This window comes from Pygocentrus nattereri, chromosome 21, assembly GCF_015220715.1.
Source record: "Pygocentrus nattereri isolate fPygNat1 chromosome 21, fPygNat1.pri, whole genome shotgun sequence".
Lineage (NCBI taxonomy): Eukaryota > Metazoa > Chordata > Actinopteri > Characiformes > Serrasalmidae > Pygocentrus > Pygocentrus nattereri.
Window position 1 is genome coordinate 23,063,063 of NC_051231.1, and position 72,089 is coordinate 23,135,151.

The 72,089-nt window shown below is 39.6% G+C and overlaps 2 protein-coding genes across 2 annotated transcripts; both read right to left on the reverse strand.

The window, feature by feature from the left end:
- Positions 1-8,493: 8,493 nt before the first annotated feature.
- LOC108436478 (proline/arginine-rich end leucine-rich repeat protein) lies at positions 8,494-18,927 on the reverse strand. Its single transcript, XM_017713002.2, has 3 exons — positions 18,731-18,927; positions 12,246-13,213; positions 8,494-12,103 (listed from the first exon to the last, which is right to left on the reverse strand). The coding sequence occupies exons 2-3, from the start codon at positions 13,207-13,209 to the stop codon at positions 11,937-11,939; spliced, it is 1,131 nt and encodes a 376-aa protein (XP_017568491.1). The 5' UTR covers positions 13,210-13,213; positions 18,731-18,927; the 3' UTR covers positions 8,494-11,936.
- A 19,282-nt stretch (positions 18,928-38,209) lies between these two features.
- zgc:113307 (uncharacterized protein LOC553753 homolog) lies at positions 38,210-45,968 on the reverse strand. Its single transcript, XM_017710843.2, has 4 exons — positions 45,911-45,968; positions 44,817-45,447; positions 43,538-43,855; positions 38,210-38,728 (listed from the first exon to the last, which is right to left on the reverse strand). Exons 2-4 carry the CDS (start codon positions 45,433-45,435, stop codon positions 38,577-38,579), a joined length of 1,089 nt encoding a protein of 362 aa, XP_017566332.1. The 5' UTR covers positions 45,436-45,447; positions 45,911-45,968; the 3' UTR covers positions 38,210-38,576.
- Between the last annotated feature and the right edge of the window lie 26,121 nt (positions 45,969-72,089).

Genomic DNA, 72,089 nt, shown 5'->3' on the forward strand with positions numbered 1-72,089 from the left:
ATGTAGATTAAAAGTAAATGTTAGTGTCAGTTTTTTAATATTTTCATACATCAAGCAAACATTTAAATATACCATAAACTTGACCTGCATCATTTGAAAAAATATATGGAAATGTATCATTTCTACTGCATGTAAGCACCCATATGGCCTTTACTGTCCATATTGTCCATATGGTTGACCTTCTAGTGTCTTACACAAAAGAACAAAAGAAAAACAATTGAGTTGCACATAGAAACCTTTGTTAATTAGTGACGCGTCTTAGAAGAATGTCTAGCAATATACATGTGCATGATGTATTCTTACCTGGTGAGGTGTGATGAGTGCTTTTGCTCTGAGGATTCTGCCTGTCTCTCCATGCTAGCCCTGCTGCTCTTATATTAGGATGCAAGGGGATTTCGGCAGGTGTTCCTTGGCTTTCACTCACCTTTACTGTAAGAGGAAGTAGCAGCTCACAGCATCAGTATGATAATGCTGTTAATGGGTGAAGAGTATTTGATGCTAAACTGTGCCTTAAAAAGTTTTTAAGTATTTTAAGACTTAATTTCCCACTATTTGAGTCTTTGCTTTAACCTCATTCAACAAGTGCATAAATTACACATATATAAATTTGAATTGACTGTAATGTTTTAATCAGGATTTCACACATGCGCTTCACCAAACCTGTTGTTTCATAACTTAAAACAGTAAATAACCATGTTCCAATAAAATTGAGTAATGATAAGTTCAAACAAAAATGTCTTATTTCTATTAACTTATTATTATATTATTATAAGTTAAAAGGAAACAAAAGTTTAAGTCAAGTTTTTTGCATGTAAATTGAACCAAAAATCTAATGTGATATAATATATGTGAGACAATATAACTACTGTATAACCAGGAAAGCAACCATAAGACAAATAAAAAAAAATTATAACTCATTTTTAAAGCTGCCCTTTATATTGTTTAAACATTTCATGATGGACAATAGACAAACAACATTAAATTTACAGTGTTAAACCATTTATTCTTCTGTAAATTGGTCATTTTGGAAATATGAGGCTTTTGTATGACAGCAACAGTACGTAAATTAACATAGTACAACCCCAATTCCAATGAAGTTGGGACGTTGTGTAAAACATAAATAAAAACAGAACACGATGATTTGCAAATCCTTTTCAACCTATATTCAATTGATTACACTACAAAGACAAGATATTTCATATTCAAACGGATAAACTTTATTGTTTTTTTGCAAATATTCACTCATTTTGAACTTGATGCCTGCAACACGTTCCAAAGAAGTTGGGACAGGAGCAACAAAAGACTGGGAAAGTTGAGGAATGCTCAAAAAACACCAGTTTGGACCATTCCACAGGTGAGTGTCATTATTGAGTATAAAAGGAGCATCCCTGAAAGGCTCTGTCGTTCACAAGCAAGGACGGGGTGAGCTTCACCACTTTGTGAACAACTGCGTGAGCAAATAGTCCAACAGTTTAAGAACAAAGTTTCTCAACATGCAATTGCAAGGAATTTAGGGATTTCATCATCTACAGTCCATAATATCATCAAAAGATTCAGAGAATCTGGAGAAATCTCTGCAAGTAAGTGGCAAGGCAGAAAACCAACACTGAGTGGCTGTAACCTTCGATCCCTCAGACGGCACTGCATTAAAAACCGACATCATTCTGTAACGGATATTATCACATGAGCTCAGAAACACTTCAGAAAACCACTGTCAGTGAACACAGTTCGTCGCACCATCTACAAGTGCAAGTTAAAACTCTGCTGTGCAAAGCAAAAGCCACATATCAACAACAACCAGAAACGCCGCCGGCTTCTCTGGGCCTGAGCTCATCTGAGATGGACTGACACAAAGTGGAAAAGTGTCCTGTGGTCTGACGAGTCCACATTTCAAATTGTTTTTGGAAATCATGGACGTCGTGTCCTCCGGGCCAAAGAGGAAAAGGACTGTCCAGATTGTTATCAGTACAAAGTTCAAAAGCCAGCATCTCTGATGGTGTGGGGGTGTGTAAATAAAGTTTATCCGTTTGAACATTAAATATCTTGTCTTTGTAGTGTATTCAATTGAATATAGGTTGAAAAGGATTTGCAAATCATCATATTCTGTTTTTATTTATGTTTTACACAACGTCTCAACTTCATTGGAATTGGGGTTGTAGATACTTTGCAGATGTTCAGTCTGTCTTTAAGTAACATTGAACTAAATGTCTATTAAATGCAACAGAATTTGCAGTTGAGTATTATATATTCTATTAATTCTTACCCTAAACCTAACTTTAACCTTCAACTCTAAACTTACAACTACCCCTAAACCTCACCCCCCCCATAATGTTGTTAATTGTCAACCAAAGTATCACCAGATAATTTGTTAATAAATTGTCTGTAGATCATCTATAGGGGTCCATCAAAATAAATGTGACCTTTAATTTATTTTCCTCTGTATGATTATCCAGCTGATTTTTATTGCAGCTCTAATCCTATCCTTCTGACTCCTCTGTTCTGATGCTGAGGGCATGATTGATGTGCTCAGGTGGATCAAAATAAGAGCTTATAAATATTTAAGAAGAGTTAAAAGTAAACTATTATCAATCAAGCTTCTTTTTTTGAGTAATTTGGAAAATAATGCTGTTCAGTGGCAATTTTATTTAATTGTGTATTATTTGTGAAAAAAGAAGCTTGCTTTTATACTTTTGGCCTATAATGCACATTTATATAATATATAAATAACTTACTACTGTAAGTTTTTGGAATTGCAAGTGTTCTTCCTTCACTGCTGTACTTTTTCCATCCTTGTTAATTAACATGCCATAAAAGAGCCCTGAAAAGAGTGCCACGTAGTTTTTGATTTGGTTTTAGCATATTTCATACAACTTCTGCCCCCCACCCCATTTTAGTTTCACATATGGAAGTTACATCTTTTCTACTGCACAACTGGACCAATTGTTTTTAAGAAGCTTTATGTCATGCAGTGTACAGGTGGGAACAGTGTTGTTTTTCAAATAAAGAAACAGTTGTCTGTCTGACCACAGTGACATCCAGTGAGTTTCCACTTCATTTACCTGCAACTGATTCATTAAGTCGTTCATTCATTCATGCATGTCGGAGCTAAAGATGGAGTTTTTTCACTCCACACTGGCTTCCTTGCCAGTTTTTCAGTTCTTCTTCTAATGCTAGTCTATAGTACATGCCAGCCCTGCTTCCTTTATATGTAATTTCCTCTAAATCTTACCTTCTGCTCACAACTGCCATTGCATGTTCTCATACCAGGATTTTCACACTTCTCTTCCTTATGGGCAGTTTGCCAAATGCGGTGTTTCCGTGACATCACATGTACATTTTCTATACGGACCATGCATTATTGGCTGTAGTATTTCAGTCATAAGTATATTAAGTTAATTAATGTTATATTTTATCTCTGGCTAATTAGATTTTTCATCGTTAATAAAACTAGAAATTTATTTATTTCTCATTGCAGATCACTTGTTGTGGAAGTCTACAGAGATTTCCTATCAACTGTTGTTTGCTTTCCGATGTTTACGTGAGGAAGCAGGTAAAGCATTTCACGTCATCCCCCAACCTCTCATTTCCTTGCACCAAGCATCATGGCACAGCTGTCATGATTTTTCTCATCAAACCTGCCTGCTTTTTCACTATACCAGTACAGAGAACACTGTCTTCATGCCTAGTTCTTACCACACCTCATTACCATCATAAAGCACTACAGATATGAACAAGGTGAAAGAGTTTTGATTTATGATACCCAGGTTTACATGACATGTCAGTTATTTGCTATGAGAATGACTCGTCTGACCTGTGTTTATTTTTATGCCATACAAATTGCACACATTTAGTACTCTTACAGCTTCCTGGCTGTAGTTTGAGGGGGTAATTTCAATATTTGGTTGTGATTATTGATCATAGAACCATCTTAGTATACACTTGGCATAATTTGTGTCTGAGTAACAAACCCCTTTAATCTGTAGACCATGGCCACTTTTTACATTCACATTGAGCTCTACTGGCTGATTGCGTGACATTTTCTTAGATATATATTTGGGACTGTATGTTTTTTATGTTTGCTGTCATTCTGTAGGTGACCTATATGCATTTTTTTTCTTTGTAACTGCCAGAATGTATTACTGTGTCATGCTGACACCCAAGTTGTTTTCTTTTACTCCTTCTGGAAAGAATACCTGCTAGTAAGAATGCTACCTGTAAAGGAATGTACACCTTAAAACAACTTTCACTTTCCCGGACATGGTGACAGAATTGATTCATGCTTGATTATTTGAAAGGGAGCATTATGTTCAGCGTCATTATGTTCAGTTCTTTGCTGGCGGAGTAAACGAGTGCTTCAAAGATCTATAATGAACCGTTGGGTTTTCCATCTCACATCCCAGGTCAGTTCACCATAGCCTGGATGTGTGGAGCAGTCATCACCATAGAGCATTTAATACTGTCATTAATGCATCATTAATTTAATCCATTTGTGATATATTTAGGATAATTTTTTGGAAATGTTAATTAGCACTGATCTTATTGTGCATTTTATTTACGTTTCATTTGGATTCGATCTGCACAGTTGAGTTTCCTGAGACTGTGGCGGACCTTGTGTCAAGAGTATGAGTGTGTTAAGCCTCATTAGTAATGGAAACCTCAAATCATAATATAATATGTGTAAATTGACTATATAGTATAATGGATAACCTTGTGCACAGGAGAGTGGAGCTCATATCCCCATTCGGGGGAAATATAGGCAAGACTTATCAAAACTTATGGCCCAGATTATTAAATTATAGGCCCTTGGGCACAAATGTTTGGTGGGCCTAACATTTTTGCGGTCAGGAAATGCTTTATGACATCCCCTCTTCATTCTCCCCTCACAATTCTCAAAGATTCTGTATGTCTACAATGCATTATAGATCCATCCATCCATCCATTATCTTCCGCTTCTCCGGGGTTAGGGTCGCGGGGGCAGCATCCTAAGCAATGAGGCCCAGACCTCCCTTTCCCCAGCCACTTCCACAAGCTCTCCAAGGGGGATTCCGAGGCGCTCCCAGACCAGCTGGGCGATATAGTCACACCAGCATGTCCTGGGTCTTCCCCTGGGTCTCCTCCCAGGTGGACTTGCCTGTGACACCTCCTGAGGGAGGCGTCCAGGAGGCATCCTAACCAGATGCCCGAACCACCTCAGCTGGCTCCTCTTGACGTGAAGAAGCAGCGGCTCTACTCCAAGTCCCTCCCGGATGACCGAACTTCTCACCCTATCTCTAAGGGAGAGTCCAGACACCCTGCGGAGGAAACTCATTTTGGCTGCTTGTATTCGTGATCTTATTCTTTCGGTCATTACTCAAAGCTCATGACCATGGGTGAAGATGGGAACGTAGATCGACCAGTAAATCGAGAGCCTTGCCTTATGGCTCAGCTCTTTCTTTACCACAACAGACCGGTAAAGAACCCGCATCACTGCTGACCCAGCACCAATCCGCCTGTCAATCTCCCACTCCCTTGTACCATCACTTGTGACCCTGAGGTAATTGAACTCCTCCACTTAAGGCAACAGCCTATCCCTGACCCAATCCAAACCAATCCAGCGAAAGCTGAAGTTTGCAGCCTGTTGTCCCCAATAGGACCACAGCATCTGCAAACAGCAGCGATGTGACCCTGAGGTCACCAAACCGGACACCCTCCACCGCTTAACTGCGCCTAGAAATTCTATCCATAAAAATTATGAATAGAATCGGTGACAAAGGGCAGCCCTGACGGAGTCCAACTCTCACTGGGAACCAGTCTGACTTACTGCCGGCTATGCGAACCAAACTCCTGCTTTGTTTGTACAGGGCCTGAATGGCTTGTAGCAAAGAGCCATGTACCCCGTACTCCCAAAGCACCTCCCACAGAATGCCCCGGGGAACACAGTCGAATGCCTTCTCCAGATCCACAAAGCACATGTGGACTGGTTGGGCAAACTCCCATGAACCCTCCAGAATCCTGGAGAGGGTGAAGAGTTGGTCCAGTGTTCCACGACCAGGGCGGAACCTGCACTGCTCCTCCTGGATCCGAGGTTCGACTATAAGCCAGACTCTCTTCTCCAGTACCCCTGCATAGACCTGCATAAGCACAGACAGCAGTCAGGACCCGTTCCCCAACCTGAAGGCATAGGGAAGCTACGTAGGGAAGCTCACAATGGGCAACTCCAGAAAAGAATAAAGTCCAGCCCCTCTCAAGGAGATTGGACCCAGAGCCCAAGCTGTGTGTTGAGGTGAGCCAGACTATATCTAGCCGGTATCTCTCAACCACGCGCACCAACTCAGGCTCCTTCCCCGCCAGTGAGGTAACGTTCCAAGTACCAAAAGCCAGTTTCAGCAAGAGAGGATCAGAACGCCAAGGCCCACGCCTTCGGACACTGCCTGATCCACAAAGCACCGAACCCCTACTACTGCCCCTCCCATTGGTGGTGGGTCGATGGGAGGGGGGAACTCATGTAACTCCTTCGGCTGGGCCCGGCCGGGCACCATGAGTAAATGCCCGTCCACCAGACGCTTGCTGGCGAGCCCCTCCCCCAGGCCTGGCTCCAGGGTGGGGCCCCGGTAACCCTGTTCCGGGCAGGGTACACAAGTCCTGTTTTTGTCTTTTCATAAGGGTTATTATGGATCACACTCTGTCTGACCTGTCACCTAGGACCTGTTTGCCATGGGAGACCCTACCAGGAGCTTTTGCTCCAGACAACATAGCTCCTAGGATCATTCAAGCACGCAAACCCCTCCACCACGATAAGCTGGTGATCCATGGAGAGGATGCATTATAGATTTAAAATATATTATCTTCTAGTTCAGTTAACCTACTCATGTAAACAAGCCTCTTGAATGGAATATTTCTTATGTGGTCTAATGTAATGTTCAATTATTCATAATTTAGTTTTAATCTATTTAAAATTATATTTCAACTGTGTTAAACTGTACTAGCCAATACATATGTTCAGCTATATTAGGCTAGTACTGTTATTATCTTCTTCTCAACGTCATCCAGGAGGCCCTGGTTGCATAAAGACAGTTATCACACTGTGATTTCATATGATTGCATGTCAGACTGGCAGGGGAGCAGAGTGGTGAACATTTCTGCAAAAAACTTTGAACAAACAACAATTCTCCCCCATTACAGACAAAGCAGTAGTACAGAAGACACTCATAATGAAAATGTGTGAGTGTGAGGGCAGGGGCGAAGGCGGCGGGGGGAGGGGGTGCTGGGGAGGCAGTTGCTCTACTTCTCCGCTGAAATACGTAAACACCCACCCTACGACAATGTGGAAGCGAAGAACGTGGCAAAGATTTTAGGGTGGCATCTAGAGTGACCAGTCAGATTCCGGGAGGGGCCCTGGCCACCTTTTTTTAAAAACACACATTAATGCCTACAATACACTCAAAAAAAGAAAAACAAATGGAACAGATGTGTTACATCACATTTCCTTTTAACTAATTAATAATTCTTAATTGTCTGGGATCTGAGAATACTACTTGTTGCAGTTATGCAAGTGGACTTTTTTGCCCGTTCTTGTTTGTTACAAGCTGCTCAATAATCCATGGTCATTGTTGTCTGATTCTCCTCTTTATGATGCATCAAATATTTTCAGTAGGAAACTAACCTGGATTGCAGACAGACCCATCAAGCACACACACTCTGTGTTTATGAAGCCGTGCTGTTTGTAGCACATGCACAATGAAGTCTGGCATTGTCTTGCTTAAACAAGCAGGGATGTCCTGGGAAAAGACCTCGTCTTGATGGCAGCATATGTCTCTCCAAAATATTAATATATACCTTTGCATCAATGGTAACTTCACACATGTGCATGGGCACTGGTGTACCCCTACACCATCACAGATGTTGGCTTTTGCACCTTTCACGGATAAAGCTTTCCCTTTGTCTTCAGCATGTTCATCCTTCCCAAAAACAAAATGAAATCTGGACTCATCTTATCACAGCACATATTTCCATCTTTCAGACCATCTGAGTAGAGCCTGGGCCCAGAGAACTCGACATTGTTCCTGTACAGCTTTCTCTTTGCGCAACAAAGTATCAAGTTGCGTATCTTGATGTAGCGGCAGACTGTGTTAAGTGACAATGGTTTTCCCAAGTACTCCTGACCCCATGTGTCTATATTTTACACAATAGCATGACAGTTTCTCATGAAGTGCCATCTGGGGGCTCAAAGGTCACACACGTTCAACAGTAGTTTCCAGCCTTGCTCTACGCAGACTGAGATTTCTACAAATTCTCTGAATATTTTCACAATGAAATGTACAGGACATGGTGAAAGACCATAATTCTCTACAGTCTTGCATTGAAAAATGTTCTTTTTGAACTGTTTGACATTTGTCACAAAGTTTCACAAATATTTGCTTATATTTGCAAAATACAGTGGAGTTGGTCGGCCAAAACATTAACGCTTATTTCTTTGTACTTTTGTCAGTTAAATGACAATGAACAAAGCACAGATTCTTGGTTTTATTGCATTTTAATACATATATAGAGACCAATTACATATTCAGACCATAGAAGTTTACATTGATTATATTATTATGTATGATCTACAGGCTAAATATACATAAAATCATTATTCATGTATAACTTTCTTCAGAAAATTCAGTTTTGGTCTATAGTTTAAACACACACCTGCATTTTAGAGCAGGAAATGAGACTGCATCCCTGTCCCTCATGGCCACATGGTCAGCAGCTGTATCTTATTGTTTTGAAGTAAATGGAAGTAGCTGTAAAGTCTAAAAATCAGTTTGAAGCATTAAAAATTATCACTACTGAAACACATTTTCTTCAATTAAGTAAACATGTTTGTGTTTTAATGAACAATATTATGATTTTACGTGTGTACAACTGTTCAAAGCTGTATTAGTAAGTCGTGAGCATTTTGAGTTATGCCCAAAATGAGCTAAAATTGTCATTAATAAAAAAATTGGTTAAGTTTAGGAGGCATTATTATTGTATTGGTATTGACAAAAAGGAATGTTCAATCATTTGTTTCAATGAATTGAATATAAGTTCTTTCAAAGCAAAAGGATTTTAGCCAAAAGTCCAAGTCAGTTAAAAGTCTGAAATGTGTTTCAGCTCTGATTTTGGACCAGCGCAGTGGAATGATCCATATATCATTTATAGCCAAAAGTCTGAAACAAAGATGTGCTTTTTCAATCATATTGTCCAGCCGTAGTTGCTGGTACCACCATCGTTTAGGATAAGAATTCATATCCTGTCATATCCTGATCTACATATTCCTGTCTGGCAGAATATAAGCTCTTTAGAAAACATACATACATTTTGTGGGCATCTGCTATCAGTCAATATCATATGAACACTAATATTTGCTTGATAACTTATTGTATTCCTGACCCTCAGATGATCGTTTGGGTGAGTTTAGCATTTCAATAAACCTGTGGGTTTCGAAATGACGGAAAAGAGGACGCACCAAGAGGTCGTGTCACAGAATATTATAAAACATCCAATTCCGTGTGTGAAAACTGGTAATTTCCAGAGTGTTGTTTTTATAAACAAGGGCACCTTGTGGGAGGAAGGAAGCTCCAGAGGCCTGCGCCCATGATGTGGTGTCATGTCACATGCTCTTGAGGTTAAGATGCACACATGCACGCACAATCTGGATAATAACTCTGTTCACTTTGGCACATGTGCTAAGCCTCTGATTGTGTTGCCTGTGGTTTTCCTACCAGCAGATGGCGAACGCAAGGTGCTTACGTAAGCAGCTGCCTCTGCATGAAGATAGAATCTTGTTTTAAGATATTGTGGTTATTTAGGGCCATTACCACATTTGCCTGTGTCATCAATTTCTATAGGCACTGTCTTTGCTACTTTCCAATGTTGGCATAAACGTGCTTGTGTTTGAGAAATTAGAGTTTGTGAGTTTGACATGTTTATTCTTTCAAAACAAGAACTTTAAGGTTAATGGACTTGCTGTGGCTCAGAGCACCCAAGCATAGAAAAATCCAAAAAACACATGCAAGTAGGTCTTGATAGAGAAGACCATGATAGAGAAGAACACAATTTATTTATACAGAAAAGATGCATACCAAGTGAAGGCAATATTACTTGTTACCTTAAAAACACAGGCACATTAAAGACATCTCAAATCCATGGCAATAACATTATTCTCTTTTGTCTTTAAAGTTGGCTTCAAAATGTAGCATAATCTTTTCTAAGTGCTATCAGTCTTTCCCCTCCAGTTCAGCTCGTCCAGTACAGTCTGTTTAGATACAGTTCTATATTTGAAGGGTTTCATTCCGAAATACATTGACAGAAATGCAGGAAAGTGTTTTAAGTTGGTGGTGCTGAAATTTTAAGCAGAATATATGTGACATAACCAATGATGTCATGCAAAAATATTTTTAATTTATTCATTCATATATTTAGCTCATTTGTTTCAAACAGAACATGTCATATAGTGCAGAAAGGGATAACAATATATGTAATTGTTGCCTTATTAACACATCAAATTGCTGACACATATCATTTCTCTGCTCTGTCCTTCTGGACGAACTTTCTGAAAATGAACGGAGTGGCAACCAATCAGATTGTTGATATGTGGAGCAGACACAGAGCATGTGATAGATCAGTTAATAAAAGGTTATTAGTAAGATAGATGATTAGCTTTAAGATGAAAAAACAATATACTGCACTGGAGGCTCTTTAAACCTCAACCTACACATGTTTGCATGATGCTCAAATTAGTATAAAGTTCAGAATGTTTTATTACTACTACAATTTTTAACAGTACCTGTCCTGAAAATCATGGGGTGCTGTGCAGCACCCTCAGCTACCCTATTGCGTTACCCCTCCCTGTACATTGACATAGAACACTTTCAAAGATTTTTTAAAATGATAAAATTATTTTTTAAAAATGAGGTATTGGGAGTGGGCTTTATACATAAATTTTCAAAACCCTAAATATCTAAAATTGTTACAAATTGACATAAAGCTGAGGGGAACCCTCAGGGCCTTCAGGGCCTTTAGAAGGAAGACCTAATGATTAATGAAGATATAATCCATCCATCAATTGTCAGCATAATTATGAAGTACTATTGGTGTTTTGATTTCCAATGGGCAGAACCAATTTCAAAAGAAACATCACTCTAGGCCTTCTGGATGTCCTAGATATGTCTCTGATTATGACTATGAACAGCAGCCATATCAGTGTGTTGTTAGAAAGGTAAAATAGCGAGAGCAGGTCTATACCAGAGCTCTTTGAAACTACTGCAAGGTAAATATGTGCTAACATGTCTGCCACAAGCTTCAAGCAAAACATGGAATGTCTATTAGAAGCTTCAAATGTGTTTTTAGAACTGCCAAAAATGTTTATGGGAATTGCCTTCAGCTTAGTGCTAGCAAGCTATTAAAATCTCATAGGCATGGTAGCAGAAGTTACCATTACTGTAGAAGTGTGTTTTTTTCCCTCATGTTTTGACCAGATTTTGACATTATTGGCCTATACTGAAGTCTTAGCACAGTCATGGTTCACCACTGATATACAGCATTTTGGATTGAAACTCTTCATTTGTAACTACACTGTAGATGTAATGCTGCAATGTCAGTTAATGTACCTCGATTTCAAGGATCTTTTATTCCATTGTTGTTAATACTGTTGCATCATAAGACATATATAAAACTTGTATCTTTAATGCAGAAACATCCATGCTTAAAGCAAATTTTTCCTATTTGATAGTTAATAAATATTTTTAAAAGCTCAGAAAAACATTCCTGAAGTTAGAAAAAACAAACAAACAAAAAGATATTGCCATTTCCTTGTGTTTCCCCATAGTACTGTTTGATTCAATCAGTACTGTCAAGTGGACAGGAGTGCTGTGCATAGATATGCATACATGTGTTCAAGAACGTCAGTTTAAGACTAATCCAGACTTCATCTATATCACAATAGAGTGGAGATGTCTGAAACACATGATAATGTCCGCGGGAATTGGAGGACTCAAGTGATTGCCATCCAGCCGCAGGTACCTGAGCTTGGGCATGTCGTTGGCATCATGCACATCCTCGCTCAGCTTAAAGGGACAGATCTCAGTTCCGTTTATGCCTATGATGAGATTACAGTAGTATTTAACAAACAGGTCAGTGAGGTTAGTATGGACAACACATTGATTTCAATAAGCAATTAATAAGTCGATGAATGGACTTGATACAAGTGAGCAATGAAAAGTACAAGGGTTCTTACTTACTCTCAATATTGTTGTTATTGAGATGTAGATGCTCCAGGTGACTGTTGAACATTGGAACGGTGCTCAGCTTGTTGTGTGCCAAGTGCAAATCCAGCAGTGTGCTGATATTAAACACCATCTTTGGGAGGCCCTTGTCACTCAACTGGTTGTAATTGAGCCTAACAAAGGCGATGTTCGTGAAATCCTTGAAATAGTCCCGGGGAATGTCCTCAATGTTATTTCTGTCCAAGAACAACTGAAAGACGCCATTGGGTATATTTGTGGGCATCCTTCTGAGGATGTTGTGCGCCAGGTTAAGCTGTATGAGATTCTTAAGATCCTTGAAGATGTTCTTGCCCAGGTTGCTGTCACTGATCCTGTTGTGATTCAGGTCCAGGAGCACAAGGTGTTTCATCTTACTGAAAGTTCCAGGGGCAATCTTTGAAATTTGGTTACGGCTGAGTTGTAGCTGCTCCAAACCAACTGGCAGGTCACTGGGTACTTCCTTTAACTGGTTCCTCTCCATGTAGAGATACAGCAGGTTAGGCAACTTCTCAAATACTTGTTTGTCTATCGAGCGAATACGATTGTTCCCCAGGTTTATCCACTTGAGTTCTGTGGCATTGTTGAAAGAGTCAGCAGTCACTTGGACAATATAATTGTTCTGTAGATAGAGATAATGTGTGCGAGACGGGATGATGGGGATGTTTCGGAGGTTGCGGTTCTCGCAGTACAGGGCGTTTGGGTAGGAGGGGGGGCAGAAGCACTCCCTTGGGCAGTCTGCAAATGAAGAAGGTGGACCAAGAATAGGAGGGGGAAAGTCAGTGGGCTCCTGGGGCTCAAGTTCGGTTTTGGGAGCCAGTTTCTTTGGAGCAGGAGGCTTCTTTGGGATGGGTGGTTTTGGCCTTAGCCTCACCCGCTGTCCAGAGACATCTGTGGTCAGGAGAAGGACCAGCAGAGAGCAAAATCCAAGCACAGCCTTCATTGTCCTGAGTCAAAAGAGGGAAAAAATAAATTCCATCCTATCAACATTAATATCAGCAACTTGATATAAAAGTCAGTCTTATTACATAGTGGTGGACCCACAAGGCCTTCTAGGCCATCTATAATTTTGATTTCATTTTCATTTAATAGAATGTAGAATTATCATGCTTGTCATATGGTAGTAATGCTAATGGGTCAAAATCTTAAAATGGCAAAATGAAAATGGTTAAGATTTTTTATCAAGATGTTTTGGGTGTATTGGTAGATATAGTCAAGCAAGTTCTGCCCCTGGTTACAACTTAAAGAGCTGGACTGAAGGATGCATGACATTCACCACCAACATAATTAAAGTCACTCTGGGCATCCTGAAAGTCCTACATATGTCACTGACTGAAACTTTTAAAAATTAACATTTGATAAGGCATATTTCAAGCCACTCTACTCTTGATGCATTGTGTGCATTGACTTGAGATACCACTGTATAATTATGTCTTTGCGAATCGTTACACCTCTACACCCTATGCTCCTCAGTGCAAATATTTCACACCTTTGGGTAAGTTTTAACCTTTTGCACTTTCTTACATTCCTATACCATGGTTGACTGATGATATAGGGTGTCATTTCCTCTTCATGGGAAGGAAAACATACTGCATGCCAAAGAGAGTGTGTAAGTGCTCCCCTGATGCTGTTATGGCAGCCAAGACGTGCACTGCCACACTGAGTTTGACTGGATTGCTACAGGTTTTACAGACTCTTGAATAAACACCCCAGCACTAGATTTTCCAGGTTCTTCTCCAATGTCGGTACAGAGCTCCAGATAAAGGCCCCTTTGTGCAAAGCAGAACCTGAGAGAGGGAGACTTGGTCTCAATGAGAGAAACAGAGAGTCCCAGAGGAACCTGGAGATCTTAAAGGAAACCACTGATCACTGGTCACAGCATTGCAATGTTTCTGCTTCTCTGTGCACCACACTTCTGATAGCCTTTTTGCCAAAGTTGGCACACCTTCAAAGCTTGATAGATCTCCTGAGGAACATCTGGAACCAAGTTACTGTTATTACCATGAGATATCTCTGTCAAGGTATGTACAGCTGCTCCAATAAGTGCAAGTTCCAACGCTACTTGCCCTTTTTTCATCCAGCCATTTTCTAAGCCGTTTCTCCGTCAGGGTGCCTATCCCAGCAGTCGTTGGGCGAAAGGCAGGATACAACCTGGACAGGTCTCCAGTCCATCGCAGGGCAGACAGACAGACAGACACAGACAGTCACTCACACCTATGGGCAATTTAGCATGTCCAATTGGCCTGACTGCATGTCTTTGGACTGCGGGAGAAAAGCAGAGAACCCGGAGGAAACCCATGCAGACACGGGGAGAACATGCAAACTCCCCACAGAGAGGACCCGGATCACCCGGCCGGGGAATCAAACCTAGGCCCTCCTTGCTGTGAGGCGACAGCGCTACCCACCACGCCACCATGCCGCCTTTTTTCATAATACAAAAAAATCTTTTGTTTTTGTGTGTTTGTTATGAATTCTTGCTAGTTCCACAATAATCAACAACACAATTTTCTTTTCCACAATTGTAAGCGTTTTATAATGATTTAACATTTAGCCAAAACAAAAGCAGAAGGCCATTTTTCTAGCACTGGACAGGTTACACAACAAATAACTAGTAAGCTGTGTTCAGTCTGTTTTTGTTCTGCTTAAACACAGCAAATGTGTAAGTTGTAAGGGGTAGCATTAAAAAACTTAGCAATGTCAGAGTCATGTGGTACAGCATAGTGCCTTTCTGGTTGGCTCATGTAACTGTGGACAAAGTACACAAGTCCAGTACTGGAGTGAAGGTAGAGATATAAAATAGTACTCAAATGCTCTTTAAATTGTTACCTGAGTTCAAGTACAAATACATTTGCCTGTAAATGTACCTAAAGCTACGTTATGTAAGATTTGGGGTTTGAAAACCCCTCTGGTGGAAATGTGCAACTGCCTGAGTGCATGAACCTGATGTGCATGTGTTGACAGAGTACTCAAAGAGAATATCATCAAAACTTGGTGAAGGATGTGACTTACGAGGATGTGAATTATCTTCTGTTGTCATCATTTAAGACCTAAACATTAAGCCAGACCTTCTTTTTGAGCCTGTGTTTGAGACTTTATTTTACCACCATATTTCAGCATTTGTTATCTTGATTCAGCAATGCTTCCACTTTCAATTTTAACAAGTTATTGTTCACAGGTATTAAGTATTAAAAAAAATTGTGACATACAAAGTATTCTAACAATGCCGTTTCTCATCTTCTGTTTAGGATATATGCCCCGTGATGGATTGTCCAGGGTGTATCCTGTCTTTTTGCCCAATGAAAGCTGGGATAGGCTCCAGCCCCAAACTCCGTGACGCAGAAGAAGTGTGTGTGTGTGTGTGTGTGTGTGTGGTGTGTGTTTAGGATATAGGAAATGGGTCAAATTTCACTCCCATCCAAAGTCTTGGGATGTTGGGTGGTGTCACATCCGCCGCCGACCATTCCTCTCCCCGCCGCCAGAGGTCGCGGTGACCAGAATACTAGATGGTCTCTTGACCCTTTGACCTTTTTTTTGTTGGGCATTTTGTGTGTATATATATACCCTGCGTTTGCACATGTTCATTGCGAAGTCTTATTTGGTCCACCTGCAATTCTGAGTGTTAGTATTTTCGATTTGGTTTTTCTGGTATTTTGACCTTTTACTTTTTTTGTTCTTGACTACTGTTTTGGATTTGCCCCTTTGGATTTGTTTGCTTTTTGTGGCCTGCTCTTCTGAATTTCTGACCCGCTGCTTGCTGTTATCTACTCTGAACCTGGTATTGAACTTGACTCCTTACCATTGTGTGAAACACTTCATGACATTGGGTATCTGATATTTTAAAAATACTGCATTGCGTTACATCATTTTCTGCCATTCTGAAAGCTTGTCAGAGGTGTTTGGGAGCCTAGTTGGTTGCTATGTGTGGCTGGACTTACAATATTTATGGGAGGAGTTTAGTGAAATGATTGGGTTAGTTGTGAGCATGCAAAATCCAGTTTTTATTTTGCAGTATTTTTCTGGAAGTAGTTACAAGTAAAAAATGAGTAAAAAGTGAGCTATTGTACTGTTAAAGGTAGTGGAGTACTTAAGTACAGCTATGAAGTTCATGTACTTCGTCTGCCACTGGTAATATGTACCAGTAGGGGTAGTCAAAGTAGCAAATATATCACTTTTTTGTGGAGTTTCACAAGTTGGAACAGGCAACAAAATCCTCAAACAGTGACATATTTTTAAAAATACAATGCAAAGTACAATGCTTTTCATTCAACATTTTACATTCTGCACTAAACAGATTATGCACTTTGTAATGAAGCAGTTGCTGTTTATTAAGTACTGATGTGATGTCATGTATGTAATATGCTCACAACAATGTATTGTGATATAGCACAATTTATCATGAGAAGTGATACATTTTGTTACATCTCCTGCCCCTACACCAGTCAGTTTTCTGTCTTTAAAAGCCAACCATGGTATTTGCAACAGTACACCAATTCATTACTACAGGTAATGATTAAATGCAACATTACACACAGTTTCAAGCACTTTGATCCTTTACTACTTTAAGTTCTTGGCAGTGGTACACACACATTTTATAGGACACACACATTACTGCCAGATGTGTAATATTCTACTATAAGAATGTAGTTTTAAGAAATAAGGCATTTGAATCAGCCAAGATGATATATGTTCTTAAATCACTTGTCCACTGAAAATAAGTATCTATGAACAACAATCAGAGATCATATGTCTGTAACTTTTCAGAGTACTTATGTGGCTACAAGAGATTCTAGATCCTGAGTACAGTACGGGTCCTAACGGTCAATTGCAAATAATGAAAATCAGATGTTTGGCTCACACCATCTGGCTGAGTGACAGCTGCCTCATCATGAAGACCAGGCAGGGGTGGGGCGGGGCGGGGCTTGGATAGCAAGAGACCCTGGGAAAATGTGGAATTGTTTATTAATTCAGCTGCATGCCTCCTTTAGGTGGGGCCCAGTGGAGAGTTGCTGTAAGTGAAGATTATTTGGTAAAATGCACGAGAGTCTCCATTCAGTCACAACTCAACTTAATGCAGAGTAATGATGAGAAATGTCTTGCTCTTTGGACAGGCACTCACTGAAAGTAGACTGAAACACTCGCATGACATCAAGCTGAGTGGCTCAATGTCCTGTGAGTGTTTGTCTACTTTCAGTGACTCCCTGCTCAACAATTTTGACACACAGCATCAGAAGACAATGTTCTGATGGTTCGATATGAGTTTACGTCTTTATGAAATTAGCTTAACTGAAGTAAACAATTTAATGTCTCTGTGCAAAGTTGGGGCTTTCTACTGAGCCAGACTTCGTGTACACAAGAAAATATGTAGTTGCTTTTAAACAGGGAGAACAGATTATTCTTGCTGAGCCAGTATAAACAAATCTGATTTGGGAATTTGTTCCCGCTGGGCTCACTGTTGGCAGTTATCACCATTGTTTTCACTTGCCCTCTTATTTCTTAATAAGTCTTAAAAAGCTTTGTCTGAAATCAGAGGCTGAAAACAAACCAGTTCAGCTACAGTCTTGATTGATCAGGTCAGTATGGACATTTGGGTCAAATCATATGATGCAAATTACAGCTTTTGTTCTGCTAATTACTACATGTTAGTGACACCTCGTTCTTGAGGACTAGCATCAAAAGAAGCTTTTTCACCCACTTAACAATGAGTTGATGATGCTGTGATGTATGGCCCCTTTACAGGAATTATAGAATTTCTTATCCATCAGACAGACTTTGTCATTAAAAAGCAGTTTTAAAAGATTTCAGATGAGCAAAGAGCAACTTTGGTCCAAGTATAACTGCAATGCATCTGAAATAAAGGTGAAATTGTGATGGAATGAACGCACATGGATAACATAATGGTCTTAAAAGTCAGAGAAGTTTCTTGTGAACAGACTTGTAAAAAGAGAGGAAGCCAATTATTTGAAAATACATATAAAACCCTTACCGGACCTCAAACTTCTGGAAAATGGTTCAGGTTTTTGAAGACTAAAACATGTTGCCTTTAAAAACGGCAGAAATTATTGCCTCTCCCTGCCAGTCTAAACATTCTGTTGTTCTACAGGTGCTACACAGCTGAATAAATGTCAGATAAATCAAGGTTAAACACAACAGTACTTGCCTTTGTTTTGATGCATGGAGACAGAAAAGCAAAGGAGCTCTTGAGTCCAATAAGTTCTCACAGAATATTCCTTGAGTGAAAGTACAGATGTTCTTTGAGCAAATGCACAGAACTTGGAGGAGAGTACCAGTCTAGGGGCAGAGGGTTTCTATAGAAACAGAAAGGCACTGTGCATGCAAGATACGCTTGCCAAGATCCACAGCAACTTTGGGCAGCATGTTTACCTGTCGTTTTATCCTCTATAGCTCTGTGTTTCTTCGAGTATTCCCACCCTAAATGAAGGATACAGCAAGGCATTTTTTCTTACCTGCTGCTGGTACCTGTCCTCACTTTAAGCCTTTTCAAGTTCTCTCCTTCACGCTTGGAGTTTCTGCCTCCCTCTCTTCGTTCTCTCCTCTTTTCCTCCTCTCTCTTCTTTGCTGTCCTCCGATAAGCAGGCTTACTATTGGGTCTTTGCTTCTCTGCTTTTCACTCTAAAGGTCAACAGTGCTCTCTCTCTCTCTCTCTCTCTCTCTCTTTCTCTCCCTCCCTCCCTCTCTCTCTCTCTCTGTTTTTCTCGCCCTCTCCCTCTCTTCCCCCGCCCTCGTGGAAAGTGTCTGAGATTAAGTCCGAATGCCCATCCCTCACAAAAAAGGGATTTGCTCTCATCGCCTCATCACAAATGCGTGTAAGGGTGGGTGGATGTGTGCATGGAGGGAGGGCTGGCAAACAAAAATATGGAGAGCAACATATGAACTTATGTTCGGATACTCTTCAGTGCTTTCCAGCACTGTGTTCTGCCCAGTCACGAGGACACTTGGCCAAGTTTTCAACAAGCTTCATGTGCCTCTTGTTTAATTTGCGCAATCATCCTACAGAACCCTGGAAGGCTGCTTTCCTCCTGGATTTTTACATTGTCCACACTGAAAGCTTGCATAATTTTTCTGCCTGACCTTCACAAATAAATACACTGCAAGGACCCTAATTGCAAGGTTTCCTGTGGGGGCAGATTCTCGCTTCCTCTCTTTGCAGCTGAAGGCCTGATGTTGAGAGCCATTAACAAAACAATCTTATAGAGTTTCAGCTGCAGCTGGAAAGCTGATGAGGAGAACACATGGATGTATGTACATCCCACCCACTTCCCTGAGACCAAACAGCCCCCTGTCCCTATAAATACTAGGTGAAGTTAAATATGGTGGGGGTATTTCAGCGTCTGGAAATTTGCCCTGCTTCCTGTGTGCAGTTGGTTGGATAGTTATTTATTTCCTTATCAAATGAATTGATTCATTTATTCATTCTCAGAGCAGAGTATCAAGTCTCTAGGGTGCAAGTCTGGGACAAGTATCAAGTCTCTAGTGTGTGAGACTGAACAGATTATCAAGTCACTAGGGTGTGAGTCTTAGTCGAGTATCAAGTCTCTAGGGAGTGAGTTTGAGCAGAGTATCAAGTATCTAGGGTGTGAGTCTGAGTTGACTATCAAGTCTCTAGGGTGTGAGTTTGAATGGAGCATCAAGTTTCAAGGGTGTGAAGCTGAGTCAGGTAGCAAGTCTCTAGGGTGTGAGTCTGAGCAAAGTAGCACGTCTCTAGCGTGCAAGTCTGAGTAAAGTATCAAGCATCTAGGGTGTGAGTCTGAGTAGAGTTTCGAGTCTATAGGGTGTGAGGCTGAGTTAGAGTATCAAGTCTCTAGGGTGTGAGTCTGAGTCAAGTATCAAGTCTCTAGGGTGCAAGTCTGAGTCAAGTATCAAGTCTCTAGGGTGTGAGTCTGAGCGGAGCATCAAGTCTCTAATATGTGAGTCAAAGTCGAGTATCAAGTATCTAGGGTGTGAGTCGGAGTGGAGCATCAAGTCTCAAGGGTGCGAATCTGAGTCAAGTAGCAAGTCTCTAGGATGTGAGTCTGAGCAGATTTTCAAGTCTCTAGAGTGAGTCTGAGTGGAGTATCAAGAATCTAGGGTGCGAGTCTGAGCCGTGTATCAAGCATCAAGGGTGCGAGTCTGAGACGAGTGTCAAGCATCTAGGGTGCGAGTCTGAGCCGAGTATAAAGCATCTAGGGTGCGAGTCTGAGTGGAGCATCAAGTCTCTAGGGTGCAAGTCTGCGTTGAGTCTTGAATATCTAGGGTGTGAGTTTGAGAAGTTTATCAAGTCTCTGTAGTCAAGTATCAAGTATCTAGAGTGTGAGTCTGAGTCAAGTATCAAGTTTCTAGGGTGAGTCTGAGCAGAGTATCAAGTCTGAGTTGAGCCTTGAATATCTAGGGTATGAGTCTGTGTCGAGTATCAAGACTCTAGGATGTGAGTATCAAATCTCTGAGGTGTGAGTCTAAGTTGAGTCTTGAATATCTGTGGTGCAAGCCTGATTGAGTCTCAAGTTTATAGAGTGCAGATTTAAGTGAAGTTTTGAGTCTTTGAGGTTTGTGTGTGTGTGATTGAATCTGTGTGCAATTCTGAGTTGACTCTTGAGTCTCTGACACATGAGTCTGATTGAATCTCTGGAGTGCGATTCTAAGTTGAACCTCAAGTCTCTTGAGTTTCTGGGGTGCAGGTCCGAGTCAAATCTTGAGCCTTTGGTAGAAAGTTTCAGTCTTGTTATTTGCCACATCTGTCAAGGTTTAAAATTCTTTAAAGAATAGGAATTTCATTACAGTAAAAAATTCTGAAGGACAAAACTGAAGCCCTACATACAGTAAATATGGTGCATAAAATAAAATGGCAAAACAACTTAAAATGTTTTATGTATTTAATTAATATTGGTGGTCCTAGTTTGACTGAATTTTTTTGTGCATTTTCTTCTTCTGGGTGAAATTTTCTGAGTCTTAAGTCAGCCTGTTTAAGCCTAGTTGCTATCAGTTAATCATAAGTCATTTAAGCATACGTTAAAGTCAAGTCAGGTCAGCATGCCACTCAAGTGCAAATCCCCATTTCTAACACAAACAGTACATGTTTTTGTTTGTGTGAGATTGAGACACGTGCATCGTACAGAGGAAAGTCATCTGCGGGATAAGCTGGATATGTAGGTGGGTAATGTTAACAGTCTATTAAAAATGGACAGAAAAGCAGCTCCAATGCGATATAGTAGCTCTGGAGTAGTGTAAGACTTTTGGAGGAGAACACTAGACCCTCAGCTTTACCATATGATACTACAGGCTCCCACTTGGCCAGTATACAGCATGACAACAGTGCAGGGAGTGATGCCAATGAGGCCTGTAAGTCAGTTGTGTCCTCTGGGATGTATCTCTCAGACTTGAATTCCATCTGTGGAGTGCATCCCTTCAGTGAGTGCTACTCCACATGTGAAAAGTGATGCAAAGTAATCTGAAATAAATTTATTACATACATTTTTCAATGTCTTGTGCATGCAACGTTGTAAACTGTATCAAAGTACGTCTTGATGAATGTCCATGCTTGTAATTTTCTGGTGAATCTCTTTTTATTCAGGGTTCACGTGAAAGCATGAAAGGCTAACCATCAGTCATCTTTAGAATGGTCTCAATGTTTGGACTTTTATATATCTGGTACTGATCCAATAGTGTTTTCCAGCTTGCTGGGAACAGGCAAACCACAGACATGGCAAGGAAAAAAATAATCTACCAAACGTGCTTCTTTCGACAGAGAAGAATCTTCTCGGCCCCTTGAAAGTTCAGCAAATTCACAAGAGATATGACTAACCACTGCTCAGCTGATCAAAGTTCAGCCTTAGTTTTCTCAGAATCTCATCAGCACTGCTATATCAAGCAATGACTGATCTACATTACACTGCATTACTCTGTGTATAAATGTGTTGGGTGTGACTACTTTCAATGAGCTCTCTGTATGACTCATTGTGACATTTGTTGTACTTTGTGAGATAAATTAGGTCAAATCATCCACCCTTTCAGTACAGCGATATTCACACCATGGGAAGCACATTTAGACTGAGAGCTGAGCTTGTTTGCAAATACTTTCTAAAAACAACAGCATTGCAACAGCAACTTTGAATTCACAGAAAGCAAATTCAGAGATGGTATTACGTCCATGTGTTTTTGGCTGTTTTTATGAGCAGTTTTGTTGTAGTTATTCAAAAGACCTTAACCCATTACAAGTTACCAATGACTTTCTCAAACTGTAATGGGATTACTTTATTTATTTACTTATTAGTTCCTGGAAACTTTCATTAGAATTTTCATTACTTCATATCTGTTCTAACTGAAGAATATTCAAAAGCCTCAGTAATTTATTGGAAGACAAAAAAAAGGCCAGTCATGGTAAACCTCATTTAAAAGGCCCATCATTGTCTCTGCTTTTTGGAAGCCAAGTGTCAGGACCAAGGACTCTTCCCTTAAACCCCAGGCCTCCAACACAATATTGTAACTAAAAAAGACACACACACACACACACACACACACACACTTTCTAAGCCACTTCTCCCCCAGAGCCACGGGCTCTGTTAACCAATACTACCTATTTGGTTATTGATTACAATATCTAATCTATTTGATTACCAGAAAGTATAGCTTCCAGAAACAGCTGCATTAAAATACAAAATAAAATAAGAATGAAAATCAAGTCTGGTCTGTTTAGGTGAGACTGAGACTTTCTGTTCTTCAGCACTTTTTGTCTATCAGTTTCAAATTGGTGTGATTGAATGCTTCAACAGATTGTTCACCGAGTCTTTGCACTTCTCACACTCATGCTGCACTGCTCATTTCAGCTGATACGGGTTACATAAACTCACACAAACTTAGGATGGACAAGCATGTATTATATGGATAATTTAACTGACGTGGTTCAAGGTTGTCAAAGTTGTTAACCCATTTCAGACCTTTAACTGACTTGGACTTTGGACTGAAATCCCTTTACTTTCAGTAGTAATGGTTTTAGCTCATTTTGAGCAGAATTCTTAAAAACAACATCCAGTATATGATTATGAGTTGTTCACACATAAAATTATAATATTTTTCTTTAAAACACAAAGAATGTAATTGCAGAAAACATGTTGCGGTAGTGACAGTTCTCAAGGTTATGTACTGATTTTCAGACTTTGGGACACATTTACTTCAAAACAATGAGATCACCATGTCACTCCCCATGTGGCCATGAGGGCCAGGGATGCAGTCTCACTACCTGCTCTAAAACATAGGACAGTAATTTTTTGAATATGGTTGTTTTCTTTAAAAATTAATGCTACAGTGAACTTCAGTTTAAAAGAAATATAATGATCTTTTTAGTATTAAAAAATTTAAGTATTATTTTCACAAATTGAAATGTAGGGTTTAGTTACTTCCTAATAGAAAGTATCCTAAAAAATAATGATTTTTGTATACATTTAATGCATTACTATCTCAAGTAATGCATTGGGAAAATGTCTATGGTCTAAATGCTTAATTGCTTGAATATATAAATAAGCAATCAAGCATTCAGACCTTACGTGTGTGTGTGTATGTGTGTGTGTGTGTGTGTGTGTGTGTGTGTGTGTGTGTGTGTGTGTGTGTGTATTTATATATAACTTTATGTGAAAAAGTTGTGGAGAAGCGTCGATTGTTTTAAGTGGGAGGTCCTCACCTGTCATTTCGTCCCTCATTGCTCATTAACATCTCAACAGAGAACCAACAGTGTCCTAGTTAATCTAATAACAGAGGTATGAGGAATATTTTTATCATATTAATTAAAATCATCTTAGCAATTCACTGCAGAATGGCCACTAGGGTGCTTAGATATGTGGAATATGCAAGCCTGCAACTCAAGTAAAATGAACAAAAGCCACAGATCCTGAAAACACAATAAACATGCTCCCTCGAAGTTCTCTGCACTAAGCCCTAATGACAATTTTATGGGCACATCAAACCTTAATATTTATTTAAGCCTCATTGTCAGTTACCAGACTTATACAGTGCAGTTAATGAAAGGCTTAAAGACTGAGTGAAATCAGCGTTCCAATACAAATTTGTTTAAGAAATATGAGATCCATGTTGTCATTCATCTGTTATGAATGAAGTCCAATATATTTCATGTGTGTTTGACAGATGAAAATAATGCAACACAGGCAAACACAAACACCCATGGTCTCACATTAGTGTTTGTTATTTACTGGATTGGGAAAGACTTGCACACATGCAGACTCACAGATATTCAGATTCAGTACATGTGTGAACCACATATGCTCACACACACCTTCACACTGTTTCTGTTTGCCTTACAGATGTGTAGAGATGTGGACGGCATCATGTTTCAGTAACCGAAATGCATGCACTCCACCCAGCAACGATGCTGTTTACTGCACCAAATTGGTTCCTGCAAGTGTGTTTTTGGTTTCCGATCTTGCTTCCATCAACTTGTGCACAACTGTCAGTTTTCCTCTCTCTTTCAATGGGCTGGGCTGGTCCATATAGTTCCTATATAGGTCTCTGTGTGACTCACCAGCAGATGTTGAACATTTTTCAATAGTTTTCATATGATTCTTTCCACCCTTGTGAAAAGAAGCACATTTTAATGCATCAGTGCTGTACACTTATAGAGAGAATACTAAAAGTAGATTTTCATTTAATGTGTTCTATGGAAATCCACCTAAAATTTACTATATACATTTGCACTCAAAATTACTTAACCCCTGTTGAGACCATAAGGACTTTCAAATTTACACTTTTATTAAGACCCAGACAATCTGTGGGTATCAGTTGAGTGACCTATTAAAATTGATAGTGAAAATGTTTGATGTTATATTTGACTATATATTCTATAATATTCTGACTAAAAGAATATTTTCTTAATACAGCCACAACAAGTCTTTAAATCAATGCTCATCTGTAAGGCTTCAAATTTGTGCTACAACACAATTTAGCCTTATGGAACTGACAATTATTTGCTGTGATTGTGATAAACATTTGTAATTTCTGCATAAATTTGACATAAAATTTCATCAGATTTTCACAGTCCTAAAAACAGATGAATTAAACATTCAATGTTAAACTTCATTCAAACTTCAAAAGATTTCCATGGACCTTAGAAGAGGAGTTGTTGATGCTAAGCATGCTGGGATAAGTTGCAAAACTATTGCTAAGTTTAGCCTCCATCAATTCACAGTCAGACAGGTTGTGTACAAATGAAAGCAATTCAAGGCCATTGTTATGCTTCCCATTAGCAGTCTACTAACAAAGATCACACCAAGGCTTGTAATAGTCTGTGAGGTCATAAAGGAACCTAGGATAACTACTAAGCAACTAAAGGCTTGTTCTCCATCAAGGGGAACACTGAACAACAATGGTGTGCATTGCAGGATTGCAAGGAGAAAGCCAGAGTTCTCCAAAAAGAACATTGCTGCCTGTCTGCAGTTTGCTACAGATTATAAGGACAAGCTAGAAGGCTACAAGGGACAAAGTTTTGTGGATAGATGAGACCAAAATAGATCTTTCTGGATTAAATGAGAAGCATTATGTTTGTATAAAGGAATTGTATATGGTTTGGGACTGTTTTGCTGCATCTGGGACAGGATGGCTTGCCATCATTGATGGAACAATGAACTCTGAATTATACCAGCAAATTCTAAAAGAAAATGTCAGGATATCTATCCATGAGATGAAACTCCAAGGTCAAAGACTTGACCTTAATCCTATAGAAATGTTGTGGAAGGACCTGTAGCAAGTAGTTCAAGGGAGGAAACCCACCAACTTTGAAGCTGTTTTGTATGGAGGAATGGGTTAAAATTCCACCAACCTGATGAGCAGGACCAATCAACAAACATTTTCCAGAAGCATTTAGTTGCAGTGTTTGCTGCACAAGAAAGTTTTGCCAGATACTGAAAGTAAAGGTTCATATACTGTTACATTCACAGGTATGTAATACTGGATGTCAATAAATAAATGACCAAGTCTATTTTTTTTTTATCTCATTTGTTTAAATAAAAGATCTCTTCATCTATTTTCAGTACTTTTAGGAGGCTTAGGTCAACTTTATACAGAAATATAGAAAATTCTAAAGGGTTCATCAGCTTTCACACACTACTGTACATTCCATCCATCTGTGTGTGCAAACTCAGTAGCAAATATATTGTATAGAAAAAGGAGCTCTTGCAAAAGCTAAGAGGAGAAATTATTTCATTGCACCTTCTATGAGAAGACAAATGCTTAAAGTTCCAAGAAACACAGTTGGAGGTTACAGAGGTTTAAAACTCAGGGCACAGCAGTAAACCTACCTGAACGTTGAAGAAAGAGCTTATTTCACCTAGAGTAATCCGACCTTTGAACAGAACAGCTGAGAAAAAAACTTGCAGTAGTGCCAAACAACTTGAGTTGTTGAACAAGTATGACCAGATGAACATCTTGCCACACTTCACTCTTGACCAAAAAGCACATATAAAGTGGGCTTGAATATGCAAGAGGGAATTTAGACAGGACTGTGGAGTTGTGCATGACAGTGTTATTGAGTGATAAAATAAAATAAGAACTGTATGGACCCATGGGCCAGTAATATGTCTGGCATAAGAATAGCAAGGCTTGTGACAAAAAGAACACCATCTCAGTGGTGAAGCATGGAGATGGGGCAGTCCTGTTGTGGGGGTGTTTTGCTGTTACAGGAACGGGCAATCTTTACCATTTGACTGGCATCATGGATTCTTTGAAATACCAGGCCACTCTGGAGAACACGTAAATATATGCTTAGTGATCACTGGACTTTCCAGCAAGACAATTACAGGGTGAATCCAAGTCAACCAAAGCTTAGTTCAGAGTCATGACATGTCCTTGTGTGGGCTTTCCAGATTCAAGGCCCACTGAAAATCTCTGGTGAGATTTAAAAGCACACATATGGTAGACACCTTGATCTCCTCCTCCTTCCGCTTGTAGATGCCCCACAGGTGCTCAATTGGGTTTACGTCTGGAGAGATACTTGGCCAGTCCATCACCTTTATTTCAGCAAGGCATTTGTCATCTTGGAGGTGTGTTTGGGGTCATTATCATTGAAAAATCAATTGAAAAACTGCCAAAAAGTTTCCAAAAGGGAGGGGATCATGCACTGTTTCACACATGCTGGACACCAGCTGAGCCAAACAAATTTATCTTCATCTCAACAGACCACAAGATACGGTTCCAGTAATCCATGTTCTTGGACTGCTTGTATTCAGCAAACTGTTTCCGGGCTTTCTTGGGCATCAGCTTCAGAAGAGGCTTCCTTTTGGGACGGCGGCCATGCAGACTGAGTTGATGCGTTGTGCGACATACGGTTTGAGCACTGACAGGCTCACCTCCCTCTACTTCAACCTCTGCAGCAATACTAGCAGCACTCATGCGTCTACTTTTTGAAGCCAACCTCTGGATATGACACTGAACACGTGGACTCGACTTCTTTGGTCGACCCTGGGGAAGACTGTTCTGTGTGGAACCTGTCCTGGTAAACCACTGTATGACCTTGGCCGCCGTGCTAAAGCTCAGTTTCGGGGTTTTAGCAATCTTCTTATCGGCTAGATGTGTTGTTTCACAGGAACACTTAACAGTACTATCCTCTGCAAAAGGGCGGTAAGAAAAATGAGCAAATGTACCTTTATTGCCTTCTCAAACTGGGTTTGTCCACTGAAGACAAATGTTTTCAATGATCAGTACATGTTTTCCAAAAAAGGAGATTGTAGGGCTGACCTGAACAATTTATTTGTCAGGTTTGTATTTGTTTCTCTGTTTAGTATTAAGGACATTCATCCTTTTTAAGCCACAGAAATAGCCTAAAATAAATTTTATCATCATTAAAAATAAGCTCATTCAAATAAGCTTATTTGTGTATTTTCTGACTTAATGTAACCACTTTAAATGATAAAGCTCCTTTTTCTCCATTGCTTGTCTGTTTAAATAGTTATACAGCAAGTGTCAAAACTTGCTAGCACAAACAACTGATCAGCTTATTTCAACACAATCACAATCAGAGGCCATGTTGCAGAAACATCTCTGAAATCTTTTCTGTTTAGTCACCATGACAACTTTATTTAGTATGACAGAAGCTATCACAGAAAAACAGCTCTTAAGTTCCTAATCTTATCTTAATTTTAGATGAGAAAACTGTTTTACAAAAAAATCCTGACAACCTCCTAAATACCATCCTAACTTCTGGACAACTCCTGCTGTGTTTGAACTTTTCATTTCTATTGTTTGCCATTCTACAAAAAATTACAGTTATACTGTTTTCATCTAGATGACAGGCAGCCTAACAAGTGTGGTCTAACCAGCATAATGCCAGTACATTTATTCATACTAAAAATATTGGTTTCACTTGTGAGAGCAATGCCCACCACAAATCTACAGTTAAAAAAATCTGAAGACATGTTCTTCACCACCCAGTCCTCATTACCGGTGTGTGTGTTAATTTCAGTGAATACTTGTCTAATAAAACACTGCAGGGAATTCGGTGAATAATGAGGAGAGTGTTGAAGACGTGTTTATTAGGAGGAATGACGTCAGTGCAGCTCACATGCCAGATAAATCTTCGGGAAATGGAAAATGTAAGCAGGGAGCAACGACTCTTAACGACTATTAACACAGCACTTTTCCCACATTCTCCCATTTTATCAGACTTCAGTTTTGACTTACAATCTTTGTTATTTTGATTACCTGTTTATGTTTCTGCTGTGCGTGCATTGCTAGATTGTAGCAACAGACAAAACAGTTAATTATCAACTTCGATTGAGTAGTTCAAACCTGAGATAAGATGTGAAATAATTTCCTAAATTAAGATGGATTTTGTTTCTATAATAAGAATTTGTGAAAAAACTCATCTTGACCTGGTCAGATCTAAACTTATGGCAAAAGATAGGAAATTTTTGTAATTTGGCCCAAGATGTTACACCTGTATTAAAGAATAGTCTCCTCCACACATCGTTAGTACAGCACAGGAGCTGCTGTGCAACTACCAGATCATCACATAAATATAAATCAGATATAGAACTGTGTGATTTGACTTTCCAAAGGGTGGGACCAATTCTGTGAGGGGAAAAAAACATCACTCTATGCAATCCGGAAGTTCAGTATATATCACTCCCTATGAATACCAGTGGTAGTCTGATCAGAGGGTTATAAGAAATGGAAAACAGTAGTGGCAGCTCCATACAAGGCCTCGCTACTGAAAGTCACTATAAAACTGCTACAAGGAAACATATATGCTAAAATGTGTGTCACAACAGACAGGTGACACACAAAATGTCTTTTAGAAGCTTCAAATGTTCAGAAGTTTATTTTAGAACTAACACAAAACATTCATGCAAATCACAGTTCTCATAGTGCTAACAAACCTCTAGAATCCCATAGGGATGTTAGCAGAAATTACATTACAGTAGAGGTTGACTTTTTCCTCTTGTTTTGCCTGAATTTTGACATTCATGGTCCAAACTGAAGGCTTATCTCTAATAGGCATGGTTTACCACTGCTCAAATGACATGCATTTGCTCTTGAAGACCCATCATTTGAAAGGTTCCTCACAGTAATACTCTCGCAGAGTGTCATTTACAACTGCTGAGTGCATATCCATCTCTTACAGCTGCTTTGTGTTACTGCTTTGTTTCTGTTCCTGAAACTCTCATAACAGCAAAATTTATGCTTGACCAGACGTCTAATTGCATTTCTTTGTACCACCCACAATATAGAGAGATGAATTATGATTTTGCTTGCTTCATGTGAGCTGAAGTCAACAGGCATTAACACTGCATGTGTGAACCTGTGTTTAACGCTCAGCCTTGCGAGTCTTAAGAAAGAATTACAATCCATTGTAGACAGACTTGTAATGCGGCTGCGGTCAATATGCGTACTTTGATTACGTCTATCAAGGCGGTCTGCTACATGCATTCAAACTGAGTGTCTTTAAGACCTGCTTACCAAGCTCCTTTTCCCCTCAGGAGGTATTAACCACAGACCTCCACCAGGTTTTGGATGTGTCTAGGTTAGCAAAAAAACAAACCATCTCCTACTGAGAGGAAAGTCATCAGTCCTGAGGAAGCAAATCTCTTAAGGAGAGATTAGGCCGAGGTGTACTGGGAAGCAATCCAGTCATACAAATCTTGCCTACATTATGTTGCTGTACTTCTTGTGAGGTGTAGCACCACTGACCTGAAATAGTGATGAAATATCAGGTGCCTTCTTGCAAGTTTGGAAGTGTTGACTCACTACATGATGACAGACACATGGGTCCTTGTATTTTTAGTTTTTTTTTTTTTTTTTAAATAATGGCACCTTTGGGGAATTCTCCGGTCTTCTGCTTTCCAAGGTCCCATTACGCCTGGGATCTTTTCTTCCTTTGGAGGCGAAACGAGTAAGTCTCATACCTCGCTAATGACTCTACCACCACAGGGCTATATATCATTCCATTCCCCATGATGCTCTTGTCTGAAACAAGCTGAGTTAGACTGTCTTCATGCCAGTTGAATTTTTTCTGTCTGAGGCTTTCTCAGCAAAAAAGTTTACATCAAAGTCCAAAAAAATACTTCTTATCAAATACATGTGCTAACAAGAAGTGTAGTAGGTTTCAGCAAGCACAGAAGAGAAGCAACATATTATCGTTGTCAGAACAAAACTGTTTATATCAAAAATCAAAATGTATATATCAAAATGTATTATCAAAAATACTGTTTTGGATATAATTTCAAAACACCAGCTGACCAGCTTATATTTTGTGAAAGTTCCATGATGAATGGTGTGATGTGAAATGGTTCATTGTAGAGAAACTTACCAACAGATTTCTTTATAATAGTGGTGATAGGAACCAGAGATCACCATGTCAACAGCACAAATATAGCCATTTTATTTACTATACAATATGACCAGTAAACCTACCTCTTGTCCTCTTGTTTTTAATGTTGATAATAAAAAAATAGTCAGTGGTTGTCCAACCATTAATTTTGAATCAGTAAGTTTCTCTGGAACGGAACATTTCCCATCAAAATAACTCTAAGTGACTTAGTTTACATCTTAATGATTCAGTTAATTCAGTTATACAGAAATCAGTGGAATTTTCCTTTCAGACCAGCCAAATACCATGCTATCTTTAAAGCATCACTACTCATTAGTGTGAGCAAGGGACATGCGTTTTTTCCCCTTGAAACTAGAGAACCAGCGCTAAAGTACAAGCCAAGTTTATTTACTTCCTAAGTAAACCTACGGCATTAATTTAAAGGAAACATGCAGGCCCTTTCCATGCACTTGACATTATACTCGTTCAATAGCTTTGCCTACAGATCAGTGTAAATCCATCATCTTTAGTCGTGGTATGTCATAATGTAAGTCCACATTCTGCATTTGATTGGCTTTGGTTAGTGAGCCACAGCCATTTAGAGTGCATGATTTGGAAATTTAAAAGGGAGTGGGCGTGGCCATGCACAATGCTGGAAAACCAGTGCAGACATTGGCATTGGTTAGGTTGCTGCAGCCAATCTGCATTTCAGGGAAAGTCGCAATGGGAGTCTGTTTAGATAAGAAAGGACCGAGAAAAGCAAGAAACGCAACCCAAAAACAGAAAAGCAAAAAATATGGCTAAGAAGACGTTTTCTACTGACGAGGCTCAAGAACTGCTGTTCCAGCATGGAATTAATAATTATTCTATTTTTGAGAGCAACATTTTTTGCAGTTCTTTGGTGTTTATTAACAATGGACATTCATATGTGGCTTTTTTCCTTTTCCTTTATGCACAGAGATTTTTCCAGATTCCATGAGTCTTCTGAGGCAACGCAGAGGATACAAAAACAAAAATCTTCGCAAAAATCTTTGCAAAGTTTAAACTGCTGGATTTTTTGCTAAGGCAGTATTGGCAAAGTGGCAAGCCTTGACTCATCCTTGCTTATAAAGGACTTTCCTGGATGCTCTTTTTATATACCAGCATGATTACACCAACTCTTTTAAAATGTTTTCTGAACATTTAACAATATTCCGAGTCGTAACTTTTTGGAATGTGTTGCAAGCATCAATTTCAGAATGAGCATATATTTACAAAAAATTGTGAAGATGACACAATAAATCATCAAATATCTACTATATTATTCAAATACAGGTCAAAGTAGATATATTAATAACTGCTTTCTGTTTTTATTCCTCCATTCCAACTTTCACATTTTTGGAATTGGGTCTGTATTTTAGGTCAAAAGCATTTTCTTTGAACATAATGGTTTATTTCATTTTTTAAAGTAAGAAAAATTTTTGTGCTACTATGGTTGTATGGGCTAATTCACAAGTACAGAGTGTAGAAATATTTATTGAATGGCATTCTGTTAGCTGAGGTTGTGCTGAATCTGAACATATATCCAACACTTCATAGTTCTGTCCAAAAAACACAATGAAAGTAGTGGGAAAAAAGTATGCGAAGGTGGAAGTGTGTCAGTGAAGGTCAAAAATTGCAATCTTACAATGAAAACTAGGGATAGATTTTTTCTTTTTTCTCAGAGGTTGAAAATGGCTCAGTAGTAGTCAACAGGAAATCAGTAAGAATCTTTTTGGAATAGAAGAGATCCTCTGGCCCACCCCTTCATAGCAGTTCTGAAAGAGTTCCTTTGGAATGAGTGGGCTGAAGTCTGCAGGCCTTGAGACCCTTCCGGTTGTCATTGCCCTAGTGATGAGGCAGGTCCTGCAGGAGAAACATTTGCTATTGCACATCTACAAAAACTTTAACAAGAGTTTGCATGGGAACCGAGACAGCTCCAACAAATGCCCCAATAAACTAATAAGACATATATGGGTATGTTTTTTCCCTCAATATTTTTAGAGAGGAGTGGGCTGAAACCATCTGAATCATGTGGCTCAGTCAGATTAGCATAACTGACCTGACTTCATAACTGAACTGAAGCTTCATCACTTTCTTTGGCTAAAATATGACAAGGGTTTAGAAGGTATGTCAGTGCCTTGTTTGTGGAATCACATTCTGTTCCGTGTACTGCATAAGACAAGACTGTAAAAAATGAGCTCCATTCCAGATTAATCTGAGCATGTTCACCTCCCTGGTCCACTAAGGCCTTGCTTCCAGAGCTCTTGTTTGTTTGAGAAGAGAGAATGATTCTTCAGACATCAAAAGCTTCTGATCAAAACATCCATTAGGCTTACTTCTGCTCCAGTTCTCTCTGCCACTTGTGAATGGATAGGAAGTGAATGCTGATGAGCTCAGGAAAGATTGGCATAGACAAAAGCAAACTGATCCATCACTTTTTCCACACACGCCTCATTTAAACCTGTTTTTTCCTAGTTAGGTGAGTACATGAATTTTATTGCTTGGTCAGACTCATGACACAGATGCCTTTGGAAAAAATGACTTGGAGAAAACTGAAGTTTATTATTGGTCATTTTGCCAGTGAACAATAGTGAAGCAAGGTTAATGAAACACAATTTTCACCTGAATATGTATTCAGATTACAGAAATTTACATTTTGTAAACACAGTATTCAGAATACAGTTACTTTTTGTATTTTTAGGAAAGTATTGTTAGAAGACGTACCTGCTAAACAGAAAAACACATAATATTCAAAAGAAACAACAACAATTGTGTTTAACTGTTAACTATGGCATGTAGCAAACAAGCCTCTTAGACAAATTAGACCTCAATTTATGGTCTCTTTACAAACCCTGAAGTTCCTACTAAAGCCTGAGTAGACTGATAAATCAATGTAAGGAGTCAGTTACTAATCTCAGTGTTACTGAGCTCTGATAAAGCCTGAGAAGACTGATAAATGAACCTGATGATCAGTTATTAATCTCAGTGTTACTGAGCTCTGCTGCATCTAATTCATAAGCATTATGAATGACTAGTAATTATCTACAACCTGTTTACATGACTAATGAAGTATTATGTTACTGTCCTTCCAGAGCTTCAGAAAAGGCCTAATGATTTCAGCAAAAATAAAATAATACATGTCTGTAGTTTTCAATGTTTCAGCTTTTAATTTTTGATTTAATTACCATTTTTGTTGTATTATTATGGTACTACTATTATATCATTAAGTTTTAGTTGGGAAAAAGAGGCTAAATTTCTTGAAACACCTAACAGAAAATTATCCAAACTCTGTGGGATCTAGATAGATATAACCATTGGTCAGGCCATCAGGAAGGCCTTACACTTTCATTTTACTACCAACATAATTCAAAATTGACCATGGAGTCGGCAAATCGAGTTTTAAATGGGTGGAACCAATTTTACAAGGTAAAACAGGACTCTAGACTGTCTGGAAGTTCTACATACGTCACTGAGTTTTGAGTGGTGGCCTGACTGTTGTGATTCAGTCAGTTAGAAATGGAAAACAGGAGCAGTAGCTCTATGCCAGGACCCTTTACTGAAAGGCTCAGTGCAAAGCTGCCATCTACAAGGGAAAATACATGTTGATGTCTTTTACAGGCTTCAAATTTCCATGTTTAATCTAGACTAATGAAAAAATGCCCCACTAGTAGGACTAACGGCACATATTAGCATAGCAACTTGAAGTCTAGATCTAATAGAAATGATTAGTCACTGATCTTATTGTTATGGTCATCGTGTTATCTCAGTTGTCACAATCATGACCGCTCATGTTCGCATGTTATGTAAGCATAATATAAATGTGGCTGTACAATCTTCAAAAAAAAACAGGCTTGTTTAAGATTATATTTACCAAATATGGTACCTGTTTTCCAGCATGTTTTACAGCTTTGTTGCAAGAGCTTTCTCAGGTGCACAGTTGATGTTAGATGAGGCTGAAGTTTATGGCTCTAGTCATGTATATGCCACCTACATTTTAAAAACGTTCATAATAAATCAAGACAATCTTTTGTTTAATGTATAAATATCTTTTGTTTGCCATTCGGGAACAAGTCTTTCAGACCTTTGCAAATCCAAAATGAAATTCTGGTCAACGGTAAGATTAAATGGGTAAAGGGACACTTACTGTGGTCTTGTTCACATTTGGTATTAACATCCATCTCGAAAGATCTGATCAAATCGCCCAGGACACATGTTAAGGCCAAGTCTAAATGAGGCCTATGTCTTTAGTCTGTTGCTCTGACCTTGCTACCATTTTGGCCTGACTTTAAAGATTATCTGAGAAGCAGGTTTCCTCTGCACCCCATATGAACCCAAAATAACTACCTTATCATCTTACTCTGCAATGAAAGGACCACTGTGGCTGGCTACCTTATGCAACCTCTAATAAAAACCCATCAAAACAGATCAGGTAATATGAAAACGGGCAGCAATTCTCATTATATCTCATAACAACATTTTCATGGTTACTCACTATTACAAAATGGTGGAGAAAGTATGATACCAGCTATTTTACTGGATTCTCAGCTGGTCTATTAATTCCAAAGGCATCCAGGGACCTGCTTTCACTTACTCTCTTTCTGGAAATGTGATTCAAGGATGAAAAAAATGTTTCCATGGCGCTAACAGCCAACTGGTTTTGCCAGTGATTAAAGGGTCCGTGTCACTGCAGTGGAATGTTTTTTGTGTCAAGAACCTATCAGAGGTCTTCTAAGAGGAGCGTAAGCTGCTTTTTGCCACAGGCAATTCTCATAGATTAAAGCACTGGCAAGGGACTGGAATGGTAAGCAGCTACCTAAATGCATTGAATCGAGATCTAAAGACAATCTGAAACAATTGCTTAGTGCATTAAGTTGAATTGGGAGATTCTTTACAGTGCTTCCGTCTCACCATTGCACCAGGTGGCACCTTTTATTTCTTTTAGTACAAAGATTTGAGTCTAAAAACAGGGCTCAGATCCACTCTTAAACTGCAGATTCCCATTAGCTTTTTGTGAACACTCTTTTAAGAGAAACCTTGTTTTGTACTTGGACAGTTTGGTGTGTTGTGCAAGCTCAGTGGATGTCATTTCTATTGAAGATTGGATTTCTCAACACTATGGAAGGGAAAAGTGTATCACACCTCCCTGTTTAAGAAAAGCAGCTTGTTTGTTATCATTTTAATCCTGATTTATTCTGCGCACAGACGTAGAAATGCTCAAAATGTTCTAAAACATAATAATCATAAATAAAAAGAAAACATGAATGCTAAGCAATATACAGTGACAAAAACTGAAGCCTTTCTATCTACATATTCACTGATTGGCCATAACATTAAAATCCTTGTTTCTGTAGTCATTGCGATGTGCGGGTATGGGTGGATCAAAAACAGCAGTGCTGCTGGAGTTTTTAAACACTGTGTCCACTCACCATCCACTCTATTTGACACTCTTCCCTTGTTGGTCATCCTCTAGTCCTTCATCTTGATCTCAGGATACTGCCCACAGGATAACTTTGGTTTGTGGACTATTCTCAGTTGGTTCAGGCAAAAGTTTTCCTAACTTATAGTTTTTAGGTACTGCATCTTCCTTGGATCTACAAAAATCCAATTTAAGTTGAGCTTACTCAGAAAAAATAAACTTTATGTGGTAGCCATTGTATAAGCTACAGTTTCTTAAGTATTATTGGATTTCTACACAGTTCATCGTCCAATTTAGTCAAAGCCATTGCCCACCAACCCACCTGCAGCCTCCCTCTATCACACAGCGCCTTTAGCCTGGTGGGACTGGGGAGAGGATTTTCTCATATGAGACTTGTGTCCACAGAGGACTGAGGCATCACCAGGATTTGAACTCATGGTGTCTTGTCTGGTGATGATCAGACATCACTCTGAAACCATGAAATTACAGAACCCATGAATTTCACACAGGTAACTGTTTTTTATCTAAGCACAGTTAGTCCTCTCTGTTTGACCGTGACAAACTATTAAAGTATAGGTCACGCTGCTGGGTTTTTGTTTGACACAGAAATTTAAGCAAGTTTGTGGTTCTTCAGTGGCACAACTGTCTGATAGTATGCATCCATTTACAACTTCATCTTGCTACATGCTGTTCTTTTCAGTGGTGAGATCTGTCACATTGCTTGGTTAATTCTTTAGAATTAGAATACTTTTTTAATCCCACAAACGGGGAAATTCCACCTCCTCATTTAACCCAACCATGAAGTGAAACACCACATACACACTAGTGAGCACACACATACACAAGTGGGCAGTGAGCACACTTGCCCGGAGCAGTGGGCAGCCCTATCCACGGTGCCCAGGGAGCAATTGGGGGTTAGGTGTCTTGCTCAAGGACATCTCAGTCATGGACTGTCGGCTCTGGGGATCGAACCAGCAACCTTACGGTCACAGGGCCAGTTCCCTAACATCCAGCCCACGACTGCCCAAAAATGATGGCAAAAATGTTCAGCAGGTTTCAACATTATACAAATGAGCTCAGCTGACATATTGCATTTAGCCATTTGGTCAAGAGTAGACTTGTCTATGTCACAAAAGTAAGAGAGTAAATTGTCCAAAAGCAGTGAAGGGCAACAACCATACATGGTTTTAAAGAGGAAGCCTGGGTAACCAGAGTCCTCAATGAAATCAGATTGCCTAATCTCACATTCACATTACCACCCTGCCAAAACTCTCTGCCACACTTTGCCACCCTTGACAAAGTTTTCCTGATACTCCACTGGCAACTTGCAAAGGCTCTTTTTCTCTTGTTTGAACCCATGACAGTTTGAATCCGTAGGGGGAAAAGTTTCACATAAAAATGGAAATAACTGTTTTTATAAAGAGTGAGAGTAATCATTTGAATGGATGGTGTTTGATTGGAAGTTTACATCATGTGAGTAGGAGGGCAATTTTAAACCATACAAAGTTCTAAAGTTCTGTGCTAAGCTAGCTAACTTGCTGGTGAAATTGAGCTAACTTGGACATGTGGACGACTGTTACAGTCTGGATAAGTCTATATTTTATTGTCATTGTAAGCTTTTGTGTTACATGAATCCAAAGAAGAAGCCCAGATATGTTTAATATGGTTTCTTTATTTCCATAACAAAAATGACTTAGAAACGGCCATCAGCAGACAGCAGAAGGAAGCTCCACCCCAAAGCAGGGTGCTGCACAATGGAGGAGCTGTAGTCTGTAGGGGGAACTGGCATTGAATATACTGGGGGGAGGAGCTAAGTAAAAATACAACAAAAAATATAAGCAATTTTGACTAGACTAAGCTGAGAAAAAATACTTTTAACTGACTTTACGGAGTAAAGAGTAATAAGAACCATCTGAGACATTAACATTTGAATACAGTCTTGAGTTCAAACTAATTCCATGCATTCTAGGAATATAAAATATATGGTTTTGAGACTTACATACAATAGTGTTTATAGTAAAGCGGTTATACTGCACTAAGTAAAGCAATTAAAGGTACATATTGAGGGAGCAGGTCAGATGTAAATGTTGTAAAGGACTCTGAGACAGAATGGCCAGTCAGGAGGCAGTTGATGGTGTGTCATTTTGTTGCCATCCAGCCGCAGTATCTTAATGCGTGAATATGACGTTGGACCCATCTTTCTGCAGAAACTGCTCACGTTAAATTCTGGAAGAAAGGACAAAAGGTGTTCACACAGTATCTCTGCTGGGTGCTACCGATTCTTAGCTGCTATACAACAATACACATACACTTAATACAGCTCTATGAAGCTTTTTGTAATATCAGTAACATCTCCATTGTTGAATTAACAGATCCCATATCCTACATTTCTATTGTATTTTTTGTCCCTGAGGTCCATTTACATCATTTTGTGGCATTAAATACCAAAAACAGACAATTTATTTTTACATCATCACTTTTCAATATCCTCAATCAAAAAGGCTGTTGCTGTACCTTTAAGACTGGCATTCAGTCATGTGCAAAAGTTTAATCAGATAATTTGTTGATTTTCTAAGTGAAAATAAGTTAACATCATTTACAGGGAACAAACATAAATATGATTTTTTAAGGCAGCACGGTGGCGTGGTGGGTAGCGCTGTCGCCTCACAGCAAGGAGGGCCTGGGTTCGATTCCCCGGCCGGGTGACTGGGCTCCTCTCTGTGTGGAGTTTGCATGTTCTCCCCGTGTCTGCGTGGGTTTCCTCTGGGTTCTCCGGTTTCCTCTCACGGTCCAAAGACATGCAGTCAGGCCAATTGGACATGCTGAAGTTGCCGTGAGTGACTGTCTGTGTCTGTCTGTCTGCCCTGCGATGGACTGGCGACCTGTCCAGGGTGTATCCTGCCTTCTGCCCGGAGACTGCTGGGATAGGCTCCAGCACCCCCCCCGCGACCCTGACGGAGAAGCGGCTTAGAGGATGGACGGATGGATGATTTTTTAATGCAAATTTTGTGGTCAGTTTCTGTTTATTCGCCGAGTTTATCACTGGAAAAAAATATTAAAATAAATAAATAATGTGCTATAACCTTTGCACATTTTTATGTTTTTTCTTTTCCTTTTTTTAATAAGTTTCATTCAGCAGGTGCACAGAAGTGCTAAAACACTTCTTATAACTTCAACATGAAGGGGTGGGGCTGAACTGATGTATGCCAAATATGCAAATATATGTAAATGTGTTGTTTTTGCTTGAGATTGCTTTTTGTAATTTCGCCTGAAGACTGCTGGGATAGGCCTGACGGAGAAGCGGCTTAGAAAACGGATGTATGGATGCTTTTTGTAATCAACTCAAAACAGTCTGGTTTTTGCAGCTCACTTTGCATTTACTCTCCTCCCTCTTTTTGCATTTCATTGCTAAGCTTGTACAACTTTATTTTCCCTCTCAATTCCCAGAAATTCAGACTAAAGGAGCTCCTCTCCATGGAAATTATGTCTTAATTGCCTAGTTCATACCAGGGTGTCTTTGTCACACATCTATCTGGCTCTGATATGTATAAAGACTCTATTTCCCAGAAGTCTCTGGGAGATCACATGACCCATTATAACCGTGACTGAAAAGTCACTAATATCGCAAATAACAGCAGTTTTTATTATATTATTATATTATATATATTTTATTATATATATATATATTGTAATGGGTTATTTAACATCAACATGTACAGTGTATATATCTAAACTGTATTTTCATGGGGCCCTTGGTTCATGGGGCCCCAGGCCTCTGCCATTTTTGCCTAGTGCAAGCGCATTCCCTCTGAGGAGCAGACTATACATTTTGAAACAATGGCAATACAGCAAATGCTTTTATTTAAAGAAAGGTGAGAAAAGTAGGGCTGTCAGTAATTCCTACAATGTTTATCTAGATATAGATCAACGCTGTAACAATTTCTTCAACTTTGCAGGTGTGGGGAATACATTAAACTACACAGAGCACTGTGTTTGCCATCTGTAGCACTTTTTTGTGTTATTTTAGCAACAAAAACTGCTATATTAGACATTTTCAAAGCTGTCATCTTCTAATTGCCAGCAGTGCAGAAGTATCCTACTCATACAGAAGCTGTTTCTCCAGACTAAGTGAAATAGGTTGCAGGTGAACTGGCAAATGGTGTCAGTTACACTACAGGGAATGAAAAGAGCCTTATTCCAGCAAGGATGAACTTAACCAAAACCGCAAGAGCCCAAGTGGTTTTGGACAGTGCAAGAGGAGGTCTGTTATAATAAAAAGACTGTCTAAGAGTCAGACATCAAATACGTGCATGCGAAGGTCTAGTCAATCAATGTTTTGCCTCATTGTTGACCGCATGCATTGCGTATCACGTTTGCTGAAGATCTTTGTGCAAAACAGGCAGACATTCTTTCCTTTTGCTTCTAGATCCAAACATTCCCTCTTCTCAAAGGGGAAGGTCAGAATGTTCCCTCTCGATTTCTTTTGCTTTTCCTGTGTCTGTTTTTAGGTTGTTGGCCTGACAGGCTGATGTCTGAAGGCCTAATCCAGCAGCATCTTAGAACAGCTGTCCACATAAACCCAAGTAAAATGTTTTTTTTTAATGACTTTCCTAATAACAGTCCTGCGCATTGGTCAGAATTAATCACACTTCAAATAAACTGGTAAACCACTATTAAAAGCTGCAGCCTTTTTCCTCTCTATTCAAAAGCGAGTGAATCATAAGTGCTGTGGCTCTCATAACTGAGTGCGGTAAGAGCCTGAGGAGAGAGGATGGAGGGGAGGGAACAGAGCGTGCTTTTGGCACTGTTGGATTCCTCCTGGAGTGTTCACAGATGTTTCCAGATCTCTCTCCCACCACCCCTCGTCCTTCCCATTTCATTAGCTAACCCACTTTTCCTCCCTGGCCGCCTCGTGTCTCTCTCAGGGCTCCTCATCCATGTCTCGTAACTGCGACACACACTTCGCAGAGAGAGAGTTTTCTCTCCCCTCCAACCATGTCACTTTTTCCGTCATTTTTCTCATGGTCTGTTTGGGTCCCAATGTTGATGTTCCCATGCCAAGGATTATTTCATGCCTCTGACGGCATGCTTTTCTCCCCGGCACTGCTGTCCAGCATGCGAACCTCAGTCGTCAAATGGCGCAAGCGGTGCACATTTACACCAGCTTACAACTCTGACCTTAGAGGCATTTCTTCAGAAAGTTCAGAGGCTTGAATAGTTATTGTTGAGGTTAACAAATCCACAACCAGTTCATTTATTTTCTTACTTTTATGTAAACTCCTTTGGTTTGCTTGGATTAATGTCATGGATATTATTAGGAAGCATTACTTTGCACTGGTTGTTATTACCTGTAGTTCTGGGTTTGTTGACTCAGTTATGGTTTTCACCTGATTCTACAAACATCTTATTTTATGCACTTATGTGCCATGCCATGTTGTTTATTAACCCCTTAAACCCCAGGCTTATTACATCAATGCATACATACATACATACATACATAAGTCAGCTCAAAATGATATAGTAACTAATTACATGACTTTTCTTTAGTTGACTCAACTTGAGGACTCAGGAGTTCACACAACTCAAATGTCTTAGATGAGTCAAAAGTTTTCTTAATTTTTTAGTTCTGCATGTTTTTATTCTCAAGTTCCCCACTAGCTAGGACTCTTTCCATCACACAGTGCTGCCAAACTGATGGGACTGTGTGATAGAAGGAGTGCCAGCAAGCTTGGAATTTGAGTAAAAAAAAAATACAAATAAAAAAAATTTCATTTCAGTTCATTTTTGTTTCTCTAACTGAGATGCAGATGAAGAAACAGTAGCTGGGAGAATTTTTGACTAAGAAGTTTGAACTGGGTGAACCCAAGAAAAGCCATGTAATCTATAGCTATGTCATTGTAGGTTGAGCAGACGTCCCATTGTTTACATTGTACTAAGGCCCATTTTTTGCAACTACATTCATGCAAACCTGTTGAGCTATGATTAGACTGTAAAACCTTTAGTTTTAGTTAGCTTTTTAATGGGATTAATACATTTGAACTTTGAGCTTGAACTTCTTATATTGGTCTTACACAGTAAAACTCTCATGCAACTTCAGTTTCTTGACACCTACATGAAATTAAATTGCACTTGGGTTGCATGACATAAAGTGTCCTGCAATTCGCTTGCAAGTGTCTCCACTCCATGAAATATGCCTCATGTTTCATGAAACATCCAATCATGTGATCACATGAAGCAACATCGTTTAAATTGGTTTCACTGAATTAACAGCCAAATAAATAAAACAGAAGACGGTTTATTGGGTGGTTGAAAAGGATATTCTCACGAGAGAGTTTATTCAGTGATGGTAGTGCTTCATTTTGTTAGTTTCCTGAATTATGACAACCAGTTTCTCAAAGCTAACCAGCCGTGTCAACTAGCTGGCTAATAGTAAGAGATTGTGCTCCTGTTTGTTCTGATTATTGTGATTTGCATAGTTAGATTCATTTTCTCTTCCAGACACCCCCTAATTTTACACTGCGCTCAGATTCATTTGGGACTCAAAGGATGAAAATGAGTACAGAAGGGAAGACTGATGTTTTGTGTGCAGTTTTGATTGTTTTTAAATCACTTTGTGTAACTCATGTTGCATGGAAGTTCAAGCTTATTCTGTTCTAGACCTGTAATAACAAGAATCTGCACTAAAGGAGCTACTCAGTGGATTGATACTCAGCGGATTGATTGCCTGCGGCAGGTGATTAGTGTTCTCCTCTAGGGATTTAGGTACTTGACAGCACAGCATGATTTGTAATTGCAGATGATTATAGCAACAGTTGATTGTTATTTCTGATGCAGAAACATTCCCTGCTCACCGTTTACTCTGAAAGTCAAAGGTGTTATGACATAATGCTCCTGAATCCATCATTTTCCTTTTCTCCATTTATATGGAGCTGTGTAATGGTCCACAGCTGCCAAAAATTACATCATGTCTAAGAGAACAGAACATCCCATGAGACAAAGCCTGAATATTTCATGAAAAATCATTCTGCATCTCACCTCTGATGTGGTTAACCTCCAGATAGAAGTACTGAAGGGTGGTTGGAACAACTGGTATTTCAGTGAGCTGATTGTAAGAGAGGTCCAGTTCCACTAGAGAGGTCACGTTGAAGGCACCATAGGCCAGCCCCTCATTTTTCAGCTGGTTATGGCTAAGGCGCAAATAGTGGAGTCCATTGAAGCCTTGGAGGCTGTCCTCAGACATGCCTGTCAGGGCGTTGCTGGTGAGGTAGAGCTGTTGAACAGATGGAGGCAGATGCTTGGGGAACGTGTCCAAGAGATTGTGACTGAGGTCCAGCAAGTTAAGGAATGGAAGTCCTGGTGATGAACATGACAGACAGACACAACACTGTAATTCCTGTGTTTACATCTGTGAGTGTGACAGCTATGGTCACTAATTCAATCTTTCCACATAAATTCACTGTTGGAGGAAATGTCAGAGACGCAAATGGATGTTTAAAGGATGGTGTAAGTGTTAGAGAGAAGATTATTTATTTGACCTTGATCTGTATTTACCTTTTGGCATTGAAAAGCGGTTGTTCCTCATAGCATGAATTAGAAATGGACGCTTGAAGCCATATAAATGTCGCTATTACTAGCATTTCTGCCTGTATAGGGGTCAGTGATGTTAACCACTATTTTATCCTAAAAGTGTTTAAACACATGCTAATGTTTCTAGTGTTGTGTCTTTGTTGAATTTGAGGGGTTGATGTAAATGTACAGGTAGGTCTGGAAGAAGTTTTCCATGGACATGTTTCTGTAAAAATGTATTATTCCACCACCATGGTCAACCTAAAAGTTGGGGAAATTTTTGAAAAAACTTTTGCTTATATTATGTTCCCTTTTTTTTTTAAATCAGCTGTGTCCAATTTTATCTGTAAAAGGCCAGTGTGGCTGCATGTTTTCATTCCAAACAAGCTGAAGCACACATGATTCTGCTTGTTTAATCAGTTGGTCTTAGTCCTCAAGCATTTCATCAGGTGAAATCTCCTGCTTTGTTGGAGGGAAAACCTGCAGCCACATGGGCCCTCTGCAGGTAAGTTTGGACACCCCTGCCTTAAATGAAGAATCAGCATTATTAAATCTCTTCTCTGATAATGCCATCGTTGGTCGTGTACTGCTGTGAGGCAAAAAACAGCAATATTTTCACATTTGATCAGTTTGCTGGGGTCCATTGAGCGGCAATATGTAATCACAGATTAAAAGAACAAACCTTACATCAGAGTTGCTTGTGCAAAAGTATCAGTGAGATGAAATTTTGTCAATTTTATGTACATACCTTTGAAGTCAGCCTCTCCAATAGCTTTCAGATGATTGCCTTGGAGTAGAAGGAGTGTTAGATTCTGTAGATTCTGGAATGCCCCTGGGGGGATCTTCTCAATGTGATTGTATGCAAGTCGAAGCTGCTTGAGTCCACTGGGCAACCCTGCTGGCACCTCTGTCAGGTTGTTATGGTTCATGAAGAGGTACACTAATCGGGTATGATTGGACAGCATGTGGTCAAATCTCTCACTGAGAACCTGGTTGCGGTCCAGGAACAGCCATCGTAAATTAGAGGCATAGGCAAAGGCTCTGGAGTTGAAGCCAGTTAATGCATTGCCTTGCAGAAAGAGGTACTGTGTTCTGGAAGGAAGGCCTTCTGGAAGCTGGTGCAGGCCTCTGTACTCACAATACAAAGCTGTAGGCCACTGAATTGGACAGTCACATTCCAGGGGGCAGCTCTGTCTGTTGACAGCTCGAAACCAACCTGGCTCCATCCGATCCCTTAAGGTCAATACACTGGGCTCCCCAAGAAAGCGGTTGATCCACAGAGGAACGCCACCATAATCCATGTCTAAAGTTGTGGCCCATGTCGGCCCACACACAGACAATATTAGCAATAGCGACCTGATCTCCATAGCTCGGCTTGTCTAAGTTAAACAAAAACAGGCTGTAATGACACATTTTTCCCCTGATGCAGCAATTTATTATTACAGACTTCACAGGATGCACCTTTCAAAACATATAAATCATGGGAAGCATAGATAAACTGTAGCTTCCACACATGCCATTTGGTAGACAACAGCAAAGGTAGTGGCATGTTCTCTCTGTAGCTTCTGAGCTTTTGCAAAGAAACCATTTTCCATCCTACAGTGTATAAAACACTAATTTTGTGTGATTTCATTTTCTTATATTGATAGCTTTCCCTTTTTTTGCTATTACACACATCACAGCTTGACTCTTCATTCAAAACTAAACAGCTACAAAGCTGCTCTTCATTTTTCCTCTCACTTTTCTATGGCGTTTAACACCCCTTCACTCTGTTGGTCAGAACCTCCCCAAGCCAAACAGACAGATTGTAATATAATTCTCATGTTGCATGAATGCGCATACCTCTGGTTCCACAGCTGGCTGATGATTTTTGAGTCTGCAGAAATACAGTAGGTTATTCTTGCCTCTTCTTGCAGCAGCTTTTGCAGGTTACTGCAGGCTGCTTGTGCAGGCAACCTGTGGAGCTTCCCAGCCACAGAAGCATTCCTCACTCTTTCATGGCCAAGGCCCCAGAGTCCTTCCTCACTTCCATTCCATACCCTGCAGTCTCTCATCTGTTTCTTTTTCCCCAACCTGCCTATGGTTAAAGCCTAGCTGCTGAGTAACATTTGGTAGAAACATGTGTTGGAACAACTAAACTGAGATGCCAAGAGGAAGGCTTGGATTTTAGCCCAGCTAAACTTTTAATGTAAGGATTCAGGACATGATAAATGCCTTCTATGTAAAGCACTGGTTCAAATTTAGGAGGGACAACCTCACTGCACTTTTTGAAAAGATGTAGGATTGTTTCAGGGGTTTTGACCTTTAATTGACTTGGACTAAAATACATTTGCTTTGAATTACAGTATTCCTTAAGTTTTATTTTATTAAAATGACTGAACATTCCATTTCATCACTATTATGACAGGTTTAGTGACAATTTGAGCTAATTTTGAACATAACTGGACAAAGCTAGCAAATACAGTTTTAAATAGTTCTACACACATAAAAGCATATTTTAATGTTAAAATACAGAAAAGTTTTCTAATTGCAGAATTTGTGTTTCATTAGTGACAATAATGTTCATACTGGTCGTAAGGTTGAATACTGACTTTTAGACTTTGGGACACATTTACTTCAAAACAATGTGATCTAACTGCCCTAACTGAAGGGGTGTGGCAAAAATAACTAAAGTAAAGACTTAAGCTCTTTATGTTTCAGTAGGGGCTTTAATGCATGGGACGCAGAAATTTTTATTTAAAAATTAAACCCGTGGCAAAAAAGCTCCTCTGACAAAAAATTAGTCACCTTGCGTGTTTGAGGTGGTAACATCAGGCTCCTGCAGATGGATGCACAAGGATGATTGGTCTATAAATAACTTGGGGTTGTGTGACAGGATCCATAGATTGAGAAGAGGTGGTACAGTGCAATGAATATCTCATTCAAAGTGTAGAAAATAGGTAGCAATGCAGAGGTTAATGATTGGCAAGAAGGAGTGATGTGCCAAAGGCCACAGTGTGAAGGAATTAGTTAAATTTGCAGGTACATTGAAGAGTGTGGTCATACAGATCTACCAGCAGTGGCAAAATTTGCAGTCTACAGGAAATTCTCCTCAAGCTTGTGGCTGGAAGATGAAACTGATGGACACAGGTCTTTGGTGTGTTTCACAGCTTGTGAATAAAAAAACGCTTCCAGGCAGGAATTACTTCTAGAAGGCAACACATGTCGTTCACAACCAATTTCTGAAAGAACACTCCTCAAGGAACTGCATATCATGAACATTTGGAGCAGAGTGGCATGCGAGGCCTTTGCCCCCTTCTGCTCACAAAGCTGCCTGGTTACAGTGGGCAAAGAGACTCAAAAACTGGACTGTTGATGACTGGTAACATGTTATCTGGTTAGATTTCTGCCTGTGTGTGAATGATGCTGGCTTTGGTGTTCATTATAGATCTCAGGAAGCCTTCAATGGAGACTGCTTGCCAGAGGTGGTTCAAGGTGGAGGCTCTGTGATGTTCTGGGGGTGTATTAATTACATGGAAACGAGTCCTTTGGTTGATGTGGCAGTAAATTTGAACCACAGTGCCTACATTGAGCTGCTGGACAGCCAGGTTTTGTGTTTTGCTCATCTTACTGAGGAACATCACATTTCAATCCCTGCATTCCAAGATGACAATTCCCACATTCACAGTGCTGCAGATGTGACTGATTGGCATGATGAACATTCAGGAGCATTCACACATCAGTACTGGCCTGCAAAATCCTCAGATTTGAATCCTCTTGAAAATCTGTGGGACTACCAGGAACCTACAAAATTTGGCCAAACTGTGCAATTCTTTGATGAAAGAGTAGCTGAACATTGATGTTTTCTAAATCCAAAAACTTGTCCAGTCCATGCCAAATCAAATCGCAGCTGTTATTCATGCTCATGGATGTATTATAGACTATTAACCTGAACACACCATTTGCAGTCAAAAATGAACACCCACTCGCTACTGTTATATTGCATCTCTGCTTTTGGCCTTCATATTATAAACAAAGGGTTAAACTAGTGACATGATTCACACACCAGAACACTCAGAGGAACCTGCTATCACCAGCCAGAGTGAGAGAAACCAGCTCTAACAGCTCCAACACAATCCAGAAATACAGCACAAACAAAGCCAGATCACTGCCGTGAACACTCTGTTTTTGCCTTTATATGGCAACAAAAGAGATAAACAAGATTATTTTTTTTATCTGGTTAGCTTATAAATTAACCTCACCATCACTTTAAAACAAATTAAAAAGATCTTTATTTTTTAAATACCAAAAAAGAGTATATAATAAGTTAAGTTGAGTGAAATTATGATTTCGTATCTATTTAGTTTATTATTACCTCAGTTAATGCCTTGGGTTTAAATATATCATAACATCCTTTTAAATAGCTAATTACAGTCCTTGTAAATAAGGTCTGCAAACTTACTTTGTTTGCTGTGGTAAGAAGTATCTCTTTCAGCATGTCCTTACTGTACTGGTATTGTTTGTTTTCTAACTAATAATGATCCATTAATTATCTTTTTTCTTCTTCATCATATTTATCATTTATTTGTGTATTGTGCAAAATAATTTACAACATACAGATCAGACAAACACTTTTAATGATACAAAGAAACTGTGTAGACCATATTTGCACCTCTGATGTTGAGCTGTCAAACTGTGCATAATAAGGTGATGTTCTATGTTTATTCTGCAGTTTCTGAACTGCTGCACTGCATGCAAATGCATGCTGCTTTTCCTGTTAAGTTGTGAGGCTAGCAAACTAAAGGTACTGAGCATTCTTTTCCCTTTTACCAGGCATAAAACAAATGACCAACATGAGCTGAAACATCTGTAATCATTTTACAGACTGCAGAATGTTGTACTTTAATAGAAAAGCAGAATCAATTCCTCAATTCCTCAATAGAACCACCATTCAAAGGCCAACCACAACTGAATAAGAAATATGATGCATATGCTGGGATAAATGCTGTTTAAGCCCATTAACGGAGAAGAGTGGACATAAAGAAAGAGAGAGAGAGAGAGAGAGAGAGAGAGAATGCCTGTATGCTCAAAACCATGTACAGCAGTCCAACTGAGAATACTGAGAGAGTCCAGTTACTGTGCTAAAGCTGGAGTGGGCCTGGGGAGCCAAACAGACCCTGTGTGTGTGTGTGTGTGTGTCTGTGTGTGTGTGTGTGTGTGTATGTGTGTGTGTGTGTGTGTGTGTGTGTGTGTGTGTGTGTGTGTGTGTGTGTGTGTGTGTGTGTGTGTGTGTATTTTTGTGAGCATGTGGTACAGCTGCAAAACCCTCTTCAGCAACAGCATGACAATGTGTTGGGGCATGAAAGCTGAAAGCAGTCAGAGTGCCCCCTACCACACAAATGAACCATAACAATCACAAGGGAGCTTTGTGTTTGCCTCTATGTCTCTGTAAACGTCTCTTATAAAAATAAGGGTGCTTGTTGGTATGAATGATGCCATGATAAATTCTGGTTAAAATGACCAGTAAGTCATTTATTTGTCTGGAGAACTCTCTGACATAAAATAATCCACTCCCGCTACTCACAGGAGGAGATGTGATGTAAACGTAACATATAACTCAAACGTCATGCCTTTTTAAAAAAAAACAACACACACACAAAAAAAACATTGCGCTACTTTACATGAAAGCATGAACATACATCATCTAGAAGGTAACAAAGATTTGAGTCCTTATTTTCGTTGAGGATGTTGTTGGTTTCAGTGTTGCTCTAAAAGTGTTTTGCTGCTGTCTCGCAGCAACGCTGCTTGCTTATTTCAGGTACCACCATCTGTTTTTGCACATGCACAAACTGAGAAATCCAAAATAAATCAGAGTAAGAGTTCATATGCACTGAGAAATCTGATTACTGAACTTAAATTCAGCTCTCTTTATCGGATTACTTAATCGGATTTCCAGACCTTACTTTGATCTAAGAAATCGGAGTCTGCTGTTTACATGACCAGTTGAATAATCAGATAACTGCAGAAATCCGATGATATGATGTGGTTAGGATTACTTGGATCATATAAAACTGAACTCTAGGCAAAGAGTTGACACACTAAACGTTAAAATATTAGATGTTATGTTTAGTTGTTGAGGCTTCTGAGTCATGTGCTTTCTTTAAACAGCCATGGAATTTAAATAAATTATTTCCTTCGTTTGCACAGTACTATACAAATATTGTGTAATATTTTTGTTTTTAATTGCTTCCAACATGAAAACATTTACAGAATGTCCAGTGTGTACAACTTGTAAAACAATGAGTTTGACTGGTTTGTTTATAGTCCAAAATACCTTTTAGACTTTCCTTCCAAAACAGAAACATTTATTCACTGTGGCTTAGAAGGGGCTAAAGATTATCTAAACCTTCTTGGTGTTAGTCACTGGTCATCATTGTCTATTTAGCAAGTGTTGAACTTTTCCAGGCAAAATTTACAGAAATCTGTGGACAAAATTAATATATTTTACAAAACTATGTGGACACCTGGACTGATCATTGGGTTCAGCTATTTAAGCCATGCAATCTTCACAAAAACTGGCAATAGAAAATGTTGTACTAGAGAGCTCAGGAACTTCCATTGGGGCAGAGTCATAGGATGAGACCTTTCTTGCAAACCAGTTTTTAAAATCTCTGTCCTGTTAGAGCTGCCCTGATCAACTGTAAGTGCTTCTATTGTGAAGTGGAAATGTCTAGAAACAAAATAGCCCCACCACAAAGCAGTAGTCCACACAAGCTCACAAAACAAGGACTGTCAACTTTTCAGCACTGTAACTGTTTATTGATAATTTGTTTGCTTTCCATGACCAAAAATGCTCACAAGCCTAGGATATCTATGCACAATGTTATTGAGCTCTCACACTCTCTGGAGTGATGAATCACAGTTCACCTTCTGGCAGTATGAAGTGCAAATCTTACAAAGTACAACAGGAGAGTTTTAATGTTACTTTTTTTGTGATGTAATAAAATACAGCACCCTCCACAATTATTGGCACCCCTCATTAACATGTGTTCTTAGGCTTCTAATATATATTTTTAAAATATATATAATAAATGACAACAATGCAAAAAAAAAGAAAAATCCAACCTTTAATTCAAGTGCATTTATTCAGTGGGGAAAAAATATCCCACATTAAGAAATAATTATTTTACATGAAATCATCTGTGCCACAATTATTGGCACCCTTGATGTTAATACTTTGTACAACCCCCTTTTGCCAACAAGACAGCACATCATCTTCTCCTATAACATTTCACAAGATGGGGAAATACAGAGAGAGGGCTCTTCAACCATTCATCTTTGCACAATCTCTCCAAATCATCCAGAGTCCTGGGTCCTCTCCTATGCACTCTCCTCTTCAGCTCACCCCACAGGTTTTCAATTGGGTTCAGGTCTGGGGCCTGAGATGGCCATGGGAGGAGCTTGATTTTGTATCTGGTGAATCATTTTTGTAGATTTGGCCACATGTTGAGGGTCATTATCTTGCTGAAAGACCCAGTGACAACCCATCTTCAGCTTTCAGGCAGAGGCCACCAGATTTTGATTTAAAATGTCCTGGTATTTCAAAGAGTTCATGATGCCATGCACCCTAACAAGTTTCCCAGAGCCTTGGGAAGAGAAACAGGCCCACAGCAGCACAGATCCTCCCCATACTTCACAGTGGGCATGACTTGCTTTTCCGCATCCTCATTTTTTGTGTTACGCCACACCCACTTAGAATATTTGTTGCCAAAAAGTTCTATCTTGGTCTCATTTGACCAAAGCACACGGTCCCATTTGAAGTCCCAGTTCCGCCTAGCAAACTCCAGATGTTTAAGTTTATGCTTGTAAGTGAGAAAAGGCTTTTTCCGTGCATGCCTCCCAAACAGCTTGTTGGCATGTAGATAGTGCCTGATGGTTGTTCTGAAGACTTTGTGACCCCAAGATGCTACTCCTTGATGCAATTCTCTAACAGTGAGCTTTGGAGAACTTTTTACTTCTCTGATCCTCCTCACAGTGCATGGTGGCAGGATAAACTTGCATGCTTGTCCAAGCTTGTTTGCCACTGTTCCAGTTGTTTAAAACTTGATTCCTCTGACTGTTGATATGGGCAGGTGTAGGTGAGTGACTATTTCATACTAGTGCCCCTAGGTTTTGGAAAGAGATGTTCAACATGTACATAAAAATTTTATATTTCAGTGTCTACAGACCTTTGGTCACATAGTGTATGTTAGAAATAGAGGAAGACTTGACAAACTATACAGTATATAAATTATTTTGCCACATTAAAAGTCAGAGTTCCCTTCCTGGATCGGAGCCTTGTCATGGCGGAAGGGCTTGTGTGGTCTAGGGATCTTCAGAGCTAAGTCGTTGGGAGCAATATGTTCCTGGTACGGTCTCCCAGGGCGAACAGGTCTGGAGTGTAGACCGTAGACCCAGACTAACACAATCCAAAAACCCACCATGAAAAATGGGCACAGAATACCATGTACCCTGCCTGGGATAGGGTCACCTGGACCTACCCCTGGAGCCAGGCCTGGGGGTAGTGCCCCCTTGGCAAGAACCTGGTGGCCGGGCAGCCCAAGTAACCTGGCTGGGCTCAGCCCGAAGAGGCAATGTTGGGGGACCATGTGGGCCCACCACCCACAAGGTCCAGCAGTGCAGTGCTGCACAGGCAGTGGGAGATTGCAGGGGGACCCTTGGTGGCCTAGGCCCTTGTGGCAGAAACTGGCTCTTGGCACATGAAATGTAACCTCACTGGGTGGAAGGAGCTGGAGCTCACCTCCACCCACAGTGTTGGCTCTGGAACGAAACTCCTTGATAGGGGTTGGTCCCTCTCCCATTCAGGGGTTGCACAGGGTGAGAGACGCCGGGCGGGAGTGGGGATACTCACGAGTCCCCGGCTGCCAGCCATGCAGTTGGAGTTTGTCCCGGTGGATGAGAGGGTTGCCTCAATGTGAATTAAAATCACAGAGAGGAAAACTCTGACTGTTGTGTGTGCTTATACACCAAACAACAGGTCAGAGTATCAGAGTGGGCAGGGTTCTGGAAAGGGTCCCACCTACAGACTCCATAGTCTTACTGGGGGACTTCAGTCCTCATGTTGGCAATGACTGGGAGACCTGGAGAGGCGTGATTGGGAAGAACGGCCTGCCTGATCTAAACCCAAGTGGTGAATTGTTATTGGACTTCTGTGCCAGGCATGGATTGTCCATAACAAACACCAAGTTTGAACACAAGGATGTTCATAAGTGTACATGGTACCAGAGCTCCTTGGGTCAGAGGTCAATGATCGACTTTGTTGTCATTTCATCTTACTTGGGACCGTACATTCTGGGCACTCGGGTAAAGAGAGGTGCTGAGCTGTCAGCTGATCACCATCTGGTGGTGAGTTGGATCAGATGGCAAGGAAAACTGATGGTCAGACCTGGTAGGTCCAAGCGAATAGTGAGGGTGTGTTGGGCATGACTGTCGGAGTCATGACATGCCCCTGCTCGGAATGGTTTCAACTCCCACCTCTGGGAGAGCTTTTCTCATGTCCCGGGGGAGGTAGGGGACATGGATTCTGAATGGACCCAGTTCAAAACCACCATTGTGGAAGCTGCCAGGCATAGCTCCAACCGATAGTTGAACCTAAGATTGAGGAGGAACAATGCGGATTCTGTCCCGGCTGTGGAACAATGGACCAGCTTTTCACCCTCTCGCGGATTGTTGAGGGGGCATGGGAGTTTGCCAACATGTGTTTTGTGGATTTGGAGAAGGCTTATGGCCGGGTTCCCCGAGATATCTTGTGGGAGGTCTTCTGGGAGTATGGGGTACCGGGGCTACAACTCCGGGCCATTCGATCTCTGTACTCCCAGAGTAAGACCTGTGTTCGTATACTCAGCATTAAGTCGGACCCTTTCAGCATTAGCATTGGGCTCCGGCAGGGTTGTGCCCTGTCTCCACTCCTGTACATGATATTCATGGACAGGGTGTCAAGGCGTGGCCAAGGTAAGGAGGGCATTGTGTGTGGGGGCTGGAGGGTGGCGTCTCTGCTGTTTGCAGATGATGTTGTTCTTTTGGCTGAATCACATGGATGCCTCCAGCACTCACTGGAGCGGTTTGCAACTGAGTGTGAAGCGGTTGGTTTGCGGATCAGCACCTCCAAATCTGAGTCCATGTAAGGGGAAAGGACTTGTCCCAGGTGGAGGGGTTTAAGTATCTCGGGATCTTGTTCACAAGTGATGGGAAGAGGGATCGTGAGATCGGCCGCAGGCTGGGACAGGTGGCAGCAGTAATGTGGTCACTGTACCAGACTGTAGTGGTGAAAAGGGAGCTGAGCCATAAGGCAAAGCTCTCTGTTTACCGGTCGGTCTACATCCCTCACCTATGGTCATGAGCTGTGGGTGAAAGAATGAGATCGTGAATACAAGCGGCGGAAATGAGCTTTCTTCACAGGGTGGTGGGCTACACTCTATTTGATAGGGTGAGGAGCTCGGCCATCCGGGAGGAGCTCAGAGTAGAGCTGCTACTCCTCCACATTGAGAGGAGTCAGCTGAGGTGGGTCGGGCATCTGATTCGGATGGCCCCTAGATGCCTCCCAGTGGGGGTGTACCAGACAAGGTTGTCCTAGGACCCACTGGATGGATTACATCTCCAAGTTGGCCTGGGAGCGGCTTGGGGTCCCTGGGAATGAGCTGGAGGAAGTTGCGGGGGACAGGATCATCTGGGATTCTCTGCTTTCCCAACTGCTACCGCGACCCTATCTGGATTAAGCAGTTAACGATGATGATGATGATGATGAAGTCAGAGTTTTAGCTTGGAATATTTTACATTATTAAAATAAGGCTCCACCTATGGACTAAAATATGTTTCAGTGGTGAAATGAATATGTGGGATGGCATTTTTATAAGTTTTTTCATGCTGAATCTAATTCTTTCTACTTCAATTAAAGGAAATCAGAAAGATGTTTTAGATAAATAACATTTAAAAAGTTGTAATTTGAGGGTTAGTGTTTGGGTCAGCAACCTCCCACCAGAAAATACTCTATACATTATGATTTTGTATAAATGTAGCTTCTTATTACCTCAGTTAATACTTTGCATTTAAATACATAATAACATGGCTTAATTGTTTTTCACGTATTTTTTTACTGTGGGACAGCAGTTTGAACCAATTCAGTAGGGTGGTCTATATATAAATTACTTTTTTTATTTATTTAACAGACTTGCAGCACCTGTGCTGTGCTAAATGTCACTCAGTTCTTAAATGGCAAATCTTTTGAGTGTTTAATGTTTGGTGTAGTTCATGTGCAAAATTTCAAGACCCACAGTATAATTTCAGACCCATTCTCATATTCCTCCATTGTTTATGTAAGACCACAGAACTGCTGAGTGCACTTTTAAAATAAGGCAAGTTTTCCAGAGCCAGATTATGCCTAACATAAACTAAATTGGTTTTGTAATGGTGAATTACCACTGGCATTGCAATTTAATCCAAGATTAGGTTTTATTCATTTCCTGGAAACCAGTTATTTAATGTCATCCGTAGAACTATAACATGTACACTATAAATGATAGAAGTCCCATGGAAACCATGTCAGTTAAAATAACTTATAACTAACGCCAACTTGCTGCGTTTTCTTAGCCTTCTTGTTAAACTGGGCTGAAAAAGCCAACTTACTTATCTTTCTTTTCTTACTATATAGCTCTTACAGCTTTGACCATAAGTCTTTGTAGGACCATAGAGCCATCCATTTTTTCCATCCATCCATCCATCCAACCATCCATCCTATACTTAAAATGGTTGCTTGTGCTTTTTTTTTAGCTTATTCAACTATTATTCAGTATTCAAACAGTGTTCATTCAAACATAATTTGTTTTTCCATAGAAATGAATGGGAGATGCTCAGATTTCTGATACTTATTAAAGTGTCACCACAGTTAGCAACACCTTAGCAACTTGAGATAGCAATGGCCTAGCAACACCTCAGCAAACACCTGGGATAACAGATAACATAGCAATGGACTAGCAACACCTCAGCAAACACCTGGGATAACAGATAACATAGCAATGGCCTAGAATCACCTTAGCAAGCACCTGGGATATTGGATAACATAGCAATAGCCTAGCAACACCTCAGCAACCACCTGGGATAACAAATAACATAGCAATAGCCTAGCAACACTTTAGCAACCTTTTTTTCTTATAATAAAACAAAACAAAAAAAAAAAACGTTAGGCCTGCATTTCATCAAGTCTCAGAACTAGCCTACAGCTCTGCATACACTTTTACTCTGGACACTTGAATTTGGTAACTGTTTTGTAACATGCTCTCTTAGCAGGTGATAGTTGTCAAGGGTGGTTTGCTTCACTGTGATGGAAAAATTCAGCACCAATCTGAACATAGCTGTGCTGTTGTGCTGTAGTGAATACAACAAACTCCAGCAATGCTGTTATGCTTGATGCATTCAACAATGGCCAACAGCACTGTGGTTAGAGACTCACCAGTGATGAATGAGGTAGAGGGTAATTTATAGACTTTGCATGACAACAAATGGGCTGCAGTCTGTAATTGTACACTCATGTAGTAGAGTCATGAAGTAGGTGGACCACATGAAGCAGCCAGTGAGTGGAAGTATAAGGTAGTTGTTTTCCATGTGGATGGTGAGTGTAAATGTATAAAAAATGCAATGCACAGCAAATATACACAATATATATTATTAATTAATATTAATATGTGAATCAGAAAAGAGTCATAATATAATATGGTCTATTGATGTGCTACATAATAAGACTGACAGGATGTGCTTTAGCCCTACTCCTGTGAGGGTGTATGACTTCAGGACCCCTTGCCCTTATTCTTTTGACGTCTAGACACAATTTCATGAAAACATTGACTTAACCCTGAAAGTATTACGGTTTGTCTGAAGCAGCGTGTTTGTGAGAAGGTAGTACATGCCATTACCCTCAGAACACAGCAGCCTAATTTCTTTTCCATGAAAACAGAAGGAAATGAAGGAACCATGCAGTGCTTTTTGGATGAAGACCCTGATTCTGCTGAGTGTAGACTGGGAAGCTGTGCAACAGCCACAAAAATGAAGTTTGCCCGTGTCTATCAAGTGCATGTCTAACTAAATATTAACATTCTGTGTATGTGGAAATAATTACCAATTGTAAACCTTTCATATTTCCTTCCATTCCTATGTATTATGAAAACTTTAGTAACATGATTTTAATTTAGTGCTGCACTATGTAAGATTTTTGTTACAGGTGAAATAAATAGCATTACTAAGTCAGGAGGAAAGACAAACCAAAATATGTTGTCCATGCTGCTATGTGAGTCTCCCTGTAAAGACACATCATATGTCTTCACATATTAATGTCACATGCACAGGCTAAAATAAAGGTCCAGCGTGAGGTCTCAAATCCAAAATCAATATTATACTGAGGAAGATTTGATGACAATAGTAGATCATTCACTCATATTCCCAAAGACACATCCAGTACCAAGTTTTGATTAAGTTTTCTTTGAATACTCTTTCAATGTGCTCAAAAACAGATCCATCCACTTGGGGAAGGGGTCCAAAACACATCCCACTTTACAAAATGTTCTTCTGCATGTTAAAGAACTCTTAAATTCTGTTGCCTTCCAGTTCTGATATTTTGGAGAAAACACCCACAATCAAAATGAGTAAAGGTTTTTTCTCAACATTTAGGGTCCTTCAGTGATGTTGTACTTGGGGGTCTTCACCCATCCAAATGAAAGTATTTTACAAAAAGATTGAGAAAGAATGAATAATTCAGTCATTTGAATGTAGTAATTATAAGTTGAGTAAATGTTGATGTGAAAACAATGAAACAACAGAATATTTAAACTAGGTTGGCCAAATAAATGTATAAATAAATGCAATCAAAGCAAAACCATCAATTATATCCTTAGGTTTTTTGCATGCCAACATCATAATTGACCTAAACAATTACAACTACAATTCTCAATTCCAAAATTGTTGGAAGAGTATGTGAAATGCAAATGAAAACAAAAAGCAACGATTTGTAAATCCACTGTGACCTGTGTTTAAACCAAAGCATTAGACAAGATACTTAACATTGCCATTTAAAAAGAGCTTCAGATAACCTAATAGTTTAATGTTAACAATGTTCCTCAATGAACATTTGCAAGGATTTCAGGTATTTCATCCCCTACTGTACATAATGTCATCAAAAGATTCAGGGAATCTGAAGAAATCTCTCAACAACCGAATGGTTATGACCTTTGATCCTTCAGATGGCAACAAATAAAACAACTGTGCAAGGTACTCATTAGTTCTGAAAGATATATGTACATATTTTGGAGCAACATATGCTGCCTTCCAGGTGACATCTTTTTCAGGGATGTCCATTTCAGCATGACAACACCAAGGCTGGCTGCTTAATTAGAGAACACAACTTTTGGTTCTTTTCTTTTCTTTAGTCAGTATTTACTCTAGTATTATTAATTGTCAATTCATTCTTCCCTATTCACTTTCCTCTTGTGTTATTATGTTGACTAGAGGAGGATGGGTCCCACTTTTGAGTCTTGGTTCCTCTAAAGGTTTCATCCTCTTGCTCTTAGTTTACCCTTGCCACTGTTATCTTTGGCTTGCTCAATAGTTGCTTGGGACCAGCATTCTGTAAAGTCATTCTGTGACAGTGCCTGTTATAAAAAACCCCTGAACAGTGTCATTTAATTTGAATGGAAATAGACTGGCCCTTCTGCAGTCCAGACCTGTCCAGTTAAAAATATGTGGCACATTATGAAATGCAGTACATAGCACAAAGCTGACGACTTGTATAATAAAAGAATGGCAAAAAATTATTCTTTCAAAACTGGTCCAGGAAAGGTGATGTAACACAGTGACAAACATGAAACGTGTTGTTCGGAATAAGATAAGATAAGATAAGATAAGATAAGGGCTTTATTGTCATTCACATCACATGTAGTACCTGAGGTGGAAGGAAACACATTGTACTCACGGTCCAGTTAACTCCCAAAGTGACAAACAATAAACAATAAATAGAAGGTGCATAAAGGGGAGGACAGATGACAGCAGCATGGACCACAGCAGTATGAGTATGAGGTAGAAGGTCTACATCTTAATACTGGTAATGTATAAAGTGACATGTGTAGGCATGATATAGTGGAGGCTATTGATTCAGTACAGCAGCAATAAATAAGTGGACATGAAGTGCCATTGCAGTGATTGTTCAGTTGGAATTTGAGAGTCTTACAGCTTCAGGGAAGAAGCTGTTTCTCAGTCTGGTAGTTTTGCTCTTAATTCTCCGCAGCCTCCTACCTGAGGGGAGCGGAACAAAAAGTGTGTGTGCTGGATGGGTGGGGTCCTTCATGAGGATGGGTGGGGTCCTTCATGAGGATGGGTGGGGTCCTTCATGAATGAGTATATATGTACAAAAACACCATATAGTTTGCAAAGTAAAACATCAATCCATTTTGTATAAGGTCAAGATTTATTTATGTAATGCTTTTCACAATGGATGTTTTCACAAAGCAGCTTTACAGAAAATTCAGGTCCAAGTACCCATTAGCAAGCCAAGGGCAACAGTGGCAAGAGCAAGAGGAAGAAACCTTGCGAGGAACCAAGACCTGAAAGGGGAGCCCAACCTCTTCTGGTTCACACCAAATAGCAAAACAATAACACAACAAGAGCAGAATGAATAAAAAAAATATATACAATTTTACAATTAAGAAACAATATTGTATATACAATATAAATCAACCTGTCCTTTGGACAGAAATGTTTAGATTAAGTCAAGTGAAGATATATGTATATAGCACCTTTTACAAGAGGAATTGTCACAAAGCAAAATTACAGAAAATCCAGGTCTAAGCCCCAAACAAACAAGCTGAGAGTTAAAGTGGTTAGAAAAACCCCCTAAAGGCAAGAGGAAAAAACCTTGAGGGTAACCAAGACTCAAAGGCGGAACCCGTCATCCTCTGGTTGGCACCGGATAGCAAAACAATAACACAATAAGATAAATATGAGTGCGTGATGAAATTTTACAACTAATATGTAATACTGAAATATATTTATTCATTATATATCGAAATACATAATATAAAAGTATTTAGAATGAGCAATGATGATCGAGTGCTACTTTTGGAAATAATGATGAGAAACAGAGCTATGAAAATTAGTCATTGTTACCAGTGAACAAACAGTGACTAGTGTTAGGAGTGAATCACAGTGAAAATGAGAGTTAAATTCATCAATGACTACTGCTAGAAGCTTATAATGATGATCTGTTAGTATGAATATGAGAGGTGTGCAGTGTGAGGCAGGTGAACAGTGTCTATGATTAAATAGGTTCTAGTTTGTGTCCTATCACTAGGAGGGTGAATGGGGCATGCAGGTGAGGCTTTTTTGGAAGCTCCGTGGCAGCAGATCCCTATCAAGGTAGATGAAATGGCAGCATCATACCACACAGAATGAGCAATGTTCAGCTCAGGAAGGAAACTTACAGACAGTTCCGCACTGTTAGAAATAAAGGTATTATGCACAAATAAGTGTACCTTCAAAGGTACAATAGTGGTTTTGTATTTTTGTGGCATAAATAAGTTTTTCCCAGATGAGAAGTGTGTATTTGTACATTTTCATCACCTAATGTTTAAAAATAGAACAATAAAATAAAAAGCCTGGAGACGAGACAGTGTGTGGAGTCAATACAACTATTGTTCCCTGACCCAAGGCTCTGAGATGTACCCTTGAGGATACCACCCCAGTCACGAGAGGAGTACTACCCCAGAGACAGTTTCGTATAGTTTTTTCTGAGCTTGTACTTGGGGTGACAGAAAACACTATTGCTAAGAGGGTACAAGCAGTGACTCTGGCAGGCCTAGCAATGGCAGCCTAAATTAAAAGAGAGAGCCAAACAGACATGAGGGCTTCCTAAGGTGTCAGATTAACCAAAGATAACGAATGACCACTGTTAGAAGCCCATCACAGAGCCAAATGAGAAATATCTTTATCAAAATCAGTCACTGTTATGGACTAGTTCCAGTGTTACTGTTACTATTACTGTCACTGACTGCTGTAAGAGGCTCATCAGAGTAACGGAGGAGAAATAGATCTATGAAATGCAACTCCAGGGGCCTTAATCAACTGCTTATATTGCTTATAGCAAAAAAATGGCCCTGAATGAGAATCATTTCTTCAGCAAAATCGACAGTGTTTGGAGGGAACTGACACTGAACATTGGCATGTGAAAAGTTAATTTGCCTTGCATAAATGAAAGTCAATTCACTGCGCATTCCTTTTAGCCATGTGCTCCTAATTCTCCAGTAGCACCATTCACCCCTGATCACAACAGCTCTGCATGAGGCTGCCAGACAACAGACTCCTTTCTTCTGCATGCAGTCCTTACATATGATGTTTTCTACCCACCCACATGCACACCTCACGCAAAACATCTGTACTTTGCAGTGTGCATATGCACGGTACTGCAGGTTTTCCTGTTTGTTGGATACATATTGGTCGCTTGCGTATTTTGTTTTACTCTTGGCTGGCTCTGAGAGAGCTCTTTGTGGAAGACTTGCGGTCGGCCCTCCGTCGTGGGGAAGCCGAGCCAAGCCACAATGACAAAACAGGCAGGCTGGATGAAAGTGGTAGGTGTTACTCAGCATTCGGCAGACATGGCATTTGACTCATCTCAGGCTCTCTCTTTCTGCTGTCCCACTTCTCAACACACGACAGTTCGGTCATATAAGGACAAATGCAGCAGCAGTTACCAACAGTGCAAATGAATTATGAATAAGTGGAGGGTGTCTTGAAAGAACAAAAACAGACTCATTGAGAAGCATCTGCTCTTTATGTTGAATGTTAGCCAGAAACTGCAACAGCAACCGGGCTGTTAAGATCAAGTTTAAAAGTTGTAGATATTACTTAAACTGTATTCTTATTTACTCGTGTACTTATTCTTCTATGGACCACTTATTATTTTGAAGGCCTCATATCCAATTTTTTTATATTTATATGGATTTATGTACCAAAAACAGTTATAATTCATTGTCCAACCTCTCTTTATCCCTTAGAATCAGAGAGATTCATTACTGTTCCTTTAAAACTGATATGTGTAAATGAGCTCTGTTCTGTTCTGTATTGTGCCTCATTCAAAAAGCAGCACATGCTGAAACATTCCTTATAACTTTATTGTGAGTTGGTGGGGTTAAAACTAAAAAGGTTGATATATGCAAATACAGTTTTATGTGACATCACAAAGTACAGTAATTTCAAAGTGGACTGTATGGTCAGGGGATTGAATGGTGGCTTTCAACACTTTAACAATGTGTACATACTAAATCAAACTCTTTTATTTTATATGTGATATGGGCCCTTTAAGACACGCTCCACTCATGAATAAGTGAGAGATGTCAACCCACTGAGATACTGAGTACCACTGCTTTAAGGAACCAAATGCAGTTTTTTTCTACCACCCTGCAGAGTTGAGCTTCAACCCTAATCTAACACACCTGATCCAAGTAATGAAGCTCGTTAGGGCAATGGTTTCGAACACTGTTCCTGGAGGACCCCTGCCCTGCACATTTTTGTGTTTTCCTGCCAAAACACACTCATCCGACTCAGGAAGGGTTTGTTAATTAGCGGATTAGTTTGGATCAGGAGTGCTGGGAGCAGGGCAGACACTAAAATATGCAGGGCAGGGGTCCTCCACGTTCTTGGGCAGCTGTTTATGAGAGCCAAGTGTGTTCTGAACTGGTCATGGCAGTTGATCTCCAGGATCAGGCTTGAGCACCCCTTTTCCACAGCGTCTCTGCAAAGAACCCGATTTTGGCACATTTTTAAGTGTACACTGAAAGACACAAAGAACTGTTTTCAAACTTATATGGCCATAGTCTTACAGGGGCTTCTTTTTAGTAAGCTCATTTGACTCAATCCTCCAGACCAGAGCAGAGCAGAAAGCTCATAGTGATGTAGTGAGTCAGGACTTGGCTGAAATTTCTCTTGCTTCTTCCCTGCACAATGGCTAGAGGGTGCTACATCCCAAACCAAAGGCACTGCTGTGCCCTATTCAAGTCTGTTTCAGCGTGTATGTGTTTGATTATCAACTGTATTACAGCAGAGTTTCTGTATTTTTCTCCTCATATGTTTTTGATCTTTCGTGTGCTTTTTTTATGTTTTGGAAAAAGAATGAGATGCTTTTGAAGAGGTCCTAATTTTTACCATCTGTGGTGGAAGGAAGTGTATACCCCGCCTGGGAGGAGGAAATGTATATATTTGACTCCACAGTGAGGAGGAACTTGGCTTTGGAAAAACAGCTGTGAGAAACCTGATGATCCACTTAAGGGTGTCATTTAAAGCTTCTTGTGCTGTATAAATCATACGCCTCTTGTGGAGATGTGAAAAGCGTGATATGCCAGCTTGTGGCTGTTGTTACCGGATTAATGTTCAGAGGTCCAGATGAACTGTGACAGGAAAATGGCAAAGCTTTTCTAAGTTGGACTTCACAGGTCAAACTCCTTGTGAAGGGAATCCAACTTCAGAGACGAAACAGCAAAGAGGCATCATTTTTCTGAATTGGTTAGCATACCCATTTTTGGGGGGCAAACCATAGCCTATTAGGGCTAGGCGTTCCGTTTGGGCCAAAACCCAGTCAAAAACAGAGAAAAAACAACTCTGTGATAATGTTATTTCTACTAGCGGAATTTTGATATTGTAGTAGTATGTTAGCATTAAGCTAACAGCAATTTCCAACTTTTTTTGATGTTTTAAAATTATGATGGTATTGCCAAATTATGACGTGTCAGATTTTTAATCCATGACTGAATGGATTCCACTCATTTATATTTTAGAGGGCCCACTGATTTGTGGTGTGGGAGCTCACCAATAGGTGGTGCTAACACAAATTAGGGGAATCAGTGTCAGGAAAAACCTCGGAAAAACAAAGCATGAGAGCAGCTTAAAAAGCTACACATATCAGAAAAGCACAGTCTCTGCACACACCACAGAATACACTCAATTTCAGGTTTGAGTCCAACACCACTCACTCGACTCAACCTTAGTGCTATCCTCTGAATGGGTGTACTATCTCCTAAACAGGTGTTATTTTAGCATTAGCTAGCCTCAACCATTCTGTTGTGTAGCATGCTAGCAAAGCTCATGCTAACCAATTCCTCTCTCAAGTTTATCAATTGTCCAATAGATGGTTTGACATTTATTGAATGATGGATTGAAAATCATGCGCTGTGTTCCCTTATTTGGTAACTATGTAAAGCGAACTACTTTTTTCTGTTTTTTTAAATATCAATAGACAAAATAGACACAAATACTATCATGTAATATATGAAGACGTGACAAAATATATACTACTAAGCCTAGTCAGCAGCGTAATGAGCGCGTCGGTGCGATGCTTTTGTTTATTAATTTAACCTCTCACTAAGCTACAGCTTTTAATCTAAATTCATATACTGTAGATAAGCAAATTAAACAAACCAAAGAAAGAATCAATCAAAGAAACCAACATGCTGCATAGAACATATACAGAGCTGTCCTAATGTCCCAAATTTGTTAGGTTTCCATGCCTTAAAAAAGTTTTCTATTTTTTTGTTTGTAAACAAATAAATAAATGAATAAAAGAGCTAAAGGATAATGTTTGTCTAATACAGAGAAGGTTCAAGTCAAGATTAGACAATATTTAGTTTTCAGTATTTGTGTGTGTGTGTCAGTGTGTACATATGTGTGTGCATTGATATGTGACCTTCTGAGTGTTACAGACATGTGTTTTGTGTTTGCAGTTCTGTGGTTTTAGAGGTCAAGGGTTCAAGTTACAGGCATGGAGTCATTCCTGCTAGAAGCTCTCAAAGCAAGACCCCAACTCACCAGCTCTTTGAGATGAAAGAGTTTTGAGTTAATTGTATAGCAAAGTGCAGTAATTAGATATACATATTCAAAAAAGATGGATGCATGGAATAGCGTTCTACCTTTGTTGAGTTTACCTGAACACAGCTTTGCTCAACTGACTTGAGTCTCATGCTCTGTAGAATATTCCTCAGGGAGAAATGAGACACCCCAATCAGTCATGGCACGTCAAGATGTGCTGTGGACATTGAGCATAATTTAATAAATTACTTCTGTTTTTGTTAAGATCCACAGTAGAGGACAGTTCATAAAAAAACATTATTTATTTATTTTGCCAGCCAGGTAAGTGAAACATGCTTATGACTCTCATTCAGCATCTATCACTGCTGCAGCAGAAACCAAGAACAATGATACATGCTGACCAGAAACATCACTGCTCTATATATGTCATCTGTTTACATATCATCTCAGTTTCCTGCCAGTTTACGAGAACATATAGCTAATCTCATGGTGGTTATGAGCACTATTCTTTTAATCTATCATTACAAAATGAACCATGAACTCTAAACAGGCATTGGGGAACCCTAAGAGCCTTCTAGGCCTTCAGAGAAAAGGTCTGATGATTTTTGGGAATTAAAAACTACAAATAATTTTTAGAAATTTGGACAATTTATAAAATAGAATAAAAACAAAAAAAAGGTTTTTGAACTGAAATAAAGTGCCAAGAAATGACTTTTGATGTTTTGGCTGACCAATTTGATTGTATTTTGTAAATATAAATAAATGTAGAATTTGATGCCTGGAACACAACCAAAAAATATAAAAAAAAACAAACAAAATAGGGTAAAAAGTTCACTTATAGTCCATTTTGAAAATTTCCACAATAAGCAGGTGCATTGGTAAAAAAGAACATTTCTCAATGCAAGATTGCAAAGAATTTAGGCCTTTGTCTTCTACTGTACATAATATTGTGAAAAGATTCCGAGAATCCATAGTAATCTCAGTCCATGTAGGGCAAGGCCGGAAACCACTGTTGAATGTGCGTGACAGTCAAGCTCTCAGATAATACTGCGCGTGAAACTGTCATGCTACTGTGTTAAATTTTGCCACATTGTCTCAGTAGTTCTTGGGAAAACTTAACACAGTCCACAACTTGAAACTTGAAGCTTGTTTTGGGGAAAAATGGATGTGGAGTTCCAAGGGTAAAAGGGACCATCCAGACATTTATCAGGAAAGGTGCAAAAGCCAACATCTGTCAAGGTATGAGGTGCATTAGTGTCCGCAGCATGGGTAACTTGCATACGCATGAAGGTACCATTGGTGTGGGGGCCTATATTGGGATTACAGAGAGACATATGCTGCCATCTAGATCACATCTTTTCCAAGGATGTCCAGGATTATTTCAACAAGACCAAGCCAGGCCTCATTGTGCACATGCTGCAACAGCGTCACTTTTTAAATACAGAATGTGTGTGTTTGACTGCCCTGTTTGTCGTCCAGATCTGTCTTCTGATGCAAATATATGACATATAAGGAGGACTGATCAGCAGCTGAAGTCTGGTATCAAGCAAAGATGGGCAAAAATTTCACTTGCAAATCTGCAGCAGTTAGTAACCTCAGCTCCCAAACGATTTAAAAATGTACTTAAAAGAAAAGTTGATGTAACGCTGTGGTAAACATGCCTCTCTCCCAACTTTTTTTGAGTGTGTTGCAGCAAAAACATTGGACATCGTTTGTTGGTACTTTCATCGGTTAAATAAAGGATCAAGGTGATTAACGGATTCACAAATCATTTTTACAAAATGTCCCACCTTTCCAAAAAAGGGGTCTGTAATTTTGGTTCATCTTAAATTAACAGAATTATTACATTGTTGTTTTTCAGTTTTACAGTTATAGTCTTATTTCATTGTTAGGTTTTGGTTGGAAACAGAAGGGTTAAGATCATGAAAGGAAATGTATCCAATCAGAATTCTTTTTTTTGTGGTATCTAGAAAAAATGCAGCCAAGCAAACTCTCCCATTGGTTAGGCTTTCAGGAGCTGGACAGGTCTTAAAAGGCCTTAAAAGTTAGATTATCTACCAGCATGATTAGAACGTGACAGTGGAATCAACCAATCATATTTTAGCTTACAAAGGGTGGGACCAATTTTGTGATAAGAAAGGTCACTCTGGGCTTTGTGGAGGTCCTACACACATCACTAACTGCAAATGTGAGCAATAGTCTAGCTCAGTCATTCTAAATGGAAAACTGCAGCAACCACTCTATTCTATGGCCATTGACCAAGTCACTGTAAAATATATGTTAATGTCGTAGATACGTGTAAACCTCAAATAAAAGTTATGGAAAGTCTTACAAGTCCATGATTAATATAGAACGGCCCCATGAATGTTATTGCGTCCTAGCTTAGAGCTAACATTTAATTAGAAAAAGCTTAAGAGGTGTTTTGACTTTTATGACCTGAAATGAGGCCTATCTCTAATAGTCATAGTTCGCCGCTTCACAAGCACATGTGTAGAGCATGTGGTGTGCACTTTAAGTATGAGGTAAGAAGCAGACTGTAGCTATGGACTGACAACAAATTGGTAAACAAAAAAAATTCTTGATAATGTTCACGCTGTTCAAAAGAAGCTAAAAGCATCCAGGACTTCTTGGCATGTTGTTAAGTAATGCAACTCTGTGGGCTGTGCTAGTCGGGGAACAATGGTGCATGAAACAGTGCGTTGTTTTGTTTTTGCTCTGTGAAATATAAAAATAACACAGTGGAAAAAATGATTTGTTTTAAGGATTATTATATAGAATTATTCTAGTGCTTCAATAATCCCCCTTTGATTTCAAGGATGAAACACTCAAGCCAAGGACAAAGATCCATTGTTCCACCTTCGCAGTGCCATTGAAGTTTACAGTTATGTGCTCTCCTGAACCTTAATTTTCTTATTCCTGTTGCCCCTGTCTGTTTCCATTTGTTGTGACAAAGAAACAGCATATTTCTTCAGGTAAAAATCCACAATACTTTAGCAACTGATGGAGGAAGACATACTTTGAAAGACTCCTATTAAGCAGCTATAATGCCCTGTGTTTAGTTCAGTAACACAGATTGATTGTCTTGGCCTTAGATTATCATCATGTTAAGACTTGACTACTGAGACATCGTTTGTGACTCATCATGAACCTTCATTAGTCTTCTTTTGAAGGGCTGATTTTCCTACAGAATCAGTTTATTTGACTGTAAATCTAATGAAACATTTAAAACATTCCTCATCTATTTTTTTGATTGTAGCCCATTGCCCAACACCATTTAACTATGCAATGAAAGGCTTTGAATACCTGGAAGCTGGTGTAGAGCAAAGCTGTTTGGGGGAATATGATGTCTGTTATTCCATAAGCAATGTGAAAGGTCACGATGCATGTTTCCACTGCGCATTTCAGACAATCTTGAGCCCAAAGAAGTTGGCAGCATTTCTGAGTGATGTTGACTTTGCACAGTACAGTCATAACTTGCATTTGTAGATGCAGTGGCACACAGTGTTTATTGACAACGGTTTGCTAAACAATTCATTATTCTGTATGTAGTGCAGTCTGATACTGATACTGATGGGAAATACCTAACATTGTTGCAGCCACTCACCAAGGAACATTATTCTTAAACTACTGACCTGTTTGTTGATGCAATTTGGCAAAGTGGTGAGTCTCAACCCATTCTTCCTCATTTCTAGATGCTCCCTTTTTACCTAACCATGAAAAAATAATGAAGTTGACAAGGTAAAACATTAAATATTGGGTTTTTGTATTCATTTCATTCAAATACAGTTCAAAGTCGATTTATAAATCAATGCTTTTCTGTTTTCTTTTGGAATTTACATTTTATATTTAAAGAAACACATACAAAATCATTTAACATTCACTTTGTTATTCTATGAATTCTAGGCCTTGACTTACTGAAAACCAACAGCTTTAGCTACCAGTTACTGACAGCTGGCTAGTAGTTATTTATTCAGTGCTGAATATATCAAACAATTACAGCAGGTCATTGTTCAGCTCAGGCTTGTTAAGTGATTGAGGCTTTGAGTGAGCATAAGATTTTGTGTACTTGATTTATTGCTTGCTCCCTTCTGGTTAGACATCTGTATTTCATGTAATATTACCACACATGCAAAATCCCACAAATCAGTATGCTGTTCAAAGAGCTTCAGCCCGTCACGTCTGGAGAGAGTTTACCATGCGAGGGCATAGGGTGGCAGGAATGTGAAGCGTTTCCTGATGTGAGTCTCAGCTCCATATGGGATGAGATCCAGGTCAGTGCCTGCATGATGGGGTCACAAAATTGGGGGAGGTGGGACCTGGTAAATCATCTAAACGACAAATTTCATCAGATCTGCTTTTATAACAGTTATAACAGTTGGGGATTTGGGAGAGACAGCCAATTTTATGCCAGTGCATAGAGTACTTTAGTAACACTTTACTGTAATGCAATGTTCATAAGGCTGCATGACGTACACATAAGCTCTACTCTACTGAAAAAAGAGCCAAATGAACATTTATAAGTGTTTGTTCTTTTTACTAGTACAAATGCTGCTTTTACCAACTTTGATGTCAAGTTACACTTAAGACCTAATGTGTTTCTTTTTTTCTGACATTAGGTTGAGTCATGACACTTTCTGGGGTGAAATGACACAGACTTTGTAACTTAATGTATGTCACTGTGATTTAATGCTGATACTGTAACATTGCTTGTCAAAGGCCTTTGTAAAATGTTTATGTAGGTTTCTGTCACTTGTCTAGATGAACTTATATAGATTCTATGTAGGTTGCCTTATGAACTCTGCCCTACAACAAAGTGTTACCGGATTTTTTTATTCATACCAAAATGACACAAAACGAAAATGACAATTGCACAATTGGATCAGACATTCTTCTTTTCATATTTTGAAAATACATCAAAGTGTTAAATGTGTGCATATATTTATCATACACCCATGCAGTCTCCACAGACAAAGAACTGCAGAATGAGAGTGGGTCATACTAAATGACTCAGGTACTTTTAATGTGGCCCTGCCATATGATGCTCCCTTTCCAAAGTGTCAGCTTATTAAATTTTTGCCCTGCTAGAGCTGCCATGGTCAACTGTAAGTGATATTGTGAATTGGAGATGTCAAGGAGCAAGAACAGGTGTGCTGCAAAGTTGTAGGCCACACAAGCTCATAGAACAGTACCATTCAGTGTTGACGAGTGTATCACCTCAACAACATCTGTTATCTGGTGCAACACTCACTATGAAGTTCCAAATCTGGAAGCATCTGTACAAGAACTGTTCTTTGGGAAAAAACATTAATTGGGTTTTCATAGTTGTGGAAAAGTCTGAGATCACCATGCAATTTTCAACATTACCTGGACTTGTTGGAGCACACCCTGAGTGTTTTCTGGAATGATGAATCATTCTTCATAGTCTGGCTGTCTGATGGATGAATCTGGGTTTGGCAGATGTCAGGGAAATCTGGGGCTGCTTTTCAATGTTTAGGCCCCAAATAAAAAGGTGTTCTTAAAGAAATGGTTTGCTAAGTTTGGTATAGTAGAATCGCCACTTTTCTAGGACCAGAGAGCTCCAGACTAATGCCCATGGTTTTGTAATGAGATGTCAGCAAGCAAATATGGATGTGATGTTTGTCTTTTACCATCTATTGTATCTCAACACATGAGACTAGAATTAGGTGATACTTTTCACAGGGCATTTTTGGATGCATGTCTGTTTTCTTAAAAGTGAATGGTCTCCAGCTGCATGTTGGAGTACATACTTTAGAGTTAATTACTTTAGGCAAGATTATACACTGCCTGTTGTATTGTATTTTGTTAGTGCACAAGACCCCCATAGATCAAAGTAACTAGATGGTAGGCCTAATTGATATACAGAAAAAAAGCTAAGATTTGTCTTGTATGTTTAGTCTTCCAATGACTTCTGCAGGCTTACATTTATATAGTTGTATTTACAATTAGCAAATGTTCTGACAGATTTTCCAGACATTATTTTTGGTCTCTATAGAGGGATGCCTTCAACAGAGTTTGGCTACATGCCATATAAAACTGGATTCTGTGTATGGTGTATTTTAGAGTCAAAAGAGACTCAGGGCCGTTCTCCCTCCATGCTTCATAAAGAAACAGCAGGAAATCTCTCCAACCTGAGGCTGCCTGGCCCAATTCCTCTGTTCTGCTTGTAATCTGTAGCCCAGCTCTTCTGTCTCCACTTCTAGCTTCTTGGATTTGCTTATCTAAAACCAGCTGTCTCCTCTAGCCAGGCATTAAAAAGGCCTCTGAGGGCAAGGAGGGACTAGGCATTCCACAACAGGGCAGACAGGACATGCAGAATGAGGAGGTGCAAGAAAGAAACAACCAGAGACTCAAAAAGGGACATCAGGAGTTTTTCTTTTATTTGGTTTTCTTTTGGTTTAGTGTTTTTTAAAGAGCAGTGAGCATGTGATGCAATGTTTTTGATGATCCTTTGATCAGCAGTTTCTCAGAATCGACGTGTACCTTTCACCATCTAGTATGCTTAAATGGAACTTGGCAACCGTTGCATCCTGGTCCCATGCAGAGAGTGGAAAGTCTGTTTGCACAGAGCAAGCCCTGTTCTGACGAATTACACTCAAGCTCTGCGCTTTAACAGAGGAGTTCGCTCTCTGAGAGGTTGTTGTTGCTATGGGATGTTTGAGGACTTTTTTTTGTGTATGCAATGTTTGAATGCATACATACAGGTCATATTGAGTCTCTCATCGTAGTCTCTGTTTGCATTAACACTGGCAAACACAATTTGACACGTACAGTGTTTGTGTCCAGCAAAATGGAGCAAATTTGGACAAAATTCAGGTGTCAACATAGCTGCTACTCCTGTTTTAACTATGTAATGTTTGTTCTTATCATTTGTATGGATAACATTATGTAATACAGTGTTAGAATCAACATAGTCCAGTCTATCTGAGACTTTCTTGTAATCTTTGATATCCTCCTCTATTGCCCACGTCTTAGTCTCATTGAACCAGGCTAATTTTTCAACTGCCATTGCAGTTTTGTGGCTGTATCTGCTACAAAGAACAAGGGTTCGACCCCCTCTAAAACCTTAACCCCAAATTTGCACTAACACTAGCAAAACAAGCTAGCAAGAAAAACACTAAACCGTTTTTCCCTT

Excerpts from the sequence above, each read along its gene's own strand:
- LOC108436478 (XM_017713002.2), bottom strand. The coding sequence starts at position 13,209 with ATGAAGGCTGTGCTTGGATTTTGCTCTCTGCTGGTCCTTCTCCTGACC. Across the intron at positions 12,104-12,245 it reads CAATAACAACAATATTGAGA|GCATAAACGGAACTGAGATC; the intron begins GTAAGTAAGAAC and ends ATCTCATCATAG.
- zgc:113307 (XM_017710843.2), bottom strand. The coding sequence starts at position 45,435 with ATGGAGATCAGGTCGCTATTGCTAATATTGTCTGTGTGTGGGCCGACA. Across the intron at positions 43,856-44,816 it reads TGGAGAGGCTGACTTCAAAG|GACTTCCATTCCTTAACTTG; the intron begins GTATGTACATAA and ends GTTCATCACCAG. Across the intron at positions 38,729-43,537 it reads GGAGGTTAACCACATCAGAG|AATTTAACGTGAGCAGTTTC; the intron begins GTGAGATGCAGA and ends CCTTTCTTCCAG.